Here is a 64,902-nt window from a genome sequence, read left to right on the forward strand (position 1 = left end):
AGCAGAGACCCAATTCCATTTGCTTCGATCCATACTTACTTCTTTTGCTTCCTCCACATTCATCAATCGTTTTATGCCAACAATAAAAAAAACTATTTACCATACTTATTCACAAAATAGCTCTACCCACCCCGATGGGATTACGAGCGTGAATTGTGTCTATTTTTTTACTGTGAAGGTCAAGTCAGTGACGTATTACGATACGACCTTCGCACCGAAACACTTTTGTAGGGTAAGTAAGTACATTTTCCAACACAAGCTTTTAGCTTTGGATCATTAAGCAAAGTTGGAGATTATGGTAGACAGTGGTTACTGGCAAATCACTCAGGATGTCATGGTCGAGGTGGTACAACATTAATCAACAGTCACTCTGGATCATGTTGTTCTAAAGAAATATGATAACAAATAGGAATCCAGTTATGGTAAGATTGATACGGTATTTCATGATAAGTGATATGGTAAATGGATGTTGGTTTTTATTATTTAATGTTTTAAGTACATAAAGATGAGTCATAATTGAGCGGGAGGGAAAGGAACTTTTTGAAAAGAAAGATCACTTAGGATTATTGATGCGCAGACTGCGCGGCAGCAGCATCAGCGTCCTGAAGGCGGTAGCCGACAGTGGGGATTGTCCACTGATCGGCTGTATGATCAATAAAACTTTATCGGTATTTAAGATAATTTACTAACATAGTGACTAGTGAGGAGCTCGGTGGCGCAGCGGTAAGCGCGCTCGGTCTGCGATTGTTGAAGTTAAGCAACTTTCGCAAAGGCCGGTCATTGGATGGGTGATCACAAAAAAAAGTTTTCGTTAAGGCACGTTAAGCCGTTGGTCCCGGCTGCATTAGCAGCCGTTAATAACCATCAATCCGCACTGGGCCCGCGTGGTGGTTTAAGGCCCGATCTCCCTATCCATCCATAGGGAAGGCCCGTGCCCCAGCAGTGGGGACGTTAATGGGCTGATGATGATGATGACTAACATAGTCTGCGTCTTACCTGGTCCAACGCCTGTCAGTGACTGTGCAACGGGGCAATGCCGCTAGTGTAATGGGTTCGTTTGGAGTGGCGGATTTACAAATTTGCCGCCAGTAGGCTATTCAAATTTTGCCGCCCCTTCTGACCTCTGAAATTCGATACTAATTATAGTCGAGTGCACAGCGCTACCAAAAACACGGCGCAAAGTTAGTAAAATATGTTCGGTTGAAGCCCGTACAGACGTAAGAATGTTCAGTATACTGAGCATTACTAAAATGTTATAACTCTTGTCACTTGTTTCTTTGTGTATAGGTATAATATCTATTATATTACTTCTGTAAGACAAAAAAAAATTTTGGGCCAAATTTGCCGCCCCCTAAAATCTGCCGCCCTAGGCTTCAGCCTACTCAGCCTACTGGTAAATCCGCCACTGCGTTTGGACCAGGTCAGATTCAGAAAACTTAAACGCCTAGTTGGACGTGACGAAGTTACGTATGTTTCTGATTATGCGACAAATTGTATTATTAAAATAAAATTGCGTCCTGTTTATTTTTATAGTTTTAAAATATTTGATTCTAACATAGTTCTTAAGTTTGTTACTAGCCAAATGGATCTAGTTATTCGATAATAAAATATTTATATATTTTTTTAGGACCCTTTGCCGGGTTGCCAATATAAAATTTTAGAAGGGTTTTTTTAAATTTCTCTCTGAAATTTACGTGTGTTCCATAAACTTTATTACCCGTCCCTTTCCTTTGCGGCTGATAAGAAAATGGCAGGTATAATTTAAAATAAAATTAGGGTATGTCTGCAGGAATCGGGGCCAATAGGTAGTTGAGCGTGGCTCTTAAATTGATGATGAGGTGGTTGACATAACATACATACATACACATACTTACATAAACTCACGCCTATTTCCCACCTTTTTTTTTGACGTGGCTTATTGTAGATTTGCCGCAGATGGCATTAACTACTTGGCCGGATAAATGGGGAGCGCTGAAGGCTCTGACCCGGTACAACGTTTAAGACAACAGGCCTGAGGGTGCCCAGTTGGGCGCGAACCTCGGCTCAGGGCGTCGTCTGAGAGGAAAAATATTTGAAAGAATTAATCGACCCTAGTGGGTCGATAGCGATAAGCGCTGAATGAGGGAAATCGTCGACCACGCCGGCGGGGTCGGTATCGGGGTCCTGAAGTGTTTGGTGTCGCGAGCTGATTGGCTGCCTCTATGGCTAATTTCCCACCGGGGTAAGCAGAGACTATGAATTCCATTACATTGACATAACATAACACTAACAAAACACTTCATTGTAAGTATTCTTATCAATCCCTATCAAGAGGTTCAATTCCCGGTGGGGACACGTACACGTATACCTTTAATATATAGACTATACATCTCTGCCTACCTCTTCGGGAATACAAGCGTGATGCTGTGTTAATGTTTGTATGTATATCCAATCAAGTACCTATAATACAAAGAAAACTGAAACAAAAGGCAGTGTAAAAATATTATCTTTATAAAATGTTCAACGGATTATCAGATCTTCGAAAAGGGATCGCTTTTACAATAAAATAACATGCTCTGTTTGGTCAGATGGCTTGTAGATACATTACAACATAATTATAATAGACAACATTATACGTTGAAAGAAATAGTATCATTGAAATTTACCCTGTGGTTAGTAGTATAAAGTATGCAATGGACGTACCTTAATATGTAAAAATAATGTTAAACTCACGATTATTATTCGAAATGAGGCTTTCCAGGCTGCGTTCTTCAAAAAATAAAGATTTTTCTTCGTTCAACTTTCTGATTTTGTAGATAACATACATTATTATTTTTATTTTTTTAAAGAACGTCTAGGGCCCTGTGCCGAGGTTTTTCTTGCAGCTTCTTTTCCCCGGCTATACAGGTTGTGAGAAGCTGCAGTAGTTTTAGGCGGATGAGACGTTCGTTATGTAAAAATTGACGATTCAAAGTGTAACTATGTTACCAACTGAATAAAGATATTTTTGAATTTGACTTTGAATAATAATATGCATCTTTTATCTTTGTTGTTCTTCTTCTATTGTGTGGATTGTGAGGTGAATTACCAACCCCATCAACCCTGGTGTCAGGGTTATTACCGAGCCGCCATAGGCCCCTGACATGACTCATGTAACGACTACGTCTTACATCAGTAAGTAATAACCGGGACCAACGGCTTAACGTACCTTCCGAAGCACGGATCTTTTTACTTTTTGGACAGTCAGGTGATCAGCCTGTAATGTCTTAACCAGACTAGGGATCACAAAGTGATTTTAGTGATTTGTCCCCACCGGGATTCGAACCCGGGACCTCCGGATCGTGAGCACAACGCTCAACCACTGGACCACGGAGGCTGTGTCTTTGTTTTTGGGTATAAATGATGACCCTTTTTATTACACCCAGGTACAATTACATCTTCACCGATTGTTATTCTGATCAAAATAAAGAGCAATTAGGTGGTGTAATAGAAAGAATCATTTTTGATACCTAAAAACAAAGATAAAAAATGCATATGTAAGTAATTATCCATGAAATTAGAAAGAAGAAGAAAAACCTTAACAACGCCATCTATCGTGTTTATGGGGAACGCTGCCGATTGGAAAGTCCCACATTCATTTTCCCTCATTGAAAAAGATAATATTATGCGGCGACCGCAACTGAAACAAATTTCTGCTTGAAATTTGGGCGACATTGTCGACGTGCGTGATTGTCGACGATATACGTGAATGTTTTTATAATAACAATGAAGGAAGACTTTCTGATTTGATTTCAAACTATCTTATGGTTCATTTAGAAGTTTTAGACGGGTTGTGACTGCTAATCAAGATTTTAGTACTAAGGTACCTAAGTACTCCTTTTTTACCCAACTGCGAAGAAGCAAAAAAGATGTATTTGATCGTTATTTATACAGGGTGTTAGTGATATGCCCCTGTTTACTTTTGGTTTTAGTTTTTAAACTTCATTTAAATATTTTTTGGGAAACATGTTTGCATTGAGCGCGAAAATATTAAGCATAGTCATTGTATACATATTTAGGTATTGGCAAGGTTTCGGAAGTCGATCGTAAAAAATATGTCCTTTATCGCGTATATTTTTCGCGAAATATAATTATGATATTTTTACTTTCCCCTTAGCATAGTGGTATATAATCACTTATAAATCACATTATTCCAATCAGCCAAGCGGAGACATATCCATGGAACCAGGGAACCGCGCCAGGAATTTCAATATCCCATCCCATTCAAACTTAGAATGTATTAACGCCACATACTAACGTGCTTCCTTAAGACATTAAGACATGACAGGGAACTTGACCCCTAATAGGGGTGAGTAGAGCTTACAACTACTTAATCATTATCATAATAATGCTAATCTAGAAATAGAAGCTAGTTTAAGATGATCAAAAATCAATCTCATTTTAATTTTTGACCTTGTTTCGAATTTTATTTATGAATTAAGTATATAACAACGAGTACGATGTTTGACCGCTTTTATTGATGACGTCACAGGACAGTATTTCCATACAAACTCCAAAGAAAACTTTCGTTTTGACGTTTCGTTTCGTACAAAAGTATCTCATATGACTAGGTTGTCAAATAGCCTATTCATCTAAAAAGTAAAAAGTATTGCCATTTGACATTTGCACTTTTATAAATAAGTGCGCAATGTGAACAAATGTCAAACATCAATATTGATTGTTAGATTAATTAATTGTTTCAACAGATGACAGCTGCTTGCCTGTCAATGACGAGCACGCTCAACATCTTGCAAGAGGGCATACCTAAATAGCTTTCGAATTTTCGTTCAATTATATTTTTATTTCTGCCCTATTGTGTATTTTCTTCAAACGTGATACTGGCAGAATTGTGACCACACAGAAGCCATTCATCAAGAATTGAATTGAATTAGATTAATTATTTCAATGTGGCCTGTTTATTTCCTGTGGCCTGACAATTTATAGGTACTTTTGAGACAAAGATTTAAGAAGGATGCCTACCAACCCCATTCACTGGGTTAGGAGGCGACTCGCAGTGTACCAGTTGCCACTAATGTATTAAACTCGCCCCGTGGACTCTATCAGGAAGCGACATTTGAAACGAAGTAATAAGATGATCATGATGAACCGTATGGTGACAGGTGAATAACCCATGGTACATCACACATTGGTCGAATATTAGTAGAATAGAATAGGATTGGCATTGTTTATTATAAAAGGACGCAACACATAAAAACAAGACAATAACATCACATTGTTTTAAGTTTACGCGGTTATTATCATAATTAAAGCACATAATATCGGGAGTCTCATATTCCCATTTAAACGCGGTAAGAACCCGTTATTATGTGCTTTAATTATAATAACATCACATAAAAATTTTCACAAAACAATTACAAAAGGCATAGAGGATGTTCGTTATAATGATCATAAGGTGGTGGTGGACGTCCAGAGATAAATGTCAACGTCAAAAACGTCACTCACACAAGTCGTGGCGTGAACCACGACGCTGGTATGTGGACCCTGCTGGGTAAGGCACCATCATCATCATCAGCCCATTAACGTCCCCACTGCTGGGGCACGGGCATTCCCTATGGATAGATAGGGAGATCGGGCCTTAAACCATCACGCGGGCCCAGTGCGGATTCATGGTTATTAACGACTGCTAATGCAGCCGGGACCAACGGCTTAACGTGCCTTCTGAAGCATGGAGGAGCTCGAGATGAAATCTTTTTTAAAGGCACCAACATAGTATTCCATAAATGTGCGTTAATATTCGTATATAGATTAAATATTAGTACATAAACCAAATATTATCACAAAAATGTATACAGAGTGTTTGTGAAATCGTAACGAAAACTTTGATTTAAAAAAATACAATAATTTTCATGACTTTTCAGACAGAAAATTCCACTTGATATCGACTCAGAATCATGGTCTGAATCATCACCCTCAGTATTCGTTACGGTGTTACTAACACCCACACGTACTTGTTGTATGGCTACCTGTATGTTTATGTACTTGTATGGGGTGTTAGTGACATCGTAACGAACACTGAGAGTGATGTTTCAGCTTATTATTCTGAGATAATATCAAGTGAAATTTTCATCCGCAGAAGTATAGAGTTGAAAATAATTTAAAAAATACTAAAGAAAATCATGAATTTTGTGACTGAAAATTCAACTTGATATTTACTCAGAATCATGGCCTGAATCATCACTCGAAGTTTTAGTTGGTATGTCACTAACTTAGTTAATACTTAATGTTAGTATTATAATAGTAATTGATGATGATGTCCTCCCAGACGTATCCTTCGACGGCGACACCCTTAGCTAGTGTTATCCTGGGCTCTTGCATGGGCGCGGGCGTGACCTACCTACCTATAAACAGTAAGCATATAGTAAGTACGTAATATAAACAAATACGAATTCATAGAACTTGTAAGTAGTTCATGCTTGCCTGTCTTCCATAAAAAATATAAGTACATAAAAATTTCCCGCCGTGGATTACAGTTCAAGATCAATTGGTCGGCTTTATGCAACATGACATTGTAAGCAGTAAGCCTGGTTGGGTAAGGCCCGTAACTGGATTGCATTGTGTGTGCACTTGCACTGTGTACAACGGCTTCGTTCCGGTATTGGCTGTAAGCTAATTACCATTGCTTAGGGGTTCTCAAACTTTCAGGAAGTTAGGTTATGCCATAGAATAAGGAATAATACTTATAGAACGCCAACTTTCCGCTTTCCACCAGCGGCTGAGCTAGGTTTAAAGTAAGAAACATTTACTTATAGTAGGTTTACCTCACCCCCCCCCCCCCCACCCCGCTCAACTCAATCTTAGATTATTCATAGAATATGGAATAATACTAAGTAAGTATGTATAGAACGGCAACCTTACTACCCGCTCCTCACCAGCGGCTGAGCTAAGTTTACCTCACCCCCGCTCGGTTTTACATTAGTCATGGAATAAGGAATAATACTATGTATAGAACGGCAACTTTACTATCCGCTCCTCACCAGCGGCTGAGCTAGGTTTACCTCACCCCCCTCGGTCTTACATTATTCATGGAATAAGGAATACTACTATGTATATATAGAACGGCAACTCTACGCTCCCTACCAGCGGCTGAGCTAGGTTTACCTCACCCCCCGTCGGTTTTACATTAGTCCTCAATGGTATAGCGTCAGACGTCACACACACAGCTGCGCGTGTATGATAACTTCAATGTGTAGTGTCTGTGTAAGACGAGGTGTTTCGTATGAAGTGTCTGGGGTGTGGTTAGTGGTTATTCCTAAACAAGTTTGGACATAAACTATTTCTTTATATTGCCATCATAAGTTCTCCTCTAGAATGCATTTCTCGGGTAAGTGGGTTTCCTTATGATGTTTTCCTTCACCTTTGAGCCCGTGATTATCATTTATGATCCAAACATGAATTTGTCAATCATTGCTTTTGTGTGCTGGATTCGAACCTTCAAAGTGAGAGGCAAGCGTTCTACCAACTAAGCTACCACGGCTCGTGCCGATAGCGTACTCGTAATAGTAGCGATATTTCATAACATATTGAATATTATCCCTTAAGCATTCTTCTTCTATCGTGTGGATTGTGAGGTGGATTATCAACCCCATCAACCTTGGTGTCAGGGTTATTATTGACCCGCCATAGGTCCCTGATATGACTCATGTAACGACTAACATCAGTAAGTAATAAGCGAGGCCAACGGACCATTTTCATTCAAACTTTGAGAATCTCAGTCTATACGGGACCTGACCACAGTCAACAGCCGGATCTGTGGTTGTCACTATCTTGCTCTGACCTACACACACGGACAGACAGTCTATCACCTTTGTTCGAACCCAAGGCCTTCAATTACTAGATCCAGACCCAAACATATTAACGTGAGGTTTATGATTTATAATGCTGAGTGAAGAGCTCGGTGGCGCAGCGGTAAACGCGCTCGGTCTGCGATTGTTGAAGTTAAGCAACTTTCGCATAGGCCGGTCATAGGATGGGTAACCACAAAAAAAAGATTTCATCTCGAGCTCCTGCGTGCTTCGGAAGGCACGTTAAGCCGTTGGACCCGGCTGCATTAGCTGCATAACCACCAAACCGCACTGGGCCCGCGTGGTAGTTTAAGGCCCGATCTGCCTATCCATCCATAGGGAAGGACCATGCTCCAGCAGTGGGGACGTTAATGGGCTGGTGATGAATGCTGAGTGCATCACGATTACATATTTGCGTCAAAATGGCAGGATCAATTGCTTAATGTTAAAATTGCATACATTTCCCACCGGGGTAAGCAGAGACTATGGAATTCGATTTGCTTCGATCCTGACACACTTCTCTTGCTTCGCCCACATCGTTTCATACACGCACACCTGTTTAGAGTAGATCGTAATAAACTTTTTCTAAGGACATCTCCAATTTTGGCGGGATAATGGATCAAAAAATCGGTGCCACTGTCACATTTAGAATAGATTGTCTTAAGGGGGCCCAGCTAGGGCGCTACGTAAGCTTTCAAGATTAAAATATAATAGAAATTGTTTATTATAAAAGGATGCCACACACAAAAACAAGACAATAAAAAAATACACAAAACAATTTAAAAAAGCATAGAGGATATTCTTTCCAAAAATACGAGACTATAGATCTCGGAAATGGAAATGACAAAAAAAATCATGTCAGAATGTGCCTCATAATGAAACAGTTTAATAGTACTAACAAATCGTCCTATAGATAACGCTGCCAATATAATGGGCATTGCACCAGGTACGATAAGGTGCAAAAGTCCAATCAGTTTCTTGCAAAGTAATAAATTAAGTGGTTGCACTTAAGACCTTCTGGTTACAAGTCGTTTCTGTAATAGACCAAAAACACCTACAAAAACATAAATTTTATAATTATGACAACTTTACGAATGGTTCATAATTTCACCACTGTTTACAAATAATTCGCTGGGCTCAGTAACTGCACTTTGATTGTATGTGAAGGGGCGGTATTTCAGACTGTCCTGCATTGTTTGTGCAATAATTTAAAATGTTTTAATTAATATAATTTAATTTTTAAGTGACTAATTCTATTTAATGTACTTATATATGTATTTATTTTTTCATTTCATTTCTAAAAAAAAATACTTCCTATAAATTACTTTTAAACCAAAACAACCATGACATTTTGCATTTTCATAATGTAGTGGTAATGAAATGGCTACTGATATAGATATTAAAGATATCGACCTGTGCCGGACTTACATTAATGGCATTAACCTGACTAGGCTGTTAGTGATGCGACTTATGTCATGTATCGACGTAAAAAAATATTATTTATTTATAAAAAAAATAACAGCCCAACGCCGTAAGTCCATACTTGTCTTGTATTATTGTACTATTAATATTTGTAATTATTATTATTGCTTGAGCATCAGGCTCCCGATCCGGAGTGCCGGGTTCGAATCCCTTGGGAAATATTACAAAAATTGCTTTGTGATCCCTAGTTAAGTTAGAACATTATAGGCTGAATACCTGATAGTCCGAAAGTAAGATGATTCGAGCTTCGGAAGGCACGTTAAGCCGTTGCTACCGGTTAATACCTACTGATGTAAGTAAGGGGCCATATCAGGCATATCAGGGGCCTTTGGCGGCTCAATAATAAACCTGAGAGTCGATGTGGTTGGTAATCCACCTCACAACCCACACGATAACGTACGAAACTGTTCAAATATATACTTTCTTGAGGTTTTAATCAAGTTCTGTTTAGTTAACAAACAAAGACACGAGGAAACAAAGTTACGAAAGGCGGTTTCATGGGAAGACATGAGTCTCAGAAACAAACTACCAGTAGACCTGAATATGGAAATAAAAAAAATCCTGTAGCGGTAAAAACATGTAATCCAATCATTATGTTTCTTATTCCTTTGACACAAGGTGAAATCACGTTAAGGTTGGTAGGCAATGGAGGCTTGGCACACTCACCCGTATAAATAGGACTTTCAAAAGATATTTACACATCTTGGAGGTAAATAAATATAAATATATATAAGGTAACTGCCTCAATAGTCTAGTGGTTAGAGTGTTGGGCTCGCGATCTTGGAGGTCATTGTTCGATTTCCGATGGAGACATCGTCGAAATCGCTTTGCGGACTGTCCTTTTTTTGGCTAAGACATGGCAGGCTGAATCACCTGATTGTTATTTTTTTTTATAGGCTCGCATTTGACCACGATCTCACCTTTAAGTGACGATGTGGTCTAGGGTGAATCACGCTTACCTAGCAAATGCCTATTCACTCTAGCCTTGAAGACTCCCAGATTATAACGAGTTGGATAAACAGACGACGGCAGAAAGTTCCAGTCCTTTGCTGTTCGCATCAAAAAGGGACAGGCAAAACGTTTAGTACGGATTGGTGTATCAACAACATAAGGATGAAATGCCTGGCAACGTCCAGTTGTCCGAAAACGTAAGGAAATTCCGTGCGCATTTCAAAACAAAAATTGACTTAAACTTGTTCTCTAATAGCGAATATCTATCTGTAATTCCATATTATCATCTCCCTAGCATTATCCCGTTTTTTACAGGGTCCGTTTACCTAACCTGAAAATTGACAGATTGGATTTTTTACAGAAGCGACTGCCTGTCTGACCTTCCAACCCGCGAAGGGAAAACCAGCCCAATACAGGTTAGGTCACATACCTCCGAAAATGCATAAAAAAATAAGTAACCATATTCCTAAGACTGGAAATTCTTACAGTGCGTACTAAGCGAAAGAGTTTTCGTCAGTTTTTAGCTTTATCCGGTAGATAGGCTATCTGACAGCTTATCAGCTACAAAAGACTCCATAATTATATATTTAAACTTACAAAAGTTTGTAATGTTTTATATAATGAGAAGAAAGTTGAAAGTTGGGTTGATGAATTTATTTTGTATGTTGTGTGCAATAAAGTATATTTGATTTGATTTGAAGAAAGTTAAATGTAAAATGCCTATGCCCAGCAGTGGGCGTCGTACGGCTGCTGTTGATGAAATGTAAAATAAAAGTGAGAAGTAGGTTTTACTAGAATTTATTTTTCATAAAACCATGAAAACATTATAAATATTGACCATAATTTATTATTGTAAATAGGTAATAAGTATAGAAGTGTAAATAGGTATGTGAACTTTTTTAAATCCTAAGGGTACATTTCAGGGATTCAAGGCCACTGGTCATTCGTTAAGTATTAAAAATAAGAAAAGGTTTAATAAAAACTTCCCCAGCGCGGTCGATAGCGGTGGCAGGAAGGAAGCCGACAAGGAGCTACCAGTAAATAAGCTGCATCAATGAGCTGCAAGCTGGTACATCATCAAGAAAGCAGCGGAAGAGACGCCGTACAAAGGACGTCGTATAAAACACCTTCATAAAACACCATCATAAAACATCCACCATCAAATTTTCTTTTACTAGAGTATTCTAAATAAGCTACGCGACGCTTACCGGAAAATATGGGTGCGGTGGCATTATATTACGCAAACATGAATACTGATGACAATGTTTGTATAAATAGTGCTGATTTTTTTACCTTTTTTTAGGAAATTATTTGATGTTCTATCGTATGGGTTGTAAGGTGGAATACCAACCTCATCAACCCTGGTGTAAAGGTCTTTAGTGAGCCGTCAAAGGCCACTGATATGGCTCATACTATGTAACAACTACTTACATCAGTGAGTAGTAACCGCGACCAATGGCTTAACGTGCCTTCCAAAGCACGGATTGTTTTATTTTCGGACAATCAGGTGATCAGCCTGTAATGTCTTAACTAAACTAGGGATCACAAACTGATTTTGATGATAAGGCCCCACCGGGATTCGAACCCGGGACCTCCGGATCGTGAGCCCAACGCTCTCACGATTTTAGAACGATACTTAATTTCTGAGAAATACGTGAACAAACATACATACACCTGTGAAATTTAGCACACATTTTCAAAAGCCCACATAGACATAACATAAATAATATTATACGAATATTATGCAATTCCAACAGTATTACATACTTACACACAGGGCAAATTGATCCTTCCTTCTTTTTTAAAGTGTAGCTATGTTGATGATGATGATCAAGGTTACAAGGTGTGTGAAAGAGAGAGCGGGGAGTGAGCGAGAGAGAAAAGATAATTGCGGAATGACAGGGAAATTGCGGTCGGTTGTTTTTAACAGGTTAAATGTACAAAATAAAAAAACGTTTTAAATACACAAGGATTAAATAAATTCTTCTTCTATCGTGTTTTGAGGTGAATTACCAACCTCATTAACCTTGGTGTCAAGGTTATTATCGAGCCGCCAAAGGCCCCAAAAGCCGCCAAAGGTTATGTACGCCGTAATTGATATATTAGTCACAATACCGTAACCTTATAAATGTAAAATGTTTTAATGTATGTATGTGACGTGGTTGTACTTTATAAATAAATTAAGGCCCCTAACATGGCTCAAAGGCCCCTATCATTAAATAAATATAATCATGTTACCAACAGAACAAAGATATTTTTGAGTTTAAAAAGGAGTGTTTTATTATGAGATTAAACGAACTTACCTGTAAGTGAAGTTCTATCTCAATTATACGAAGCTCCTTGTTCGAGAGGTATTAACAGTGTAGTCTACGTCTTATACTCCAGCATCGTCATAAGACGTAGACTACACTGTTAATACCTCTCGAACAAGGAGCGGGTATAATGGCGGAAATAAAACCAGCATATCGATAACAGACAGCGCTTCGCCCACCCCACTTTCAAATTCGATTAACGAGGATCACTTAGAACATTGTCCAGTTGTCCCACGGGGCTCTGACCACTACAGTCACTACTGAACACTTGTTACCGCGAAGTGATGCCAGTGTGTTCGTTTACTGTTTAAGGTGAGTTTTTATTTTTATTCTCGACTCAATCGGGGATCACCAAGGGCCTGTTTAATTAAATTGTAAATTACAACGACAATTTGGTGCTCATTACGTAGCTAATATGAAACTACAAAATATTCGTGATCACACACTCCGCAATGTACATCAAATTGTCATTGTAATATACAATTGTAAGTTTTATTAAACAGACCCCAGGTCTAAGCATAGTACAACGGCCTCCGTGGTCCAGTGGATGGAGCGTTGGGCTGACGATCCGAAGGTCCCGGGTTCAAATCATTTTGTGATCCCTAGTTTGGTTATAGGACATCACAGGCTGATCACCTGATTGTCCAAAAGTAAGATGATCCGTGCTTCGGAAGGAACGTTAAGTAGTAAGTAAGTAGTCGTTACATGAGCCATGTCGGACGCCTTTGGCGGCTCAATAGTAACCCTGACACTAGGGTTGATGAGGTTGGTACTCCCTACTCGATAGAAGAAGAAGATGAGAAAATAATATAAGTAATTATCACGTTGGAGTTGGTCAGACCCATCTATATTCTTTTGGAGATTTTAAAGTCCCTCATTGCACTGACATTCAATCATATCTTACTTTTTCAGACAAGCAGGAGAATCTCAGTGATTCTTTTTAGGATGATTTCTCCATTGGCACATGTCGTTTGTATATCTTCAGTCCAGACTGGTTTGGTCATGAATCCCGTCGTCAGTCAGACAACATAAACTTTTCTACAATTACAAACAGACATTTTATTGATTCGAATAAATACTTGTTTATGAAGTCGTTGTTCGTAAACTACTTTTCGTTTCTTTACATGGTTTAAAATTCAAATTCGTTTATTCTTTCACTACTTGTAGATATAGTGTCAGATAGTATATCTTCTTACTAGCATTCCGCCCGCGACTTTTGTCTCTGTGGAGTTCGGTAATCTGGCGTCGCATGTTTCTTCCATCCCCTTTTTATCCAGGATAAAAACTATTCTATGTTCTTTTTTAGAATACTATCTCCATGCAACATTTCACTTCATTCATTTCATTTCATTTTGTCACTGCCCTATTTTTCACTAAAAAAGTAGCATGGAAAATGCTGCACCGACAAGAGCGTGGCTCTTAAATTGATAATGATGATGCCACATCTAAATCGGTTCAACGGTTTTTGTGTGGAAAGGTAATAAGACAGAGTTACTTTCGCATGTATAATATTAGTGAGGATTCTGAATAGCCTAACAGAATGTTATGAGCAAGTTTAAGATTGCATTGTTTAGTAACCTCTTCAAGGGCCTTATCCCACTAGGACACTATGGTTGAGCCACCAGCGGGAAATTATTCGGGATTCGTCTGCCAGCAACAAATAGGTTGCGCAACCATCAGGGGTAACACGCGCAACGTGATAAAATTATCAATCGATTCAACAAATTTTTCGATTGATAAGTTTGTTTCTTACCTAACATGGGTGCCTACGTGATTTTATTCGTATTTTGACAGAACGACATGACATTCAGCAATCGCCGAAACCGACCCTTTATATTCCATTTTTATTCAAAACAATAATGTTTATTAAATCTTCCATGACCTAATTACGCAATATATTGGCCATGGGAAGTAAACTCGCTCTAAAGACGTGAGTTCCGAAAAATCCAGTTTTATATTTAGCCGTCGTACTTGCAAGAGAGATCTTAAATCAGTGTCCGTCATACTTCGATCGCCAGAGACACGACTGATGTGTTTATCCTTCGTTTTATTGCTGCACTGATTTAGTAGTCAGAAGCTAAGTCATGCTAGTCTTTAAGCAAACGAGCGACCGAGCGCGCTTTTATAACTGATTTTTATAGACGCGAGAAAGAATTGTTCTTTTACAGTGTTGTGTTAAAATGTCCAATGATTAGAAGTCTCTATCATCATTGAAGTGTTAGGTGTGTGTGTGTCGCGAAATCATCATCATTGCCCTTATAAGTACATCTGTTTCAGACGATTTATGGTGATTTTTTCTGATAAGTTTTCGTAAAACGAAATGTTTCTGAAGTGAAAAATTAAGATGCGGATTTTAATGTGTTCAGTGGAGTGTTTTTAATTGATATTGAATTGTAATAATACTTAGTTTACCTAAAAATAAATGTTGGTTGAAAGATGACGAGCTATAAAATATTCAAAATGCGGAGGCGTAAAAAAAATAAGAAGATCCGCGTACGATACAACGCAAATATCCACGCTATGGTAAGTGGAATCTAAATACATTATCATGAAAGATTTACTTGACGTGTAAAAAAGCTTTTGGCTTATCATTATTCATGTCAACATGTTCTTTCTACATACTTCTTCTTCTATCGTGTGGGTTGTGAGGTGGATTACCAACCTCATCAACCCTGGTGTCAGGGTTACTATTGGGGCGCCAAAGGCCACATGACTGGAACGAGTAACAACCGGGACCAACGGCTTAACGTGTTTTTTGAAGCACGACGATAAGTAATCTGAAGATAACTTGTGCCACTTACTCCACTTTTGATACAAAGTTATAATAGAATGCAATATATTCTTCTTCTTCTATCGTGTGGGTTGTGAGGTGGATTACCAACCTCATCAACCCTGGTGTCAGGGTTACTATTGGGGCGCCAAAGGCCACATGACTGTAACGAGTAACAACCGGGACCAACGGCTTAACGTGTTTTTTGAAGCACGACGATAAGTAATCTGAAGATAACTTGTGCCACTTACTCCACTTTTGATACAAAGTTATAATAGAATGCAATATATTCTTCTTCTTCTATCGTGTGGGTTGTGAGGTGGATTACCAACCTCATCAACCCTGGTGTCAGGGTTACTATTGGGGCGCCAAAGGCCACATGACTGTAACGAGTAACAACCGGGACCAACGGCTTAACGTGTTTTTTGAAGCACGACGATAAGTAATCTGAAGATAACTTGTGCCACTTACTCCACTTTTGATACAAAGTTATAATAGAATGCAATATATTCTTCTTCTTCTATCGTGTGGGTTGTGAGGCGAATTACCAACTTCATCAACCCTGGGGTCAGGGTTATGTAACGATTACTTACATACATCAGTACGTAGTAGCCGGGACCAACGGCTTAACGTGACTTCCGAAGCACGGATCATCTTATTTTCGGACAACCAGGTGATCAGCCTGTAATGTCCTAACCAAACTAGGGATCACAAATTGTGATATGTCCCCACCGGGATTCGAACCTGAGTCCTCTGAATCGTGAGCCCAACGCTCAACCACTGGACCACCGAGGCCGTTTTTATAAATTTGCATACATAAACTCACGCCCGTTATCCCTAACGGGGTGGGCAGAGCCTTAAGTAATCAAAGACAACCTGCAGCCACTGTTAATACAAAGCCCCAAGATGGATATGATGAAACTTATGATGACAAGGGATCCTATCGCCTATCATATTTAGAAACAACACAATCCCTCTGTCGGATGTTACGATACGCCCGGGAAGACGAACAGCTGTTGAACGTGTTTTGCTCTCCGTCTAGTGTAGAAAACGTTTGAGGTCTGCGCCCACACACCTCTCCACGTCTCCCTGTAATTAACGGCTTTTCCAACCAAATATCAAATTCCAGGAAATAAAAGAAAGAAATAAGGATCGATCGATTTGTCAGTCCGATGCTGAAAACAAGTTTAAAATTGTAAGCGGATCAAACATTCATAAAAGTGTCTTGACATTCTGTCTACCCAGATAGAGAATCGAGCGTGAATTATTATTTATTTATTTATTTTATTTAGATAACCAACAGCTTATAAAATAGAACATTGAATAAAATATTTAACAAACCAACTTAAGCTACTTAAAGGTTACCCTAGATAGGTTATGCAGATAGAAAAGTACATTGTCATTATGAGCAGACTTGTGCAAACCCGCGCCGCGGTTTGCTTACGTAAAGTACATAATTATTGTCTATAACCATCTTTCTTTGCCAATACGTTACGGTACATTACGTTATCTACGTTTTATGTGTGCAAAAAAGTATCTCTATGTTGTATTATTATAAGAAAAACACAGCTTTAGGTGTAATAGGGTATTTGACTGGGTCAAAAATAAATTATAAATATTATAACCTAGAAATAGACGCCAGTCTAAGATAATCAAAAATCGAAGTAATTTTACTTCCGAATTTTATTTATGAATTAAGTAACAATGAGTATGCGTTTAACCGCTTTTATTGATGACGTCACAAGTTAGTATTATAATACAAACTCCGAAGAAAACTTTCGTTTTGACGTTTCGTAAAAAGTATTTCATTTGACTAGGATGTCAAATAGTTTATTCCTATTCTCTATAGTAAATCACTAGAATCACTACGCTATGTTTTGTTTCATATCTTAAATCATTTATGACTGCAGTAGGTAAATACTGTTTTATTCCGAGATGTTTTATTGTGTTTTTGTGATATGAATTACGTTAGACTAACTAAAATATTCAAAGGAATCTTATAGGTGCATTAATGTATGAAAGATTTAACGACTATTTCCGTGAAATATGTCTTTTTGTGAATGAGTCACGGTCATATGTTTGCCAGTTGATTTCTGGTTATCTGTGATTCTTCCCATCCCAATTATAAATACGCACGCATACGGGCGCGTGGGTGCGTGTATTACGCACGTGAGGTTATGCATTTATTTATTATTTGTAAGTATAACTATTATTGGTGCTAAGTAATTCCTGTAAATACAATCTAATTTTATTTTAAGTTATATCTATCATTTTCTTATCCGCCGAAAAGGAAAGGGACGGATAAAATCGACAAGCATAAAATTTATAGAACACACGTCAATTTTAAGCACAAATCTAAAACAACCGTCTAAAAATTTTATATTGGCCAATAACCCGACAGAAATAAGTTGACAGCACACGTCAAATGGTTTGCATACCAGCGAGATACCTTTTTGATTCGGGCGGGTTATTCATTCATTTACTCATTCTTCCTAAAATTAGGAGCTGTCGATCATCTGTCCCTTTCCTTTTTGGCGGATAAGAAAATGACAGGTATAATTTAAAGTAAAATTAGGAGGTGTCTGCAGGAATCAGGGCCATTATACCTCTAACTATCTTTTGTCACGATATTTTTAGTCTCCTTCTATCGTATGGGTTGTGAGGTGGAATACCAACCCGGTCAACCCCGGTGTCACGGTAATTATTGAGCCGCCATAGGCCCCTGACATGACTCATGTAACGTCATGTGATATTTTTTTAGTAAATAAAACAACATTCTAGTAAAATCCTGAGTTTTTTTAGAGTCACTAATAGGTACTTAGACTTGATAAAACACCTTATTTATCACTAGTGGCTGTCCACTTAGTGTATCCACGTGTTTAGTCCCCGACATAAAAAAAAAAATCTTTAGGTAAAATCTACATGTCCCCTAAACTTTATAAAATCCCCCAAAACGCTATGAAAATATAGAACCGGCTTCTTAAATCAATTAATTTTGTTTATAAAAATCTCGGCATCGAACTAAACGTTATGATGGTTTCAAATTTTATAGGATTCCTTCAACAAACTAAAATATTAATTAAAATTATCGATTTATATACAAAAATACTAGCCATATTAGTTAAGACCGACCCAAGTACTTGTACCAAGTAGAGAGTATAGAGTTTGAGTAGTGTAAAGTATTTATTATAATTTATAATTAACTTTAATTTGCTTTTTGGTATTTATTTCTTGTTGCACCATCCCGCATCCATGTTTGGTAAATGTTTCTTTCCTGGTAGTGGTTGCCTGGGAGAAATTGCTCTAGAGGCCACCCAAATTGTACTGTATTCATGTGTTATGCCTGATTGTTGAAATTCAGTTCTGTGCAATAAAGTAGTGATTTGATTTGATTTGAAACAATAACATTGGCGAACTTTAGGTAAATCGTCATCTCAGGCGTTTACATCTTTATAAGATGATTAAAACAGCGTTTCCGTGGCAGCTTTTAAAATGTATGTAGGTAAATAAGCATCCGAATACCCGGTCATCATCATCATCATCAGCCCATTAACGTCCCCACTGCTGGGGCACGGGCCTTCCCTATGGATGGATAGGGAGATCGGGCCTTAAACCACCACGCGGGCCCAGTGCGAATTGGTGGTCATTAACGACTGCTAATGCAGCCGGGACCAACGGCTTAACGTGCCTTCCGAAGCACGGAGGAGCTCGAGAAGAAAATTTTGTTTTTTTTTGTGGTCACCCATCCTATGACCGGCCTTTGCGAAAGTTGCTTAACTTCAACAATCGCAGACCGAGCGCGTTTACCGCTGCGCCACCGAGCTCCTCACTACGAATACCCGGTCACTACGTCATATCGCACTTGCAAAAAAATCTAAGCCATAAGTAACTGAGAAAAAACCTAAGCTCAACATTTTCTAAGTACAAGTTAAAGTGACGACAAGTCATAACTCAGATAGGATTTGCCCTGAGAATGGTGGCCGCTGTATTATGGGAAGTGACGTTACTCTAATACAGGACTCTTGACTTTATTCTAACAAATGATGAAGCCGGTCGGTCATCTGTTTTGGGTCTGTCCTATCGTCTTTTGTAATAATTTTCTTTTATGTTCTACAATAACATGTTACGTTTGTGTAAAATATGTTTTTATGATAGACGTCTAACAGACGTTGGGCTAGTAAACACCACAATGATTATTTATTTAAGATGTAAATAAAAAATACGAACACTGAATTCGATTTTATGAGTTAGAAATCATGTTTCCAGGACTTGAACATAGTTTGCGAGTTTTTTTGACGTGGCATTAAAAAAGGACTTTCCACGCTACCTTCCCCAAAAACAATACAGTTGGCGCTGTTCAGATTTAACGTGATAATTACCTATTTTCTCATTGCTCGGGTACATATTTATACAAAAAAATAATTGGGTAATTCTCACCAAATCTCGAAATTCGGTCGACACAACATTGTGAAAAAAAATGTTGTAAATTAAATGTTTTTTTTCAACAATTTCATAGTATGCATGTAACTTGATATGTATAATATAGTAGGCCCCAGAAAAAAAGTACTTAAGTTTTTCTTTTGGCCGAAGTTTTTCTAAGCCTTCGGGGTCGGATTTCATTTTCTCTCTGCGCTTTCTATCATACTCTTTCTTTCTTAATTGAGCTTCTTCCATGGACAACTTCTTTCTATTTGCAGTTATTTTCTCTAAAGCAACAAAGCAATGCGAAAATTAGGTTAGCAAGAAAGTTAGCGAAAGAAAACTCAAGTAGACAAATCATTCCCTCATAAATCGTCATTCCCTCACCATACATTTTCATGAGGGAATGATGGTGAGGGAATGACAAAATCAAAGAAAAACGAAACGATCTCGTAAACATACCCTTACTTTTAGGCATGCGACTTTGTGTTAGTAAACTACTCCCAATACCAAACATTTCAGTATAATTAAAACTTAGATTATTTACTTACCTCTTATTTTTATTGATTGTGGAGTAATGACGTTAAAAAAAGTAGACTTTGAAATAAATTTGCTAAAGCTTTTCGCAAGAGAAAGTCATGCACGCACCAGGTGAAATCGGCATTTTGAAACATTGACAGTATTGTCAACTATCAAAAACTAATGATAGCGTTGCAAAACCATTAAAAGTATGATTATAAATCGACTGTCGGTAGATGTGTGAGGGAATGATTACCAATCATGGGACACAAGTATTACAATGAATTGTACCCCCTTTTATTAACATTTTATTATAAATGGCAGTAGATAAATGAAGATGTATCATATTTTAATAGTTTAGTTCAACTTGCAATCAGTTATATTATAATTTAGTTGATTTTATTCACTTGAATATATTATAATCGGGAGTGTGGGACATAGTGAGGGAATGATTTTCAAAGATATATTTATATAAAAAAAATAAAATTTGTTCTCATTGGGTCACATTTTGTAATATCCATAGTTAGCAGCAATGATATACTTTTCAAAGAAAAAATAATATCCCTTTTCTGTCGATTAGTTTTTCTGATAAACTCACAGGACTGGAATTTCGAGATTTGGTGAGAATTACCCAATTATATTGGCAGAGGCAATATAAAAATAATTGTTGCTTGATATTTGCATCAGATACGTTTAGAATTATGTTGCTACTTATATTTCTTCTCTTTATTTTGATCAGAATAATATTGAGTGGATGATGTGTTGTGCCTGGGTGGAATAACACGGTTCAAACAAACAACTTCTTATCTTCCCTGATAAAAAATACTACTGCAAAACAAAACTAATCTCATGGCTCAAAGGGATGAACTACAATGCCACTGAAGACCTCTTAACACCACCAGGTTAGTCTGGAGTTATACACACAAACACAAACACGCACGCACGCATGCACTCACGCACGCACACACACACACACACACACACACACACACACACACACACACACACTCACACACACACGCACACACACACACACACTCATCAATTAAATTTCTTAGTTTAAAACTTAAACATGCATACATATAGGTAAAACTAATGTTAAGACATCCGGGAAGTACATCTGGAGCACTGGTGATCCCGAAACACAGGCTCTGGCTTATCTCGGGTGCCAGTCTCCACTCGTACATACCCTTCAATTGTGCATTATTTTGTGAAACCCATTTATGTACATTGTGGAGAACAAATAAAAAGATCTTTATATATTATTATTATTATTATATCATTTACACCCAAAAACAAAGATAAAAGATGAATTTATTATGTCTATTATCCATGAAATTAGAAGGTTAAACGAAGACAAAACTGTACAGCGCCATCTACAGTTTTTTTAGGGAACGCAGCCTGAAAAGCTCCTCATTACTGACGTGTCATCGTGGCAAATGGCATTAACTAAAGCGAGAGGAGCTGATGAATGCCACCAAAATCGAAACGACAAGAAGATGGCATTAACTATCTACTTGACCCGAAAGTTTGCGAGGAGAAGGTATAATATTTCTACTAATACATCTGCCCGTACTAATCAATATCAAGTATTATCCCGTTTTTCACAGGGTCCGCTTATAAATCTAACCTGAAGATTTGACAGGTCCGGTTTTTTGGTCTGTCTGACCTTCTTACCCGCGAAGGGAAAACCAGCCTAATACAGGTTAGGTCACATACCTCCGAAAATGCATTTCTCGGGAATGTGGGTTCCTCACGATGTTTTCCATCACCGCTGAGCAGGTGATAATCATTTATAATCCAAACATGAAGTCGAAAACAAATTCGACAATCATTGCAAGAGAGGCAAGCGTTCTACCAAATGAGCTACAATGGATCCACGGCTGTATTATTCTTCTATTTATTCTTCTTCTTATCATGTGGGTTGTGAGGTGGAATACCAGCTTCATCAACCCTGGTGTCAGGGTTATGATTGAGCCGCCAATGGTCCCTGACATGGCTCATGTAACGACATGTGGCTCACTTACATCGGTAAATAGTAACCAGGACCAACGGCTTAACATGCCTTCCGAAGCACGGATCATTTTACTTTCGAACAATCAAGTGATCGGCCTGCAATGTCCTAACCAAACTAAGGATCACAAAGTGATTTTTTTTGTGATATGGCCTCCGGATCGTGAATCCAACGCTCAACCACTGGACCACAGAGCCCGTGTTATGTTATAATACAATAAAAAATACCGTGCTGAGTTCTTTTTAAAATGATGTATTATATGTACCAATCCAGTGGAAATAAAAAATATAGGTCCCTATTATAATGTTCCAGCCAGTCCAATAAACGAAACTTACCCCTTATAAAAACATTCACCTGATTTCGACTATGATTGTGTAATATTTGCAAATCATTTGTAAGTGTGTTCAACCTGTTATTTTCGTAGACATCCTCTGAGACTCATATTACACGAGCGTTATTTTAATCGGACAACGATTTCATTTTTGGTTTTTGGTTTCGAAACGTTATATGTAACGTTATAAATAATGTTTCTAAGTTTCTATATTTTTACAGTGACAAAAATCGGATAGATTTAGCGAGACTTGGTCAGTACAAATTTGACTGTATAAATGTTCCTAAGTTTTTATATTTTTACAGTGACAAAAATCGGATAGATTTAGCGAGACTTGGTCAGTACCAATTTTAATATATAAATGTTTCTAAGTTTCTATTATTTTTACAGTGACAAAAATCGGATAGATTTAGCGACACTTGGTCATTACCAATTTTAATGTATAAATGTGTCTAAGTTTCTATATTTTTACAGTGACAAAAATCGGATAGATTTAGCGAGACTTGGTCATTACCAATTTTAATGTATAAATGTGTCTAAGTTTATATATTTTTACAGTGAAAAAAATCGGATAAATTTAGGGAGACTTGGTCAGTACCAATTTTACTGTAAGTATAATATTTCTATGTTTCTATATTTTGTATAATGTTTCTAAGTTTCACACAAATTTACAAGACATTTACAGGATAAACTTATTCTAAGGAAGGCAAACGCGGCCTTATGGCTTAGACCGATCTCCTCCAGACAACCTTCGGCATAGGATATAGTACACTTGTACAGCTGCAGTGTAGCGCGCAAAAAAAGTAAAATAAAATAATAAATAATTTATATTCTATTTTATTAGATTTTTTTACAGAAGCGCCTTCCACGTAACATTTCCAACCCGAGGGGAAAGCCTATAATATTGTAGGATCGATTATCTTGTCGTTCGTTTGTGACACACCTAAGTCTTCATGGATAGGTACCCACTTACTACCTTATAGCATCAACCCACAGTCAATCCTTTGTCTTCGCGTTCAGTGGACCGTTCTATGATCAACTTTGTGAACTTTGTGATCTGCCATTAAGTCATAATAAATCGGATATTGTTTTCCGCAAAATGAAAAGTTCCAAGTCGGTTATTCGCTCTTGATGGTGAATAATAGGCGCCTCGAAGTTGGGAGGATGATGAGCAAATTGGTGGGTTATTTGCAGTGATGGGCCGTTCCGGGGAATTTTCCTACTTTGGGAACGTCCCCGGCAGTAATAGGCGCAAAACTAGTATAAAAAGAGCTTTATTACCTAACTTTTAGGCAGAGTACAGTCATAAGCAATATAATGTACCCACTTTAGAACTCTGTCGCAGTAACATATTTGATATTTAGTGAGACTTACAGTTCAATATATTTCTTAATGTGACATGGTACCAAAGTGTATACATATTAGTGCTCGTGACCGTACAAGGAAGTATAATAGGTTAGTTTCCAACTAGTCAAATCAGTTACTTTTTACCAAACGTCAAAAACTAAATTACTACGGAATTTGTATGAAAAAGCACACTGTGACGTCACAGTACAACGTGACAAAATTTCGCACTTATTATTACATTTTTCATGATTAAAATTCATAAATAAGTTAAATAGAAAAAGGAAAACTTTTGTCACCTTTTGTCTTTATTTAGTAATCAGAATTTCATGAAAAAAAAATACATTTTTTCCTTTGAACTAGGAAACTACCCAATTTGAATTTGAAAAAGAAGAGCAGCCAGTGTCCTTACTATTAAAGACGTTTTTACAACGGGAACATTCCCTTAAACGGCATATCACTGGTATTCGCGAATTTGTTAGGTTTAACCTCTGGCGGCCAAGATTTTCAGACACAATAGTTAAACAATTGGGTTTGAATTTTGAAAGAACTTTCGGTCTTACGACTTAAAATAAGGCTGTTGTAATACTTTAGACCTACGGGGTATAACGTAGAACCCTTGCCCAGGGATACGGGTGAAGACCTCAACGGTTGCAGAGGCGAAGATGGAAGCCGTCGGTATGGCAATGCAGGACGGAAGAGGCAAGTCACAGGGACTGTAACCTGGAACCTGACAGAGGGCAGCAGTAACTGTCAGTACTATTCAGAGGCGGAGGACAGGAGTCCTAGTATGGCTTTGTAATAGACTACTCTGGGCGCCATCTCACTTGCGTCAGACAGAGTACTGCGGGGCGGAAGGCAAGAGGGAAACCACTGCCCTATTTTTCCCTAAAAAAGTAGTATGGAAAATGCTGCACCGACAAGAGCGTGGCTCTTAAATTGATGATGATGAATATTTTAGAAATTATTACACATAACATAACATTACGCCTGTATCCCCGACGAGGTAGGCAGAGGTGTATATACAAAAAAAAATCTGATCTGCCACCTGCGGTAGCCTGGATAAATATTCATATTTGCTATCATTTATTGATCAATTAAAGTGACACTAATCACGACACGACACGACACGAGAAAGTAGTCACTGAGATTTTTGTTCCACTTTCACGACTAAGCCACTACACTGATTTAGATCAAAATTAGGTGAAACCAAATCCAGACATATGGAGCAATATGTAGGGTACATGTTAGGGACAGACTTCGAGCAATTTCTAGAGAAAAACTTAGTAATGAAGTCCATGTATGGACGACGTCGCGGGCGGAAACCTGGTCCATAAAACAAACACATAACCCTCCCGTTTGCTTCACTGCAATCGGGTAATAAAACATGGTGATACAATAATAGAATTTTCTGTAAAAGTCTACGACTTAGCGTCGATAGTGGCCCCGATTCCTGCTTATACCTGGCATTTTCTTACCCGCCGAAAAGGAAAGAGACGGATGATTGACAGCTCTTAATTTTAGGAAGAATGAATAATGAATAACCCGGGCGAATCAAAAAGGTATCTCGCTGGTATGCAAACCGTTGTGTGCGCTGTCAACTTAATTCTGTCGGGTTATTGGCTAATGTAACATTTTTAGACGGTTGTTTTAGATTTGTACTTAAAATTGTCGTGTGTTCCATAAATGTTATGCTTATCGATTACCCGTCCCTTTCCTTTCGGCGGATAAGAAAATGACAGATATAACTTAAAATAAAATTAAAAACGCGTTTAATGTCTCACTTAACCTCCTTTTATATTTAGAAACCGAAAATGGACCAGATTTCAGTAAAATAAATCTTTCTTCATGACACCGTTAAATAAATCTGTCATCGTATGGACTAAAAGCCCATTGTCACTCATTTTCGACGGGCATACCTTTCAGTCGGTAATATTAGCTGGAAAACATGAATGGAAAACAAATACTTAGCGTGAGGGAGAGTTTTTTTATTGTATTTTCACCAACAAAAACAAGACATACTTAAGTAAAAAAAAAACCATTTTTTTATATTGGTTTTCCCCGAAGGGCAGGACAAAGGGAACTATGCCCACACAGACATGTCTTAAGTCTTTTTTTCTTGATGATGATTAATGAAAAATGATAAAAGGTGATGACGATGAATGATAAAACCTAAGCTGAGATTTCTAATGTGTTTTCTTACTCATGCACAACAAGACCCTTAGTTTCTCACAAATAGATGACCCTGTACTTTTGCCCACAGACCATGAACCGAGGGTCTCGGGAAGAGTTGCTGGGCAGCTCTCAAGAAGCCCTGCGGAACAGCCAGCATGATCTGAGACACATCAGTGAGCGACCTCTCACCAGGGAGGAGAAGACATATCTCCTCCATGCTGACAGAGGAGACTATGCCACTGTTAAAAGGTATGGAAGTAACTACTGGAAGTCGTATAGATTTTGGTATGTTCTGTAATGTAGAAAATATTTTTGTTCTATCGTCAATAGTTTTCGCAGCGCATGCGATGAAATATATTTTATGGCAATTGTTTTCGCTATGGGTTACATTATTGGAATTTTAGCACGGATCTCTATTTTTTTCTACTAATAAATATACATATAGCCTATAGATAGACCTCAGGAAGAATGTAGCATTCTAATGGCAAAAGAATTTTTGAAATCGGTCCAGTAGTTTTTTAATTTATTAAATAAGTATTAAGTACAAACATACAAAGCACACAAATCTTTCCTCTTCATAATATTAAGGCCACTGTTTCAACTCCGACCAAGTAGTTAATGCCATCTGCGGCAAATCTACAATAAGTCACGTCAAAAAAACCTTCTAGCTTCCATTTACTTTTTTCTTCTTGAATTATTTTTTCCGTATTGAATTGAATTCTTAGTGCTACCACATTATGTCGGATTTCCTGTCATTTTTATTTTTTGTAAATGAAAATCAGTGTTACTCTCTGGTCAAATACCCGCTGAAACATGTATTTTAATTCTGTGGTTTCTTATTCATTCTTAGGTTATGTAATAGACTTGTTTCCCACTAGTCAAATTAGTTACTTTTACTAAATATCAAAACAGTAATTTTTCATAGAAAAACGTGATAAAATATTGGACTTATTATTACATTTCTCTTGATTAAAATTCAAAAGAAAATGTTTTTCGATGGGGTTGTCTTTACTTTGTAATCAGAATTTCGTAATTTATCTTGAACCTTGTACACAACCCAATTAATATTGTTTATTCGTGTTAGTAAATGTACATAGTATTATGTGGTTTGTCCGAAATAAAATAATATTGTTAGGAGACAGTATGAAATAGATGCCTGCGTATTTATTAAGGCTTTTTTTTTCACGTGACTTATTGCTTTGCCGCAGATGGCATTAACTACTTGGCCGGACAAAATATTTATTACTGCGAAGTAGTAAAAACTGTTCTACGAGTATTTCCCCAAAAAAAACTCGGTCAAATAGAACAAAAGCCGAAACGGCTAAGTATGGGAATCACCACAAGCGCTGAAGTAATCCTATTTATTAGTGCGAGTCTGTGTGTGTGTTATCATGTCACAGCCACCTCTAATCGTAGAATTGGTGTTACCAACCCCAGTTTCAAGGATTCATTTGGTTCATTCATCTACACTTCCTTAAGTACTTTACTTACCTACGAATATTATTGAAGGATTATGGGCTAAAATAGAAATACCAGCCTCGATTCACAAAGATGTTTATTAGGAAACACCGGCAAAACGCAAACACAGTAGACAGAATGTATGGAATAACAAGTCATTATGACAGACCTTTTTTTTGGTTTTCCCCGAAGGGTAAGGCAAAGGGAACTATGCCCATACAGCCATGTCTTACGTATTTTTTTTTCTTGATGATTAATGAAATGATGAAGGGTGATGATGATGAAACCTAAGCCCCCACCCTCGGAGCGGACTCCTACTCCGAACCCCAAACGAATTAACTCAAAAGTCCGCATAAACTTTTGAGTTATGAAGCGGCTTGTTGGCACGAAGCGAAAATAGGTAGATAAACTTTGTCCACCGAATACTCATTTAAATAACACTGTCGCGAATGTTTTCCGACTAACTTAATGCGATCATTAACCACAAAACACCACTTCGTATTAATTATATTTAGATTATTCAATGAAGAAATCAACTGTCCCGTTCCCGTTTCCCGCCAAAAAGCCGACAGACCTTTTTATAAGGAAAGCGTTTATAAAGCAAGTTAACGAGTAATATTATGATGGACCGATTAGGTTCTCAAATAACTTCAAAATTATTAATTGTATTGTTTACAAAGACAGCTGCAATAATTATCAATACGAATAACTCAATCTGTCTGTTACCTTTTTACGTTTAAACCACTAAACCTATCCGCTAGGTTTTTTTTTATTAGACAGTACTAACATACTTACCATAAGGTACTTACGTAGGTACCTAAAAATAATTAGGTAAGTACCTACTAACAGATTTGCGATTACCCAAAATAAATGAAAATGGTGCCTAATAAGATATTTTAATAATTTCGATACTTAATTTTATAAAACCGAAAATAAAATTCGATTTTTACGGAAAAACATCATCGTTAATTAAAATTTGGTGGATATCCCAACTATTCGCACAAAGCGCTTCGCATCGTCCTTCATTATGCGCACTGCTAGTGAGTGGAATTCTTTTCCGTCTTCTGTATTTCCGAATGCATATAAACCGGGTGCTTTCAAAGCCAGAGTGAACAGGCACCTTCTGGGCGATACACCCACACCTCGTCGCTATGTTTAAATGAAATACGTGTCTAAATTGTTACCTATCAACTAATCTTCAAATAATAATGTCACAGCTCTACATTAACCAGTTGTTCATTCCACCAGATTGATCGACCAGTATTCATCGAACCCTGACATCCTCGACATCAACTGCGTGGACCCTCTCAACCGGTCGGCGTTGATTGCGGCCATAGAAAATGAGAACATCGAACTTATTAAACTCCTTCTTGGTGCTGGTATTAAAGTCAAGGTATGTCTTTTTTTACGTAAGATCACAACTATAACCCATTTTGAGTAGTCAGAGGTACATCGATCGCAAGATAGACTAATTACCCACACCTCACCGAGCTATCTGTTAGACCAACGAGATAGGTGGTGAGCCGTATCGCCGTCTAAATGGTTAAGCCAACTGTGTTAGTGAAAACTGCGCTTAAGATAAATTAAAAAGGAACGGGAATATATTAATAACTAGCTGACCCGGCGAACTTTGTTCCGCCCTAATGGCAATAAATAAGCAGACTTTTTTTTTAATTTGAAAAAAATACAAAAAAATAATTAAATACCTACATTAATCATTCATAATTATTTCTGTATTGTACTAACATAGGTTGCTCTTCATTTAAGTATCAAGTCACACGGGCTGTCGAACGGGATAAAAGTATCCTATGTCCTTCTCCTGGCTCTAAACTACCTCCCTGACAATTTTCAGCTAAATCTGAGTTATAAGTGGAGTAACTAACACGACTTTCTTTTATATATATAGATGAATGTTAAAAATTTAATTTTATTGATACATATAAATTTTATAAGGGTATATACAAAACCGTTGGTTTGTGCACGTAAAAAGAAGACCTCCAGATTATGTGGGTAACGTTACAGCCAATCTAAACATACCAGGGCTTAGACCAAGAGGACGGCCAAAAACAAGATGGGCGGATGTGGTCAAAAAGGACCTGTGTATGTGCAATGTCTCCGAGAACGACACGTCCGATAGAGCGAAGTGGAAGAGAAGTACGAAGAAGGCAGACCCCACCATCAGATGGGAATAATAAATGCCAAGGAGAGAGAGAAGGGTATATACAAAAGAGGGAGATAGATAGAGCGTCAAAATGGCGGATGTCTAGCACTTTTGTCAAAGTTTAAATTCGTACCTTGTATGACACCTCTACACACAGGATCCGTCTCTGGAAAAACATTGTCTTTTATTGTCCGCGAGCTCCGAAGGCTTCAACGAAACGATTGGCTATAACGATTTTATACCTTCATGTAACGGTTGTACGACTCTAGAGGGTCCCGTATCGCATGTCGTGGGAGACTTTGCAAAGTGACGTATCAATATTTTTTGCTAAAATGATTTAAGTCTTATTGACAATAGCAAAGGGTGCAAATCAGATTCGCCAAAAATTTCAGTTACGTCTTTTAGCGACATCAGTGATGATGTAAAAATGGGAAAATCCCAAAAAATATTAAGCGCAAAAAATATTTAGAATAGAAAAAGTTTATTATAAAAGGACGCCACACAAAAAAAAGACAACAACATCATATCAAATTTCCACTAAAACAACAACACAGTCAATTGATAATGTTATTAAATTATAGATGACTCCAGCGGATGAGATTTAGATAATTTTAGTTTAGTTAAGACAACTCTTAAAATGGCCCCGATTCCTACAGACACTTAATTTTATTTTAAGTTATACCCGTCATTTTCCTATTCGCGGAAAAGGAAAGCGACGGATGATTGACAATTATTAATTTTAAAGTGAATGAATAACCCGGGCCTATTTATTCGTAGACCCGGGCGAATAAAATAGGCATCACGCTGACATGCAACCCGTTTGACGTGTGCTGACAACTTCATTCTGTCGGGTTATTTGCCAGTATAAAATTTTGGGAGCGTTGTTTTTTTTTATTTCTGCCTAAAATTGACGTGTGTTCCATAAAATTTATGCCTGTCGATTGCCCGTCCCTTTCCTTTTCGGCGAATAAGAAAATGACAGGGATAACTTAAAATAAAATTAGGTGGTGTGTACTGGAATCGGGACCATTGTATGGCCAATTATGACTGCAAGTTAAGATATGTATAAGAAAGAGATAGAAGTTAGTTTCAGAACTGCGAAGCTAAAATTAAATGAAGATTGTATCTATTACAATCTGCACCATTATTTTTCCGTGCTCTAGATAGTTAGTGTGTTGTAATACAATTGATTCTATTCGAACGTAGGTAAGTTATAAACGATTGCAAAATTATGGAAGATATCCAGCTGCGACCATGAGGTGGACCGACGATCTGGTGAAGGTCGCGGGAAGCCGCTGGATGCGGGCAGCGCAGGACCGATCGTCGTGGAGATCCATGGGGGAGGCCTATGCCCAGCAGTGGGCGTCGTACGGTTGATAATGATGATCCAGCTGCGGCCCATTCCAGATCAAGGACTTGAACAATGGAATGGAGTTTGGATTTTAAGTATTCCGACTAAATTAATGCCACTTGCGGCAAATCTAACATAAGTCACGTCAAAAAAAATAAGAATTTTAAAAGACTTTTTTTTAGTTTTATTCCGATGGGGCATGCAGATCTGTACCAATAATTAGCTAACAACGTCCTTCACCTAATGATCAATACAATCACCGATATACAGGATGTTAGTGAAATCGTAACGAAAAGTTTGCGGGATGATTCAGACCCTGATTCTGAGTTGATATCAAGTGGAATTTTTCGTTGTGACATTATCCGTCGAAAACTTTATGAGTATATAAAGTTTCTGGATAAGACTGTTTTATCATTATATTTACGTGTGAATGTATTAACTTGAACTGGCTCTTAGGTCATTGAATAATTTATTTAAGAAAAGAATAGAATAGAAAATAAATAGTTTATTATAAAAAGACGTCATAAAAACAAGAGAATAATAATATAACAACATAATATTCTGTATCTTGAATTTTATCGCCTCAATTTGTCCGGCCAAATGGTTAACATCATCATGAGACAAGTTTCGTCTTATTCGTAACGATGTTACTAACACCTGTATATCAATGATGTTGATACACATTATGTATAGGCCAACATGTGCAAGAAACAGGTGCCAACGGATTTGAATCAGACTAAAAAGTTTACGATGGCTTTGGTAGTGCTTTTTCAGCCAAACTTTCCGGTTTAAAATCTGTGGATGTAGCTTTCATTCAGATAGCACTCCGCTACGAAAATGGAAATAATAGAATGAAGTGTGGAGTATCTAATTAAAGCTGAATTCTTGGCTTTCAGTCAGAGGAAAGTTGCATTTTCAGTAGATACTGCGGTAATATTATTCGCTCTTGTCATAAATATAAAAATGGTAGAACACGTGCTTTTACCTTCTTCTATCGTGTGGGTTGTGAGGTGGATTACCAACCCCATCAACCCTGGTGTTAGGGTTACTATTGAGCCGCCAAAGGCCCCTGACATGGCTCATGTAACGACTACTAACTTACATCAGTAAGTAGTAATCGGGACCAATGGCTTAACGTGGCTTCCGAAGCACGGATCATCTTACTTTCGGACAATCAGGTAATCAGCCTGTAATGTCCTATAACCAAACTAGAGATCACAAAGTGATTTTTGTGATGTGTCCCCACCGGAATTAAAACCCGGGACCTTCGGATCGTGAGCCTCACGTTCAAACCAAAGGACCACGGAGCACGTTTTTTTTTTACCTGACTTAGGTATTGTAGATTTCAACTCGTTAAAGAAAATCTCGCAATAAAAATTCACTTAATAATTCTGTTATAATGCACTTAGTATTTACCGTGTTTTTTATAGTTTTTCTCTTCGTACCATTTACATACACATACATAAACTCACGCCCGTAATCCCAAATGGGGTGGGCAGAGCCACAAGTAATCAAAGACAACTTGCAGCCACTGTTGATACGAAGTCCTAAGATGGATACCATCACCACCATTACCATTGATGGTAATGAATTACCATCAATTATTATTTTATTATTTGATTTTATTGATGGTCGTACCATTTCTTTTAAGGAATGTGGATACTTAACAAAAAGCTTAACTTTTCTACCGACAGATTAAATGGAGATTATCCCAGTGACAATCTGACAGATTCCACAGCCTGCTTCAGGACATAATTGTAACAACAAATCCACCTTTTACAAGTATAAAATATATTACGAAACAAACGTAGGAGGTTCCCTTGTGGATTTTTATTTAATCATAACTTCATCATTTCACCTCTCTCAGGTATATCTTGGGAAAAGGTTTCTTTTTCACAGTACACTGAAATAAAACAGACGCAAGGTAAAGGAAGACATTTTGTTGTGATAAAAAGGTCAGTTCCACACGAGGCGATTTTCTTGCGAGAAAGTGAGCGAAATGGTAGGTCTGGCAGAGGAAGACTTAAAGGACGTACATTGACCAAATCGGAGATGTCTTTAGAAAAGGTTTAGTACGATCTACTCTGAACCGGCTGGAGGAAGCAATAGAAGTGCGTCAGGATCGACGTAAATGCAATTCCATAGTCTCTGCTTACCTCGATGGGAAATAGGCGTGAGTTTGTGTATGTATGTATAATATGTATGTAAAGTGAGCGAGGGGTGCCTTGAGACCTACGCAAGTCACATAATTAGACCACGTACCCACCTATGTACATAGATGTCTAAGGGTGGTATTAATAAACTTATCTCAGCTGAGACTGCCCTCAAGACAAGACCATGCTCAAGTCCCTGTTTTTATATGAGAACTGTCATATTGACATGATCTTGAGGGCAGTTTCAAAGCTGAGATTAGTCTATTAATACCACCCATAGTGTTAATTAAGCCATACATTACGTTTATAAAGTTTCACTTGTCATTCACAATTTGGCCGAAAAAATGACCGTTATAACCGCCTTAAAAAACTTTATAAAAAATACTTAAGTAAGTAAATCAATTTCAAATAGGCGTTCTGAATCGCGCCATATAACGTCAGCCATAGAATCTATTCTCAATACCACGTACCCGAGGGAAATCGTTTTGCCTATAGTTCGTAGCGTGCTCATTTTCATAACTAACATCTTTATCTTACACGTAAATATCGAGACGCGATGTCAGAAAATATGTTCTGTTTTCAAAATAAAGCATGGTGTACTTAAACGGAATGTTTGGTTTACTAATAATACGTATACTAAGGACTAATAATATAGCACACACACACACGATCACAGCATCACGCCACAATCCCCAAACAGGTAGACAGATAAATATATCCGAACACTATTCTTAGTACCTAGTTAATTAGCTTAAAATATCATCTCTTTGTATTTATTATATTTATCTACTTAGCTAATCGAATCGAAAACTGGTATTAAGTAAATAAATGAATTTTAGTTAAGTAGCTGGGTAGACTTAATCAGATTAAAAGGCTTCGAGTGTACAAGAATATTGTAGAAAATAAGGGTTAAAATCCTAAGGAGATTACGAAATTGATTGTCTTCTTATGAGCACCGTGGTAGAATGTATGACCATAGTAGGCGTAGATAGGTTTTTCTGTTACAAGGGTGTTAGTGAAATCGTAACGAATGCTCAGGGGGATGATGTTTCCGGGTTAATATCAAATTGTATTTCGTAATCGCAAAAGTATAGAATTGAAAATAATTAAAAAAAAAACACACTTGATATCAACTCAGAATCATGGCCTGAATCATCCCTCAAAGTTAAGTTACACTCCGTACAAGTATCGTTGACCAGTCCATACACTCAATTATTTGTATTTCTCGTGTATGTTGTTTTTATTATGTGTTTTGTTTGATTGTAAGTTGTGTGTTACTCCGTGTTTTAAATTATATATTTGTTATTTGTTTTGTATTTGTTACTCTGGTGTCCCTTTATAATAAACGTTTCTTTCTAAAATTTAAAAATAAACATGATTATACATGATACTATTATGTTTCAGTATAGTAAGTGAACACGTGGCCATGCGGTTCCCATAATAATTTACTCGTTGCACTGTGGCACAATATTATACTTAACTAAGTTATATTGTTATGAGAGCCCGCCAACTTAGCATAACTAAGTCATTTAAGTGAACAAACCTGTGCCCTATTTATCAAAACTTACAAGTCCTGTAGTACAAGAAATATTCTTGTATTTTTTTTAATTATTACAAGAATGTGAGTTTATGTATTTAAGATTGATTTTGCTCCGTTTCAGAATAGTTAGGTACGGTAAATAACTTTAGGTTTATTCATACCGGGAAATAGTAGCCGAAACTGACTACTTAACGTGCTCGCCGAAGCACGGATCATCTTATTTTCGGACAATCGAAATCGAACCCAGGACCTCCGGATCGTGAGCCCAACATTCAACCATTGGACCACAGAGACCGTTTTGACTCTCTCTCACACCAGTGTTATCTCATGCCGTAGGATGCTCTGCTTCACGCCATCAAGGAAGAGTATGTGGAAGCCGTCGAGCTGCTGCTGCAGTGGGAGGAGCAGAACCATGTGCCGGGAGAACCTTACGTGAGTTCATACTAACTTCACAGAATTTATTATACCGCCTTATAGTCTTCTTCTTCTATCGTGTGGGTTGTGAGGTGGAATACCAACCCCATCAACCCTGGTGTCAGGGTTACTATTCCGCCAAAGACCCCTAACATGGCTCATGTAACGATTACTTACTTAAGTACATCAGTAAATAATAACCGGGACCAACGGCTTAACGTACCTTCGTAATGAAACCTTCTGCTCGATTTCATGCAATTAATTTCATTCCAAGTATTTCGTAATTCATTTATATTTGTAATAAAAATGGTACTGTTTGCAGTTGGTCAGTATAAACAACAAGGTTATGTACAAATTAAGACCACAATTTTTTACCTGGATTGAAACTAGTGGGTTTTATACGAGGTGGGTTTTAAACAGAAATCACATCCGAATGCGGTTTTTCAAAAAGGCGCTTTTGTTTTTTTTTTTGTATTTACTATACGGTGACGATATATACTATGTAATGTAATGTATAGGCACTATTATGTAAAATTTAATATATAAATAATCTGCAATAGCCCAGGTTTATAAGGTACTCATTTGCCCCCAAATTTTTGAAAATGTCTCTACGTGATTATTTCGTAATTGGGTGGAGGAAAACATCGCGAGGAAACCAACATTCCCTTGAATGATTTATGGGGGTCTTATATCTTGACAATAATAAAAAATGCAATAAAAACCGCTTTCGAAATTACGTACTTACTTATAAGTACTTAATTTAAAGACTTTCAAAAATTCACCCGAAAAATGAGGAAAAGAAAAATAAGTTGGTACGTTGATGGTAGGTACGTTTTTAGTCTTCCGACTCCATGCATTAGCTGGTCAAGCTGTCGCAACCTAGTTTTTTTTTTGTTTTTTGGTCTTTTATTTACTTAAGGGCTTTTAACAAAAACTTTTATTTTAAAAATCTTCGTTTACTAGAAGACCAAGAAATTGTTAACAATTTACATCCACCACTTTAGAGCTGGGAGTCGGTAGACCCGTCAGCGGCCACGTTCACTCCAGACATCACTCCTCTGATCCTGGCGGCGCACAGGAACCACTACGAGATCCTCAAGATCCTCCTAGATCGGGGAGCCACTCTGCCAATCCCACACGACGTCAAGTAGGTACAGGTATTTCGCTCATCACCTCATTACCCTTCAGGCTCTTCTTTACATTCATCAACTATCATCATACCTTGCCTTTGTTGATTGTTTTTTTATTTTTAGTTTTTTTTTTTCTTTTTTCTAAACAATTTAGTTTTTTCTAAACACTTTATTGCACACAGATACACATAACAAAGAGCACAAAATAAGTACAATCGACGGCCTTATGGCTGAACAGCAATTACTTCGAGGAAACCTTAGGGTGGAATAATCAAACTATCACTCCTGACTCAATTATAAATAAATTTTGTCTTTCTCTGAATAAAGATATTTATTTCGATACTTTGATTCAAGTAGTGATATCAAGATTTTAGGAAAGTCAAGAAATCATGCATGACACTTCATAGAACAATGATTGAAATAACTTACAATAATCTCCAACAATATTCAAGTACGATAAGTTGAAATCTACATGTAAAAAATAAAAAAATAAATATTTTTTATTACGGGTAACTTGGACCCAGGTTGTTAGTAACAATGATTTCTTACTCACTAATATTAGTATTACATAGATGCACAATACACACACATACACAATAAAATTGAAATAAAAATATGACATTTACTGCTTCTGTACAAGTGACCCTGCAAACCCCCCCTGTGCTCCTGTAAACTGTTGACTAATAAGTCAACAGTTTACATTATTGAGTAAATATTAGTACTCAATAATCTAGATAGATAGCGCCAGTGTCGGCTTAATGACGATACATAGATCGAAAGAATTTCGCATGGACAGGAGGAGGACCTGGTGGTGAAATGGTTAACTCGCTTGTACCGGCTAGACGACAGCTGCGGGTTCAAGTCACGTCCGAGTCAGGATTTTTTTCGAATTAATGAGTTCTATAAACAGCCTATACACGTCCCACTGCTGGGCACAGGCCTACCCTCAATCAACCGGAGGGGGTATGGAGCATACTCCACCAAGCTGCTCCAATGCGGGTTGGTGGAGGTGCTTTTACTGGTGGTGGCTAATACCCGGAACCAACGGCTTAACGTTCCCACCGAAGCACGAAATCATCTTACTTTTTTGGACAATCAAGTGATTCAAGCCTGAAAAGACCTTACCAAACAAAGGACAGTCTTACAAAGTGCTATAGAATCATTAATAAAATATAAATGTTTATTTTTATTCACCTCAAATTCTTCACTCACTAGATGCGGCTGCGACGAGTGCGTGAAGTCTTCCAACGACGACTCTCTCCGTCACTCGCAGGCACGGATCAACGCGTATCGCGCTCTGACGGCACCCTCCCTCATCGCCCTCTCGTCAGCTGATCCTCTCCTCACCGCCTTCCAACTGTCCTGGGAACTAGGGCGCTTGAGTCGGATGGAGACTGAATTCAGAGTCGAATATAAGGTAAGACATTGAATGAAAAATAATATCGTCACTGGAAATTTTAATATCTAATTGAAATTGTAATTTAAATATATTAGAATTAAAATTGTACACCTGTCTAGGTATGGTATGCTGCAGTGGATGTAAGTATGTAATATTGTTTAAGACCTTCTTGACCTGTAGCAATGCAATAAATACATTTGAATTTGAATTTGAAAGGTAAAACTACGTAAACGCCAAATTATCCTAAAATAACAATCCATGTTATAATTATGTATTGGTAGACATTGAAAATGAAAAAATAACGTACTATTCCGTTGATGTCATCTTAAGTAGATAGATGGAGAAAAAGTTGTGATAAAAAGACGAAAAAGACTTTAAATGGATTTTTCTCAAAATGGCCTTTTGGCGCTTACATAATTTTGCCTTTCCAGTGACGATATAAGTACTCTAAGTGATCCACGTAGAACTCTCTCAAGGCCTTATATCACTAACACTGCTTTAAAATAAAAAAAAATGCTTTACTTTTGTTGTAATGAATGACTTCATTATGTAAATAACGAATTAAATTGATTTGATTATTATAATGTATGTTTTAAACGAAATCGTGCGCCGGGCCCTAGTCTCAGCAAATATTCCGTGTGCGCTGGAACCTCCGGGTCTTAGCCGTTCAGACGGAAAAAGACCAGACGGTATGACCCTGGTGCCGTGGGAGAGGGGCAGATGTCTCCTGTGGGATGCGACGTGTGTTAACACTTTTGCAGCGTCGCAGCTTGGTCGCACGGTCGCTTCGGCTGGCGCCGCGGCTGAGTTCGCTGCTCGTAGGAAGCGGGAAAAATATAGGGAGTTAGAAGGTCGCTACATTTTTATCCCGCTTGCTGTTGAGACGACGAGGTGTTGGAGTAGCGATGCTAAAAAATTTATAGCGGAAATCGGACGTCGTTTAAGAGAGAGTGGAGATGACCCCCGTGCCGGATTGTTCTTGGCGCAAAGGTTGTCCATTGCTGTACAGCGAGGAAATGCGGCTAGTGTTATGGGCACCTTCGCGCCCGGATTAGTCAGGGGCGGGCTTTTTGACGAGTGCAGTAAATAGCATTATTTTTGTTAACTATTTATGTAATTCCGTGTTTACATAAGATGTGTATTAATAAATATTGAATAATGTAATGATTATTGACAAATACATGATATTTTATGACATACGAGTATACCTAAATTGTAATAGTATTTGCTTGCTTTTGTTGATAGCTGATAAGGAGGAACCTTTATAGAAGTACATCCATCTATTAATGTACCCTTTTCAAAGGAAAATAAAGAGTATATCTATTATTTTAATAAACTTTGCATTGGGACATCGCCAGTTTCGTAATAAATGTATAAATAAATAATTTTTAAGTCTCAAAAAGCGATAGCTTGATGGTTGCTGACGTCGCTAAGTGACGTAAGTATCTGAATTTTCTGGCCAATCTGATTTGCACCTTTTGCTATAATCATATAGTCCTCCTTAGTATGCCGAATAAATATTTTCTTTCTTTCTTTCTTTCCTTGTCGTATCCAACAACGGCGACCTCAGTCTCTTCTCTCGTGCGCTCAAATGTGACTGTAAAACAGTGCATGTATTCAACCTACAAGCAGGTGAAAATGAAAAGGAAACAATCAATGTTTTATACATTGTTTTAAGTTTACGCGGTTATTATCATAATTAAAGCGCATAATAACGGGTTCTTACCGCGTTTAAATGGGTATATGAGACTCCCGATATTTCGACACTGTTGCAAGTGCCATGATCACGGGATGACTGATGAGATTATGTCTGCCCCTAGAAAATTATGGATCTACCTACTCCACTCCAATCTCATCAATCATCCCGTGATCATGGCACTTGCAACAGTGTCGAAATATCGGGAGTCTCATATCCCCATTTAAACGCGGTAAGAACCCGTTATTATGTGCTTTAATTATAATCATGTTTTTTTTTCTAATCTTGTTATTAAGTTTTACACGTGTGGTGCGGTACACACACTAAACAACTGTATTATATAAATTTCAATAATTCAATTTTATACCTACCTAATTACTTAATAATAATAATTTAGTTAGATGTTATAATATTATTATAATAAGGCACCTAGTGTCGCCTCTTTTATATTGCCGTGCCCTTGCAGGGCGTCACATGTACCTTCTTACTATGTTCCACCTTAATTTATGTTTGTGACATGCAATAAATGAATATGAATATCTGCATGTAGTACAGATGGTGGTAGTCTTTATCAAGACACAAATTATTTTAGCAAAAAAATGCAGATACGTCGGCTCGCAAAGTCAGCCACGATATAAGTGAAAATTAGTACAGTTGATCCGTTGTCCACCAGGCCCTACGACACCAATGCCAGGAGTTTGCCACAGCGCTACTGGATCACACGCGGACCTCCAAGGAGTTGGAGATCATGCTAAACTACAACCCCTGGGAGCTGGATGTGTGGGAGCCGGGGGAACGGCAGACCCTGGGACGGCTGAAGCTGGCCATCAAGTACAAGCAGAAAATGGTGAGGATAATATACCAATACTTACCAATACTACATGATTTTAGAATAGGTACCACGCTATAGAAGAAAGATGTAGGAAAGGCCGTAACGCGTATTTTGTGTGAGAACCGCTGTCGCCGATTTAATTCTACTCCTGCAAACAGATGACTACGATAGCTCTACTGCTTCTCAAATTCCATAGCCACTTTACCAGCAATGTATATTTTATGTGATAGGCTGCAATTTTATCATTACTTTTCGTAAGATACTGCATACAAAAGTATTTTTTTGATAAATAGCCGATCATACTAAGGTTTTTAGCTTTTCTGTGATAAGGAGCTCTCCTTGCATGATAGTCGATATTTGGCTTATTGCCCTGTAGGTTAATACTTACCTTTTAATAAATGTATGTAAAGTTTGTAACGTTATATCGTAAAGTTTGCGGACGAGTGGAATGCAATGTTGAATTATGAACTATTTGCTCATACTTAACTGGCGCGCATTTCACGCTCCCTTGCTTGGCCCTTCCAACCTCTTTCTTCTATTCTGTGGCAGATACAGATGATTTTCTGTTTTTATAGCACTAACCCATGCTTGTGCGAAGTGATGTTACGAGTACAAAGGTACTTACATCGAAAAAAATCGAATAGACCTGTTCGTTTAATCATTACCCCCTGCTGGGCAGTTGATTTTTCCACTCCGCTCGAATTTGCGCGATCTCCGGCTAATCCCTCCTAAGCATTGAGGTCGTCACACCATCTTTTACTTTTCTTTTTTTTGTCTATGCTATTATTTACTTTCGAAGGCAGAGTCACGAAATCAAATTGCACATTTGGTAAAGTTCTAAGATCAATATCGAGTAATGTCCCCCACCGGGATTCGAACCCCGCGAACTCCGGATCGCGAGTGTAAAGCTCAAAAAGTAAAAAAATGTAAGTAGGTAACCTAGACTAATAATAAAATACACTATCACGTGCGTCAATAACAGTTTTCAAAATGGCTCCCCACAACGAAAGGTTCATGAAAGTATCGTTAGGTTTGTGACGTACTATTAAGTTTTACGGGGAAGTTTCACATTGAACAATAATGTAGTTTGTTGTTACTTTCCTAAAGAGTTGTCGGAAACACATCGTCCTTGCCATGGTATAAGAAGACCAGGATGCTCAATCCTATGACACGCCGCCATTGCTAGCCCATTGATGACGTAAGTGTTACCATTAAATTGGTATCCCCAACATTCCAAGGACGTAAATTTTATTATTGAAAATTAAGTGAATTACTGACTAATGTATTTTATTACCTACTATTATTTGTCACATATATATAAATCATTAAAACTGTATGTAAATCTTTTACTAAAAGTACAAAATTGCCTTGCAATGTAAATTAAAAACATTAGACGTGGGTAATTTGTTTTTTACGAAATGACAACGGATGATTATGATTATTTTTTACGGATGACGTCAGCTGGGCTAACCTTGAAATGCTAGCTGTCAGTTTTGAGCATACCTGGTCTTCTTATACCATGGTTCTAGCATTTATCCCTTTATTTCCGGGATACGCTAACGTTAACTCACCTACGCACACACCCAACCGACTGAGTATAAACCACTCAGGCATTCTTCTTTCATTTCGCTGGTCACGTATCTTCAAAAATACGGGTTTCCTCAAGATGTTTTCCTGTCAATTACCAATAAGTAATATGCTTCTTACAAATTAAATTTGATTGGTAGGTAATAAAAAGCACAACCTGGAATTTAAACATAAAACTTTAATGTTGAAAACATTCAGACCGTAAGAACAAGAGAATTAAAAAAATATACCATCACAAACAAAATCCAACGATATTTAATCAAAATCTAACTAGGTTAATTGAAAGATTTTCCTTTACATTTTAGTTAAGTATAAGAAAAAATAACGTAATTTCATTCAAATTCAAAATTTCAAAATTCAAATTCAAAAATATCTTTATTCAGTAGGTGACATAGTTACACTTTGAATCGTCAATTTTTACATAACGAACGTCTCATCCGCCTAAAACTACTGCAGCTTCTCACAACCTGTATAGCCGGGAAAAAAAAGCTGCAAGAATTGCGATCAAAATGTTCCACGGTTTATTATTTGCACGTGCTTTATGTGCTTTATGTGCTTCTATGCTGTTCTGGGAGCAAATAAAAAACATAGAACACGTTCAGCTGCTTGTCTTCCCGGGCATGTCGTAAAAACCGACAGAGGGATTGCGTCCTATAACATGATGGACTAATGTTATGGGCGATAGGCTGATCCCTTATCACCATAAGGTTCATCATATCCATCTTAGGACTTCGTATCAACAGTGGCTGCAAGTTGTCTTTGATTACTTGTGGCTCTGCCCACCCCATTTGGGATTACGGGCGTGAGTTTATGTATGTATGTATGCTTTATGTGACTCCAAGGATAAAGACAAGATTTTATGTTCGTATATCGTCATCATCTCCATTGCATTATCCCGTTTTTCACATGGTCCGCTTACCTAACCTGAAAATTTGACAGTTCCGGATTTTTACAAACGCGACTGCCTGTCTGACCTTCCAACCGCAAACCTGCCAATACAGGTTAGGTCACATACCTCCGAAAATGCATTTCTCGGGAATGCGGGTCTCCTCACGATGTTTTCCTTCACCACTGAGCACGTGATAATCATTTATGATCCAAACATGAATTCGAAAAACAAATTCGACAATCATTGGTTTACGCTTTGGATTCGAACCTGCGACCTCAATGTGAGAGGCAAGCGTTTTACCAACTGGGCTACTACGGCTATATACTTTGCAATATCCAAAGAATAATTTTAAAAAGCGTTTAACGTTTTAAAGTATCAAACTTTATATATATAAACTCCGTTCATTTTCCAAAATAGAAATTATTTAATGGAAATACCTGTACTTAATGAAAATAACAAATTATTCGAGACACGTCCATCAATGCTGTAGGTACCCCATTAGCTTTATAACGATAACAATTAAACACGAAACGATCCTATCTTTAGCTCGTCGTGTTAAACTTGCACGTTTCAGCATTTCAAATACTTACTTACCTATAAATAATAATGTAAAAATATGTGGGATATATAAAATAACACAGGATATATTTTATTAAAACCAAAAACCTCTCACCCGACCGACATCGCACCAAAGACTCCTCTTTCTTACTTTTTAAAACTGTCTTACGTCCCATTCATTAACCATCCTCCTTTCATACCATAAAAATCAAATTCCTATTCATTATCCTTCCATAGTATTCTCACTTTCCTACATGTATTCGGAGAATGTGTCAACTTACGAATTGGTCACGGGTTTGAATCCCGACTGAAGTTCTAAAGCACCGAATTCGGTTTTATGAGATTGAAATCATGTTTGGATCATAGATAAATTGATATCACGCTGAGGATAAAAATTGCATATTTCTCACCATCAGGCGTCGCTACTGTAGTGTTCTTTTAAATTTTGTCAGTTCCCCACACTATTTAAATTTTGGTTATATTTCTACACTATGACCCTATGGGCAGAGCCTTAAGTGTCATAACTCTCAACGAAACACGATGGCCACGTTGCTAGCGGTTGTCGCCAAATAATGTACTTATAAGTCACTTGGTATTTTGGCAACGCTTTTGGCAACGAAACTATTCCAACACAGAGTGTTTAGCGACGTTGCCAGCGACTTGACTTATTAGGACTTTATTGATGATCGATTAACACGATTTGTAAATGTACGGTACGCAATCATGTATTTTATTTACAAATAAGATTCTTCACTAAGGCATCATAATAAGGTATTTTTTCCAGTTCGTGGCACATCCGAACGTACAACAACTTTTAGGAGCGATCTGGTACGAAGGTTTACCCGGATTCAAGAGGAAAAACATCGTCGGTCAATGTATACAGGTACTGTAGTAACCCAAGTATTATGCAGAATGCAAAACTTCTTTGCTGTTAGATATGTAATACTCCTTCCTCCTCATATGAAAGCAAATGAGGAACTTTCCCTGGTTTATTCCATAAAATCAATATAGATGGCGCTGTACAGTTTTTTCTTCGTGTAACATTCTTATATCAAATCAATTCAAATCAAATATACTTTATTGCACAGAACTAAAATTTCAACAATCAGACATAACACAAGAATACAGTACAATTTGGGCGGCCTTATTGCTCTAGGGCAATTTCTTCCAGGCAACCACCAAAAGGAAACTATTTCTTGGATAACAGACGTAACGCTTCTTTCATCTTTGTTTTTGGGTATAAATGATGTTTTTTTTTATTACACCCAGGCACAATTACATCCTTCAGCCATTATTATTCTGATCAAACAAGAACAAATATTTTTATATATTCTTTTGCCAAATATTTTCAATGTAGGTAAGGTAACTACGTATTTATTTCATGTGGGTTGGTTTATGAACACAGACAGACATATATAGTGTTGTATAGAAACAATAGGTGTCTTCATGATCAATGTAACTACATTATGTAACAAATACGAAAGTTGCGTAGTTTTTCTTTATTTTTAATGATTTTTCTTTTATAGCTGCGGTGTAATTTTAACAGTTAATTTACTTATGGTGAATTTTTGAAAATACGCAATTTCGACGGCTTAAATTTTTTTAAATGTTTTCTACAGTAATCAAATTGAATGGTTTATGAGGCCTTTATTTGGAGAAAAAGCGAAATCAGTACAGAGTAATTTTTAAAAATTCACCCGTACATTGTCGTTTGAATACCACGTAGTTAGTGGTTTTTATTTAAGAAAACCTCGATTTTTCTCAAGGTGAAAATTGTTATAGCACGGAATCATCTTACTTTTTCAGACAATCAGGTGATTCAATCCTGAAAAGTCCTTACCAAACAAAGGACAGTCTTACATAGTAATGTCCCCATGCCGAATAAGAAAATGACAGGTAAAATAAAAATTAGGATGTGTCTGCAGGTATCGAGGTCAATGTCTCAAGATAGATAGATAAAATACTTTATACTTTTCCTTTTTTTTTACTTTTTTTTTCTGTAGCCTAGTTAGTGTCCCACTGCTGGGCAAAGGCCTCCCCCTTCTTTCTCCAACCCTCCCTGTCTTGGGCATCGCTCTGCCAAGTGTGCCGGAAGGCGTCCAGCTCGTCCCTCCACCGACGTCGTGGTCTGCCTCGTCGTCGACGACCCTGTGGGGACCAATCCGATGTAATTTTGGCCCACTTTTCCGGGTGCATACGGCAGACATGTCCCGCTCATTCCCACTTTAGTTTAGCAGATTTTTCTCCAACATCTGCTATTTGAGTTCTGAAGCGCAGTGTCATGTTTCTAACGCGATCGATCAGTTTAACACCTAACATACTGCGCTCCATAGCTCGCTTTTTTTACTATACTTTATTATTTTTTTTACTTTAAAATACTTTTTTTTTTCAAGTTCTCATTACATTGCCTAGGTAGCGAAGCTGGGCATCATGTTCCCAGTGTACTGCACCATCTACATGCTGGCCCCCAACTCGGAGTACGGTCGGTTCATGAAGAAACCCTTCGTCAAGTTCATCTGCCACAGCTCTTCATACATGCTCTTCCTTTGTAAGTGATCATACATTCAAATTTAAGTCATCACCTACCTAGCATTATCCAAATTCAAATTCAAAAACATATTTATTCAGTAATATAGTTACCATATATAGTTATAGCCGGGGAAAAGAAGCTGCAAGAAGAACCTCGGCACAGGACCCTAGACGTTCTTTTAAAAAAAATAAACATAAAATATTGTTATACAATTGAGTAATTTAGCTGCTTAATATCAGTTCTCAGACAGTTAATCCCATGCGTTCATATCTTCTAAATAATCACTAACCTTATAATAACTTTTTTGTTCAAAGTTTCTGTTTAACTACTGTCTTAAAACAGTTGAAAGGCAAATTCTGAATGTCAAACATCCCGTTTCTCACAGGGTCCGCTTACCTAACCTGAAGATTTGACAGGTCCGGTTTACAGAAGCGACTGCCTGTCTGACTTTCCAACCCGCGAACGGAAAACCAGCCCAATATAGGTTAGATCACAAACCTCGGAAATACACTCATTTGAACACCATTTATATTTAAAAAAATGTTAAAAATACTATTTATAGATAGAAAGTGGTTTGGAAAAATAATTTACAATTATTACTAAAAACAGGTAAGCAGGTACCTACTCAATATTAAAATTACTTTTTTTTTGACGTGACTTATTGTAGATTTGCCGCAGATGACATTACCTAACTACTTGGCCGGAGAAATTTCCTTATAAACAATTCTTTTAGAAATATGTTTTTTTGTTCAAATATACCACGGGCTTCTATCTTGGTATTACCTATTAATAGCAATTTATGATAATCCTCCCATTTTGTTTGTTTTATTTATCTATCGAATCTTTAGTCAGAAAATATGTTTCGTTTAGCAAGTATTCTTTGATGTTCTATTCTTAGTTCAGTTCCTTAGCGTCGATGATGAAATTTCTCATAACTAACCGACTTCAAAAAAGAAGGAGATTATATATTTGAGGAGGTTATTTATTATGTAATATTGTTGGAATTGGAAGCCCCAGTTGGGGCTTTTAGCGTTCTAACGCTTGCCTCTCACTTTGAGGTCGCAGGTCCGAATCCAGCACAGGCCTAAACCAATGATTGACGTATTTGTTTTCGAATTCACGTTTAGAACATAAATTATTATCACGTGCTCTGCGGTGAAGGAAAATATCGTGAGGAAACCCACATTCCCGAGAAATGCATTTTCGGAGGTATGTGACCTAACCTGTATTGGGCTGTTTTTCCCTTTCCAGGTTGAAAGGTCAGACAGGCAGTCGCTTCTGTATAAATCCAGACCAGTCAAATCTTCAGGTTAGATAAGCGGACCCTGTGAAAAACCGGATACCACGGCTCATATTAGTTGATAAAAATATAAATATAAAGTGTATAATTTGCGCGCCTTACATAAAGTAAGCGCGTCTACATTCAAGGAAGTATGCGAGAGACTGTTGAATGTAGAGTCATTGATTACCATGTCTCAAGCAAATATTCCATACCATACGGCCTCCGTGGTCCAGTGTTTGAGCGTTGGGGTCACGAGCCGGAGGTCCCGGGTTCGAATCCCGGTGGGGACATATCACAAAAATCACTTTGTGATCTCTAGTTTGGTTAGGACATTACAGCTGATCACCTGATTATCCGAAAGTAAGATGATCCGTGCTTCGGAAGTCACGTTAAGCCGTTGGTCCCGGCTACTAAGTACTGATGTAAGTAAGTAGTCGTTACATAACCCTGACCCCAGGGTTGATGAGGTTGGTAATTCACCTCACAACCCACACGATAGAAGAAGAAGAATATATTGCATTCTATTATAACTTTGTATCAAAAGTGGAGTAAGTGGCACAAGTTATCTTCAGATTACTTGTGACTCTACTTACCCCATTACAATACAGGCGTGAGTTTGTGTGTCTCCAATGCTGTTTCTTCTTCCAGCCCTCCTGTCCTTGGCGTCCCAACGAGCAGAGTTCCTCGTGCTGGAATGGTCTGGAATACGCTGGTTGCAAGAACTGGTTGAATTCTGGAAGGAGCATGAGAGAGGGGCCCTGCCCGGACTCATAGAGTTCACCGTCATTATCTACATAGCAAGTAATTTTGCGTTTTTTGGCATGCTTTCTTAAACATAACTTAAACAGCCTTTACACGTCGCACTGCTGGGCACAGGCCTCCCTTCGATCAACCGGAGGGGTACCGGGTGTAGGGGCCAATGCCTCTACACGATGTATAGTGGTTAAGTCAAAGTTCAAGTTGAATATATTAGTTAAATGTTGAGTTTTCACGAGTTAGGAAAGTTAGAGTAAAAGTGTCCATTCCCGTGAAAGGTGTTTATTGCACTAAATCATATTTATAGAAGTACATGTCTACGTCACGAGCCGCGCCTAAAACGCAAGGTAAGGAAAATACAAAACACGTACAAATGTATATAAGTGGTAGCTTATACACCGGGTATGGAGCATACTCCACAATGCTGCTTCACTGCTTGATGGTGCTTTTTGTACTAGTAATAAAAAAGAGAAGCGACAATCTCTGATTGGTTTATTCAGTTTCCCTCTGCTTCAGTGGAAACGCACCTTTATATTTACTTAAAATCCATTATAGTAAAGCTCTTCAGAGGATATTATCTTATTATCAATATCTTATTCCTCATATTGACTTACTTTTTTTTATTTTGCCATTTCTTTTTGACAATTTTTATTCATCGTCAGGGTTTTCTAGCACAAGCATTGAATTTGAAAGCTTAAAATTTGTTCTTTAATTTATGTTTGAACGTAAATATTTCCAATGTCTGACGATGACTAACATAACTATAAACTTTGCGGGTACCTAGGTACTTACTGTTTTTTTTTACGGGATATAAAGAAGCATTTACCCACAACCCCACCTGAAGTGACGATGTAGCCATGGATGGGACATGCTTACCTAGAAAGTGCCTATACACTCTTGCCCTGAAGATGCCCAGATTGTACTATGAAATGGATACCAGTTCCCCTGAGTCATATGATGATTCTTCCTCAGGTTTGATCTGGGCAGAGATCAGATCTCTCTGGACGGGGGGCATCATGGAGTACATCAGTGATCTGTGGAACATCGTGGACTTCATCACCAACATGTTTTACATCGCCTGGATCAGCTTACGAGTGTCATCTTGGTATATTGTGCAGGTGAGCATGCCGCATGCTGGTCTGGTGCACATTCAGCGTTCAGCTGCAACTTCCCGAGCTCGATAAATGTCAGTTTTGGGATTGACCGAATGAATCAATAAAAACTTTATTGCCCACACAAATACAAAAAGCTATAAAGAATAACTAAAAGTGGGCAAAGACGACCTTATCGCTAAAAGCGATCTCTTCCAGACAACCTTCGACAGATGATAAAAACACACACATATACAGGCTGTAGTGTAGGGATTGTGTCCTTTCTAATTACCCACAGGTTAAAGCCCTCAGCGCTCCCCATTTGTCCGGCCAAATAGTTAATGCCGTCTGCGGCAAATGTACAATACGTAAATCAAGTCAAAAAGACGAAAATGTCCTATCTAAGATTATGAGCTATTTATGGCCGATGAGCTGACCGATTACTTGCCATAATATAGCACACCTATTCTCTCAATTGTTTTATTTTGTTGTTTATGTGTGGGTTGTAAGGTCAGTGACCGACCTCATCTGGTGCCAGTCTTACGCGGGTCACTGACCGGGTCAGGTGACTAACCTGCGTAAGACTCCTGTAGGGCTAACATGCGCAATGTGATCAAATTTTGTCACGGTCATTTTATCGATTCTGACGACATAATTATGACTTATGTGAACACAAATAAGTCATGTCGTTCTGTCAAAATATGAACAAAATCACGTGGCACGCATGTTAGGGAAAAAACAAACTTATCGGTTTCGACAATAAATTTTGAATCGATCGATAATTTTATCACAGACATGCCTCGTCACTTAATCAAAGACACTTTATATCGACACTCAAAAACACTAAAAGTGATGTTTTGGTTAGGTACTTAAGACTGTGCCCACGCTGTTAGAATTTACAGGCGTAATTATATTATAATGAAAATAAATAAATAAATAATATAGGTAATATATTACCTGTGAATTCGAAACAAAGAAAACAAAAACAAACAAATTTCCGGTCGCGTCCATATTGCATGCATAAACATGAGTCATAAATAATTAATGAGTACTCGTAAGTACTTATAGGTATTAAAACAACGGATAAATCAAGAACTATGAAAGATACAAAAACAGATGTCTGTCTCTTTTGTTTCCGGTGTTTTATCGTGATGTTTTCCTTAATATAGCTTTATAACTCTGGATTTGAATTCGAAACTGCTCTGAATCCATCTTCGTTGTCTGGCTATAATTCCATCACCACCACCACAGTTGCGCCACCAGTACACCACGTAGTGTCCTAATGAGATATGGCGCTAACAGTAATCTTAATAAGTACCTAATCAGTATCCTAGGAAGTCTAAACGACTTTCGACCCTCTATGACAGAAAGAAAGTTTTCTTTCTGTCGAGGGTTCCATTTTTTCTTTTATCGTTGCGTAGTAATCAACCATGCCGCATACACGTTTTGGGTTTCAATCTAAATAGATTACAAAAAAATAAATACTACTGTGTCCCTGTGTACTGTTGCCCACATTTTTCATGTCATGATTGATACCTGTTGGGTGTACCTCTTAAAAAAATACAATACCATGCATAAACGCATTATCGCACATATAAACACATAAAAACGATTACAAAACTGACAAGAGAAGCACCAAGGGCGAACAAGGGCAAGGGAGGGTGAGGGTGACAGGGAGGGTATTCACTGACTGTACAAAAGCGAGATTAACTGAACGATTCCAAAATTTTCCAGCGTGACTTCAAGAACGGCATGGACCCCTGGTATCCTCGCGAGCGTTGGGACTCCTACGACCCGATGTTGCTCTCCGAAGGTGCCTTTGCTGCTGGCATGATCTTCTCGTTCCTCAAACTTGTCCACATATTCTCCATCAACCCCTATCTCGGGCCATTGCAGGTGTCTCTGGGAAGAATGATCCTGGATATCATCAAATTCTTCTTCGTTTACATGCTTGTGCTGTTTGCTTTTGGATGCGGTAAGATTTTATTTTCATACCATAATATTTACATAACATAACATAAATAGCCTATATACGTCCCACTGCTGGGCACAGGCCTCCTCTCAATCAACCGGAGAGGGTATGGAGCATACTCCACCACGCTGCTCCACTGCGGGTTGGTGGAGGTGTTTTTACGGCTAATAGCCGGGACCAACGGCTTAACGTGCCCTCCGAAGCACGGAATCAACTTACTTTTTCGGACAATCAGGTGATTCAAGCCTGAAAAGTCCTTTCCAAACAAAGGACAGTCTCACAAAGTGATTTCGACAATGTCCCCATCGGGAATCGAACCCGGACCTCCAGATCGTGAGCCTAACGCTCTTACCACTAGACCACGGAGGCTGTTACCATAATATTTATTTGTTGTATTTTCTTTTTAATATTGGGGAAATTTGCTCATGTGTGAGAGCTATGTGACCTAACCTGTATTGGGCAGGTTTTCCATTCGCGGGTTGGAAGGTCAGACAGGCAGTCGCTTCTGTAAAATATCGGACCTGTCCAATCTTTAGGTTAGGTAAGCGGACCTTGTGAAAAAAGGGATAATATTAGGGAGATGGTGAGTTTTCACTAACACAGTTGGCTCGACTATTACGGGTTAGGTCACATACCTTCGAAAATGCTTTTCTCGGGAATGTGGGTTTGCTGACGATGTTTTCCTTCACCGTTGAGCACGTGATAATCATTTATGATCTAAACATGGATATGGTAGTGAAAACAGCACTTAAGATAAATTAATAACTTGTACATGTCCGGTACCCTGGATTCGATTCGGAGCGCTCCCCGTTTGAGAAGCAAGACTCTGAACCACAGGACCTCAGTGACTATCAACTTACTTATCTCGATTCTTTTGTCAGGCTTGAATCAGCTGATGTGGTACTACGCTGAGCTGGAAAAGAACAAGTGCTATCACCACCCCAACGGGATGCCTGACTTCGACAACCAAGAACGAGCGTGCACTATATGGAGGAGATACGCCAAGTAAGTGCTGTCTTTCTGAAGATGATAACATAAACATAATCCCACGACTATAATCCAAATTAATAGTCAGAAGTACGATAAGGTGCAAAAGTCCAGTCAGTTTCTTGCAAAGTAATAAAGTTGCACTTAAGACCTCCTGGTTACATGTCGTTTCAGTAATAGACCAAAAACACCAGTGCTTCTATAATAACTTGGCATAGCCTAATATGCTGTTTACTTACATTTTATTACACTTGGCCATGCACCTGATAGGACCCCGATACCGACCCCGCCGGCGTGGTCGACGATTTCCCTCATTCAGCGCTTATCGCTATCGATCCACTAGGGTCGATTAATTCTTTCAAATATTTTTCCTCTCAGACGACGCCCTGAGCCGAGGTTCGCGCCCAACTGGGCACCCTCAGGCCTGTTGTCTTAAACGTTGTACCGGGTGAGAGCCTTCAGCGCTCCCCATTTGTCCGGCCAAGTAGTCAATGCCATCTGCGGCAAATCTACAATAAGTCACGTCAAAAAAAAAGGCCATGCACCAAGTGATTTGCCGTAAATACTACCTACTGGCATAGAATAAGGTATAATACTACGCTACTGGCATAGTACTACTGAAACTACTAGAAAGGCAAACTGTTTTCACAGTATTTTTTGAAGACGTGGTAAGAGTAACGGCAATTGGTTATTTGCAGCTTATTCGAAACATCCCAGTCGTTATTCTGGGCGTCCTTCGGGCTGGTAGACCTGACCACTTTCGAGCTCACCGGCATCAAGAGCTTCACCCGCTTTTGGGCGCTGCTGACCTTCGGCTCGTACTCCGTCATCAACATCATCGTGTTGTTGAACATGCTCATCGCCATGATGTCCAATTCTTACCAGATTATTTCTGTAAGTCTATTCTTCTATTATAAACCTGATTATCCTAAAGTAGGATCAACTGTGCTTCCGAAGGCTTATTAAGCTGACAGTCCCGGTTACTACTTACTGATGTAAGTAAGTAAGTAGTAGATAGTTTCTGCTGCCTGACCTACAAAATCGATCAATTGTTATTCCAAACAGGAACGAGCAGACATGGAATGGAAGTTCGCACGAAGCAACCTATGGATGTCGTACTTCGAAGATGGAGACACTGTTCCCCCACCATTCAACATCATTCCCACTCCCAAACATGTGGTGGGATGGATCAAACACTGCTTCAGCAAAAGAGACCGTGGATCTATCATTGTAAGTGCCTGTTTTACTGTTTTTGACCCCGCCGGCGTGGTCGACGATTTCCCTCAATCAGCGCTTATTGCTATCGAACTACTAGGGTCGATTAATTCTTTCAAATATTTTTCCTCTGAGCCGAGGTTCGCGCCCAACTGGGCACCCTCAGGCCCGTTGTCTTGAACGTTGTACCGGGTGAGAGCCTTCAGCGCTCCCCATTTGTCCGGCCAAATAGTTAATGCCATCTGCGGCAAATCTACAATAAGTCACGTCAAAAAAAATAAGCTATTTTTGCCGTTCATTGTAAACCAAACTACCAAACTATGGTGATAGTTTTCACAGTGCCCAATGTGTACTGGAAGTTCTTACCTATAGGTAGTATTATAAAGTCACTCAAAGCTCTCTATGCAATCCAATTCGAAAACTCGACTTAATTTGTTTATAAGCCTTCAACTATGTTAGACCCGGTTTTCCAAGCACATTACTTAAACAAGCTAAGGTATTATTCTTACTATCAAAATGGAGACTTATAATTCTCTGACTCTGATCTGACTGATCAATAGCTTTCGAATATCAAAGGGCTAATGGCCTTACGATCTTAAAATATGTTCTTCTTTTTAACAAGAACAAATCCCGAGAGAAAGCTCGTCAAGACCACGAAGGTGTGATGAGGGTTCTCGTCCGTCGTTACGTCACAGCTGAACAGCGAGCCCGTGACGAGGTGGGAGTGACAGAAGATGACGTCATGGAAATAAGACAGGACATATCCACGCTACGATACGAGCTGATCGACATCCTCCACAATAACGGCATGAAGACACCTAGGATCAATTTACAGGATGCTACTGGTAAGACAGTCATTTCATTATATTATTTTGGTTTACCCACCTACATACTTACTTTTTAAACCTCGTTAAAGTGAGCATAATCGGAGCGATGTCACTAACTTTTCCATAAAATTTTAGTCTCAGGGAAGAAAGGTAAGGTGATGGAGAGACGCATCCTGAAGGACTTCCAGATAGGCATCGTGGAAGGCATCATCAAAGACGTCATCTCCAGAGAGAGCAAGCCAAAGGATGTCTTCAGCCAGATTGCTAAGGCTATTGTTAGACGAGGAAGCACTGACAGGTGCGTACCTATTCTTGACACATCTTTACAAACAACTGTACCTACGAACTTTTCAGAGCATATAAGTAGTTTTGTTATCAACTTACAAGTTATGTAGTAATTTTGTATGCTGTTTGAGTCTTTTCAAATGCTTACATACAAAAAAATCACTAGTTCCATAAACAATTAAATCAGAGAGACAGAAAAGAGTTCCACTTGTTGTAATCTTGAGACACCATTTGGTCTCATACAGTCTCATTAAAATCATAATACTCTTCAGTTCAGTCTCTAATTTAGCTTTGTTAACGAAAACAACACCTTAACAGCAAGAAACGTGACTGGAATGCGATGGTCCGCACCAACACAGTCCGTCGCGACCCCATCGGTACCACGGAGGCCCAGCTGACCAAGCGAAGCAGACAGTCTTTGCGAGCACACATTCTTGAGAACGTCCAGGCTCGTACTATAGATCCGCAGAAACTCCTCGGTAAGTTATGGTTTACACAGGTTGGTATTAGTTACTTTTATATCCCAACGTCAAAAAGAGGGCATGGAAGAGCCCCGCCACATGGTTAACGACGGTCCAAAAGGACCTGAAACAATTAGATCTGGACGCCAAACTGGTCCAAAACCGACCAACCTATAGAAATAGGATAAGGAGAGCCGAGAGAGAGAGAGAGAGAGAGAGGTGTATTATTTACTTTTACTTTAAACCTGAGGCTTAAGCTGTCAACTTAACAACCATCTTTTCCAAACTTAATCTTAACAAAATATCCTAAAACTGTCGTAACGTTTGGACATTGTCTCTTTCAGCTAAGAAAGATATGATGAGGGGAATTTGAAAGCACCAGATTTCAGAAAAGAATACAGCCTAACTACAGTCAAATGCCACTGATAACTCATTTTCTTCCTTTTCGCCTATCTTAGGAGAGTGGCGGAATATTAGTGCAAATTTGACTTACTTTATTATTTACCATTTTTAACCAGAATACAACCCGAAGCTGAGTGACGTGACTCCGACAACGCGCGTGGCCTACGCCAAATTCATGAGGAGCAAGATCAAGTCAGACTTCAAGGCGCGGGAGTTAGCTCCGAGAGGATCCGAGTCCGAGCTTGAAGATGAGGTCTTCGAGACACCCACCAGACACGCCGCCAAGAGACGCAGTGGTGAGTGAAGCAGATGTTATCACTTTGTGAGCGCGTTTGTAGGTTTTGTTAGTGTTTGAATGAATGTATAGGTACGTGAGAAGTAAATTATTTTAATAGTAATATTATAATGAATGGGGTTAGTATTTTATCAAAGTGATCTTTTAACTTGAGCATTTTCCAGTTGGAATGTTTCAATTTTTCTGCAGTTAATTGTTTTTTAGTAAGACTGATTTAGTTTTAAAACAATTGATGTTCAAATTACACTACACATTTTATGTAAGAACTGGCGCCCGTAATACCCAACGGATTGGGTCGAGTCACAAGAAATTAGAAGGAAATGCCTGTTTAAAATGAAAATACAATCAGAAAAGCAAATAAGGAACTAATTCAATATTCGAACAGATTCTAAAACAAAACGTGCTCGATTGAAACCCGCCACAATATCAATCCAATCTCGTAAACAGTTCCGCGTCTGGTATAATTGAAATATGCGCGTGTGATAGCGATTCTTCTGTTTACTCCAGCTCTTATTAATTTATTTTTTAAACATTAACAGTGTTACTACAAAACACAAACTAAAAATAAACTAGGTTTGAAATAGTATTTCGCGCCACGAAAGAAGTCGGCGGATTTTAATGAAACTAACTTGGCAAGTCATAATAAGGCTATTAGCCGTAAAAACACCTCCACCAACCCGCAGTGGAGCAACGTGGTGGAGTATGCTCCATACCCCCTCCGGTTGATTGAGGGTAGGCCTGTGCCCAGCAGTGGGACGTATATAGGCAGTTTATATATAACCGGCATGCGTGTATGAAACGATTGATAAATGTGGAGGAAGTAAGTTTTTTTTTTTTTTTTTTTTTTTTTTTTTTTTTTTTTTTTTTTTTGACGTGACTTATTGTAGATTTGCCGCAGATGGCATTAACTACTTGGCCGGACAAATGGGGAGCGCTGAAGGCTCTCACCCGGTACAACGTTTAAGACAACAGGCCTGAGGGTGCCCAGTTGGGCGCGAACCTCGGCTCAGGGCGTCGTCTGAGAGGAAAAATATTTGAAAGAATTAATCGACCCTAGTGGGTCGATAGCGATAAGCGCTGAATGAGGGAAATCGTCGACCACGCCGGCGGGGTCGGTATCGGGGTCCTGAAGTGTTTGGTGTCGCGAGCTGATTGGCTGCCTCTATGGCTAGAGTAATCGGGTCGTCGGGATCGTATATTACGTCCTTCGGACGCCGATACTTTTCAGTACCGTCCCTAAGCGGGATGTATTCGGAAGCCGCAACTACCAGGGGATTTGGGTGGTGCGGAGCAGAATCGAAAAAACGTTTGGAAGCTAATTTGAGCCACTGGGCAATGGTTGGCAGACCTAGGTCAATGTGCAGATTTTCATTGCGAAGGAACCACGGAGCTCCCGTGGCTTTCCGCATGAAACGATTTTGTATTACCTGTAGACGGTGGATTTGAGAGGGACTCGCATGAGCGAAAACTACCCCTGCATAGGTCATGATCGGACGGATGCAAGTCGTGTAGATTTTCACCTTATTCCTAAGGGACAATTTACTTCGCTTGTTAAGAAGACAGTGAAGACGGCCCATTACAAACGCGGCGCGATCGCGCACACGTTTGATATGGGCCTTGAAAGTAAGACGTCTATCTAAGACTACGCCGAGATATTTGACTTGCTCCTCCCAAGGGATCGGCTTGCCAAACATCTTAATGATTTTAAGTTGACGGCGTGACCGTGGCGTGTTATAATAGCCCTTTGAAAAGTACACCGCTGCACTTTTCTCCGGGTTTACCTCGATTCTCCATTTGCGAAACCACTTGCCCAAGGCATTGGCCGCGCGTTGGAGGATTCCGGTCATCATAACTCGACCACGGCACGAAGAATAGATGGCTGTATCATCCGCAAATAAAGCTAATTCGGTATTAGGGGATTTGGGAATGTCACTAGTATACAATGAAAATAGTAAAGGGGAGAGGACGGAGCCTTGTGGGACTCCGGCATGTATCGGGTGCGGTGACGAGAGCGTCCCTTCTACGCGGTAGCGAAAGGTTCGATTTGAGAGGAAGTCTCGTATGATGTGCACGAGACGGTCTGGCACTCCCAGTGAATAAAGCTTGTAGATCAAGCCGTTGTGCCAGACTTTGTCGAACGCTTTCGCCACATCGAAGAAGAGCGCTCCCGTAGCGACAGGTTTTTTTAAGTTTAATCTACTGGAGATATGTTCAACAATACGGTGCACTTGTTGAACGCAGGAGTGTTTGGTTCTAAAACCAAACTGCTCTGGTGGAATAAGACTATTGGATTCGGCGTAGTCCCGTAATCTAGCAAATATGAGCCGCTCATAAATCTTCCCCATGGTATTGAGGAGACTTATAGGGCGGTAACTGGAAGGTTCGTTTTTAGGAGGAAGTAAGAGAAGTGTGTCAGGATCGAAGCAAATGGAATTCGATAGTCTCTGCTTACCCCGGTGGGAAATGGGCGTGAGTTTATAAAAATGTGTTGGTCTGATATTAAATGTGTTCCTCTAGTTATTAAATAACATGTATTGTACTTATACCCTCATTGATTAAAAAGGTTTTTCTGTTGTCATTTCTTCTCTTCAGCCATAACACCTTGCGAAATGACGTAAATTCAATAATGTTACGTTGACCTTCAACAAGTTTATCCATGATAATGACGTTGAATAAATGATTCTGAAAAATTTTTTTTTGTTTCACAGCTCGATCGTTCCGCAGTCGAACCCCAATACCGGAAAACTCTGATGACGAAGGGTTGAAGGATAACGAAATACGAGTGGAAGCCGATATCGAAGACAAAGGTAACAAAAGAAAGTATCATAGTACAACGGATATCATTTATCTAAAAAGCGCAATGAATCTTCAAAAAGACTTGTAAAATCAGCATAAAATAACGACCTCCGTGGTCCAGTGGTTGAGCGTTGGGATTCACGATCCGGAGGTCCCGGATTCGAATCCCGGTGGGGACATATCACAGAAATCACTTTGTGATACCTAGTTTGGTTGGAGCATTACAGGCTGATCACCTGATTGTCCAAAAAGTAAGATGATCGGTGCTTCGGAAGGCATGTTAAGCCGTTGGTCCCGGTTACTACTTACTGATGTAAGTAATAGTGCAGTAGTGCCATGTCAGGAGTCTTTGCGGTTCAATAGTAACTCTGACACCAGATTCGATGAGATAGGCTATTGATCTATGTATTATGAATTAATTTGATTCTTGCACTATTTTTATCCTCTCTGGCAGTTTCAGCATAACTAACCTTCCAAAAATGTATTAGTTAGAGTGGCTTCTTTACGATTTTTATTTCAAATTTTGCATAGCTAGGTCCCTAGGTCATTCATATTCAAGAATTACGAATGAACAAAGGCAATTGTTTGTCTGCAGGTTCAGAAGGAGGCTCCGAGCAGACGAGACCTCTACAATCTTCATCTCAAGAACCATCAGAGCCTAGCACTCCAGCCTTTGACCCCATCAGCGACAAACGTCTTCCACCACCACCGCAGTTCGAAACCAGAGAACATATTATACAAATTGAAGAGCCTGACTCTCCATCCATCACTTCTCCATCAAAGACCCTCTACATCACCCAAGAAGAGGATGAAAAACAGCAAAAACCTATCACTCCAACGCCGAGTCAACGGTCTTCTTCAGAACAAATTTTGTCAGCTTCAGCTCTAGACAGCCAGTATAAAGAAACGACAGCTTCTGCGTCTGACAGCAGAAAGCTGGTCACCCCTGAACCAAGTTCCTCTGATGGTAAGACTAGAGAAGGTAAGAAAGACTCTAGATCAAGTCTAGCTTCTCCGAGGTCCTCAAGAGTCAGTCCTACTCCCACCCCATCACCAACTCCATCAGCTGCTAAAACTGATAAAGGAAAGTCAAAAGTGACGGGTAAAATCGTCTCAGGGTGGTTGTAGTTTAGCTGTAAGATAAATCGACCAAATATTTGACGTATTAGTGAGATGACAAATGCCTTATTTAGGAGCAATAATTAGGTTTAAGTAGATCGTCTGATTAAGAAGAGTGTTTTAAAGATTACCCAGATTTTATATGCATTAATCACTTTCTCCATAAAAAGTTTTTAAAACTCTATGCCCCTAATACAAAACAACATAAGATATATAATAATTCCATTTGTTTGTTCTTATTTTGAGCGTTTTAAGTTTTATTTTTCCAATCTTATAATTCGTTATCCAAATTATCTACGTAGATTTAACAATTGTGTAGATTTTTCATTTGTACGGGTTATACTATAAGCGTATAAGACATTGTTGTCCTGTGTTATGTTACTATTTAAAAATAATAATAACTTAAGTAGTAAATTATGCTTTTTGAAATATTTTTATATAAACTTCACATCTTGGTATCTATTTTTGTGAGCATGTTTTGATGACAAGAAACAAGCCAGTTTTGAAATCATTTATTATTACTTACATATTATTATCTAAGTATTGCATTTCAATAGGATATAAATAGGTACTTACTTGTCTCGTAATAGGTACCTCATACGCTTACAAAATAATGAACCTGCTACAAATACATAATAAGATTGAAAACAGTCTTTCCTACTGGGGTGGATAGACACCACACAAGTCGTAAGCAGATAACTACGATAATTAGCCATAGAATGTAGAATAATACCACGTATCGAACGGTAACACTTCGCCCCGCACCGACTCGTATCGGGCGTTGAGCCAGATTTACCTCACCCCCTCTAGTAGGGCTATCATGCGCAACGTGATAAAATTTTGTCACGGTCAATTTAGAAAGAAAGAAAGAAAGAAACGTTTATTATAAAGGAACACCACAGTAACAAATACAAAACAAATATATAATATAAAACACAGAGTTACACACAACTTACAATCAAACAAAACACATAATAAAAACAACATACACGAGAAATACAAATAATTGAGTGTATGGTCAACGATGGTGGTGGTGTCCTTTATAAAAGGGCCTCACTCAGCACAAGCCGCGGCGCTAGCCACGACGCTGGTATTCTGTGGACCCTGCTAAGTGAGGCACGGAAGCCGTGTCTCCCACAAATACGGTTAAGGTAATTTACGGTTTTACGGTTTAAGAAATGTATTTCTCCAAAAGAATACAATTCACGCGTAAATGCTATTAGTAGTAAATAATCATTAAGTTTACAATAACTCAGAAAATCACTATGAGACAAACAAAATGTGCTAAAATAAACACAACATTCTAGTATTTTATCGACTGTCGTTTTGTCGATTAGTGCTAATATGTAAATCCATTTTTTTTTTGACGTGACTTATTGTAGATTTGCCGCAGATGGCATTAACTACTTGGCCGGACAAATGGGGAGCGCTGAAGGCTCTCACCCTATGTAAATCCAATAAGTCATGTCGTTCTATCAAAATACGAACAAAACACGTGACACGCATATTAGGCAGAAAAAAAAAACTTATCGATTCCGACAAAATTAAGTATTTCATAATTTTATCACTTTGCGCATGTGAGCCTTGCAGGTCTAGATGTCCGCAAGCCGCTAAGGAGTAGGTAGGTACGAGTACTAATATGTATACACGTCGATACCATGTCACATTAACTTTTTTGACAAATTAAACCGTAAGTCTCATTAAATGTCAAATATGATAGTGCAACAGAGTTCTAAAGTGGGTACATGACTGTACGCTCGCGGACTGTCTGTCTCACGAGGTACGTGTTTGCACACGGCACAGATCATATAACACTAACACACGGTAATAATGTGATTTTTGTACGAAGTGTCCGGGGTGTGAATTTGCCACTAATTCCTTATTCTATGACCAAAGACAACGCTATGTATTGTAGTATGTACTTACTTAGATGAAACTGTTGTATAATTCCGTGCCAGTAGCTCTTTGTTGTCGTTAACTATTATCCAGTCAAATTAATATTAGCACATGTTACAAGTAACTTAAACCGAACTGTCGAACAGGAAAATCCAATTTTGTTAACATAATTATAAGTTTAACGTAAGATAATACGAACTATTGAAATAAAACGTTTGTTCACGTCCTTTATTTAATTAATCCTTTAGTTACTTAATTCAATGCTTAGCCAAGTTGCAAACACCAGTCTGACGCAAGTGGGATGGCGCCCAGAGTAGTCTGTTACAAAGCCATACTAGGACTTCTGTCCTCCGCCTCTGAATAGTACTGACAGTTACTGCTGCCCTCTGTCAGGTTCCAGGTTACAGTCCCTGTGAATTGCCCCTTCCGTCCTGAGTTGCCGTACCGATGGCTCCCATATTCGCCTCTGCAACCGTTGAGGTTTTCACCCGTATCCCTTTGCAAGGGTTCTACGTTATACCCCGTAGGTCTGGGTCCCTATTCGAACTCAGCCACCATCTCACTCCGGCCTACTGAAGTAAGAGGCGCCCACCCCCGCGACAAGGACGCGCCGAACAGGAATTGCCCCAGTGGAGGGTAGAGAAGATGGCTCTGTCCCCCCTGGGGCCGGGTCAATGGTCTTGTATGGAACCAAGACCAAAGCCAAAAAAAGCTTTTTGTTAGACCAACGAAAAAGAAAAGGTGAAAGGTTTGTGTTCTAATTATAATAGGTAAGTAATGAGTATATCTACCATGTCTATGTAACCCACAAATAACGGCAAAACTTAAAAAGGTTACACCTACGTCCTAGCACCAATTAGACCTCATTATGTATCTCCCGCCAACATACCTATTCAGTTCAGTACCTAGTAAATTAAATACTAATATTATAAATGGGAAAGTGTGTGTGTGTCTGTTTCTCTGTCCGTCTTTCACAAAGCTAAATTTTTGGCAAAGCGGAACAGCCTCCGTGGTACACTGGTTGTCCCGGGTTCGAATCCCGGTGGGGACAAATCACAAAAATCACTTTGTGATGAGTAGTTTGTTTAGGACATTACAGGCTGGTCACCTGATTGTCCAAAAGTAAAAGGGATGGAGAGTGTCATGGCTACTTTTGTCTCTTTCTCCTCCCCCCCCTAACCAAAAATGGGGGGTGGAAGTTTGTATGGAGCAACCCGCAATTTTCAATGCAGAAAGCTAAAAATTGATATGCGGACTATTTGTAACTCACAAAAATATCGTTCATCATTATTTTTTGGAAATCTGCTCCCAACTCCTTCTAAGAGGGGGTGAAATTTTATATAAGTATAGGATTTTTTGCAGTCAAGCTAAAAATTACCTACTTATATTAGTAAAAGAGGATCCGTGTTACCCCGAATTTAAAGCAAAGCCACGGGCAAAAGCTAGTTAATAATAAAGATAGGTTAACGCTACCTACCTAAGTACATATATAAAATATGCCTAAGGCAAGTCCGAGCGATCCACGATGTAACCTAACTCCTATTTTCTGTTATTACTTGATCACCCTTTATTATAATTTCAAAATATTTTTCTTTTGCCTTGCTCGAGGCCGTATATGAAATAGGTTAATTACCGAGTTCTCATTAATGTATTAATGTAATATTTTTGAACAAAGCACACGAGGACCCCGATACCGACCCCGGCGTGGTCGACGATTTCCCTCAATCAGCGCTTATCGCTATCGATCCACTAGGGTCGATTAATTCAATATTTTTCCTCTCAGACGACGCCCTGAGCCGAGGTTCGCGCCCAACTGGGCACCCTCAGGCCTGTTGTCTTAAACGTTATACCGGGTGAGAGCTTTCAGAGCTCCCTATTTGTCCGGCCAAGTAATTAATGCCATCTGTGGCAAATCGTCACGACACGACAAGTCACGTCAAAAAAAAAGAACAAAGCACAAAGTTAATCGACTATTTTTTGACGTGACTTATTGTAGATTTGCCGCAGATGGCATTAACTACTTGGCCAGAAAAGTTAATCGACGTTAACTCATATAGGTAAAGTAACTTGTAGGGTAGCAAGTTCTAGACTTTTCTGTTCAAACGAATGAATGAATGTACATAGTTAGTCTGTGGTCTATTGAACAGATATTTCTTGCGTAATCGTAGACTTGGTTATAAATAAGTCTGCTCCAAGAATAATCCAGGACAGAAGAAAAACTTCGACCATACATTTTATCGTCCCAAATCTGAAGGCCAGTGAGGGAAATTCCAGGCTAATTTCCTCAAAAACAATAGAGATGGTGCTGTACGGTCACGAGCATTAATATGTATACACTTTGGTACCGTGTCACATTAACTTTTTTGACAAATTGAACTGTAAGTCTCACTAAATGTCAAATATGTTAGTGCGACAGTCCTAAAATGGGTACATTATATTGCTCATGACTACATATACATATTTTTCTTCGTTTAACCTTCTAATTCCATGGATAACAGACATTATGCATCTTTTATCTTTGTTTTTGAGTATAAATGATGACCCTTTTTATTACACCCACACACTATTTTTTTTTTTTTTTGACGTGACTTATTGTAGATTTGCCGCAGATGGCATTAACTACTTGGCCGGACAAATGGGGAGCGCTGAAGGCTCTCACCCGGTACAACGTTTAAGACAACAGGCCTGAGGGTGCCCAGTTGGGCGCGAACCTCGGCTCAGGGCGTCGTCTGAGAGGAAAAATATTTGAAAGAATTAATCGACCCTAGTGGGTCGATAGCGATAAGCGCTGAATGAGGGAAATCGTCGACCACGCCGGCGGGGTCGGTATCGGGGTCCTGAAGTGTTTGGTGTCGCGAGCTGATTGGCTGCCTCTATGGCTAGGGTAATCGGGTCGTCGGGATCGTATATTACGTCCTTCGGACGCCGATACTTTTCATTACCGTCCCTAAGCGGGATGTATTCGGAAGCCGCAACTACCAGGGGATTTGGGTGGTGCGGAGCAGAATCGAAAAAACGTTTGGAAGCTAATTTGAGCCATTGGGCAATGGTTGGCAGACCTAGGTCAATGTGCAGATTTTCATTGCGAAGGAACCACGGAGCTCCCGTGGCTTTCCGCATGAAACGATTTTGTATTACCTGTAGACGGTGAATTTGAGAGGGGCTCGCGTGAGCGAAAACTACCCCTGCACTATTACATCTTCCACCCATTATTATTATGATCAAAATATAAAGAAGCAATATAGGTAGCAAGGTATTCATACATAATGTGATCCAAGTATCAAGTACCTAATATTTCTATATATACTTCTGCCATTACATTATTTTGGAATAATTATGTACCCGAGTAATGAGAAAGTAGGTGATTATCACGTTAAAGCTGTACGGTCACGAGCATTAATATGTATACACTTTGGTACCGTGTCACATTAACTTTTTTGACAAAATGAACTGTAAGTCTCACTAAATGTCAAATATGTTAGTGCGACAGAGTCCTAAAGTGGGTACATTATATTGCTCATGACTGGACAACGCCATCTATATTGTTTTTGGTGAACGTAGCCTGCAAAGTCCCTTCTTCTTCTCTTCTATCGTGTGGGTTGTGAGGTGGAATACCAACCTCATCAACCCTGGTGTCAGGGTTATGATTGAGCCGCCAAAGGCCCCTGACATGACTCATGTAA

At 38.6% G+C, this 64,902-nt stretch overlaps 1 protein-coding gene across 1 annotated transcript; it reads left to right on the forward strand.

Moving 5' to 3' along the window:
• Positions 1-14,943: 14,943 nt before the first annotated feature.
• Positions 14,944-59,561, forward strand: LOC126375449 (transient receptor potential protein). The gene is made up of 21 exons (XM_050022371.1): positions 14,944-15,088; positions 26,226-26,386; positions 28,844-28,988; positions 35,137-35,232; positions 36,219-36,361; positions 37,560-37,761; positions 40,113-40,286; positions 44,090-44,188; positions 45,718-45,853; positions 47,766-47,918; positions 48,846-48,991; positions 50,699-50,939; positions 51,818-51,941; positions 52,622-52,817; positions 52,989-53,153; positions 53,761-53,983; positions 54,101-54,263; positions 54,569-54,729; positions 55,230-55,409; positions 58,117-58,215; positions 58,800-59,561. Exons 1-21 carry the CDS (start codon positions 15,002-15,004, stop codon positions 59,330-59,332), a joined length of 3,627 nt encoding a protein of 1,208 aa, XP_049878328.1. The 5' UTR covers positions 14,944-15,001; the 3' UTR covers positions 59,333-59,561.
• The last annotated feature ends 5,341 nt before the right edge of the window (positions 59,562-64,902 follow it).

This window comes from Pectinophora gossypiella, chromosome 19, assembly GCF_024362695.1.
Source record: "Pectinophora gossypiella chromosome 19, ilPecGoss1.1, whole genome shotgun sequence".
Classification (NCBI taxonomy): Eukaryota; Metazoa; Arthropoda; class Insecta; order Lepidoptera; family Gelechiidae; genus Pectinophora; species Pectinophora gossypiella.

Bases quoted from the DNA above. Each gene is read 5' to 3' on its own strand.
- LOC126375449 (XM_050022371.1), top strand. From the start codon at position 15,002: ATGACGAGCTATAAAATATTCAAAATGCGGAGGCGTAAAAAAAATAAG. The intron at 15,089-26,225 runs GTAAGTGGAATC...TTTTGCCCACAG, and splicing joins ACGCAAATATCCACGCTATG to ACCATGAACCGAGGGTCTCG. The intron at 35,233-36,218 runs GTGAGTTCATAC...CCACCACTTTAG, and splicing joins ATGTGCCGGGAGAACCTTAC to AGCTGGGAGTCGGTAGACCC.